The sequence below is a fragment of the Apium graveolens genome, chromosome 3, assembly GCF_009905375.1.
Source record: "Apium graveolens cultivar Ventura chromosome 3, ASM990537v1, whole genome shotgun sequence".
Classification (NCBI taxonomy): domain Eukaryota; kingdom Viridiplantae; phylum Streptophyta; class Magnoliopsida; order Apiales; family Apiaceae; genus Apium; species Apium graveolens.
The window spans coordinates 19,169,016-19,241,104 of NC_133649.1; the positions used below are offsets into that span (position 1 = coordinate 19,169,016).

Sequence of the window (72,089 nt, forward strand, 5' to 3'; positions counted from 1 at the left end):
AGTGAGATTTTCATCATCCCTTTTTCTTTTATTAGTATATTCAATTTGTAGTAAATTATGCTCTACGTCACATACATATAGACCGTTGTTTAAGATACCACTTCCATAAAGAACGTTATCTCTAAGAATTGAACATTTATTATTCTGAATAACAAACAAAAATCCAGCCAAGTCTAACATGGAATAGAAATAATATTCCTTACAATCGAGGGAACAAAATAACAATTATTCTGAACAATAGTCTTGCCCGTAGGCATATGTAAATGAAATGATCCTACAGCTTCAGCAGCAACTCTTGCTCCATTTCCCAACCGTAGAATCACCTCATCTTCTTCTAGAGTCCTACTTCTCCTTAGTCCCTGCAACGAATTGCAAATATGAGAACTACAGGCGGTATCTAATACCCAAGTAGAAATTTGACTTAGTGACATATTAACTTCGATCATGAACATACTTGAATCAGAAGCGGTAGTCTCACTACCCTTCTTCTTCTTCAATTCTGCAAGGTAAACCTTGCAGTTCCTCTTCCAGTGCCCCACCTTGTTATAGTGAAAGCAAACAGCTTTGCTCTTAGGGTCTTCAGCTTTTGGTGGAACCGGCTTTTTTTCACCTACTTTCTTCTTCTTGGAAGGGTTCTTCTTCCTTTTCGTAGGATTGGAACCTTCACCAATTAGAAGAACAAAGCTCTTCTTAGGGGGAAAATTCGATTCCGCAGTCTTCAACATGTTGTGGAGTTCAGGCAGGCTGACATCCAGCTTATTCATGTGAAAGTTCACAACAAACTGGGAGAACGAACTCGGAAGTGATTGCAAGACCAAGTCTTGGCTCAGCTCCCCATCCATGGAAAAACCAAGTTGTCCAAGACGTTCAATCAAATTAATCATCTTAAGTACATGGTCATTCACAGATGATCCCTCAGACATCCTACAACCGAACAGTTCCTTCGATATCTCATATCAAGCTATCCTTCCTGCCACATCATACAACTCTTGTAGATGCATAAGGATAGTGTGAGCATTTATATGCTCATATTGCTTCGGTAGCTCAATGTTCATGGAAGCTAGCATGATGCATTGAGCAACATTTGCATCATCTATCCACTTACGATACACAACATGTTCATCATTATGTGCATCGCTAGCAGGTTCAGTAGGCTTAGGTGAGTCAAGCACATATTCCAGCTTCTCAACCCTGAGAACAATTCTCAAGTTTCGAAGCCAGTCAGCAAAATTAGGACCAGTCAACTTGTGAGCATCTAGTATACTCAAGAGTGATAGTGCAGAAGACATAACGAATATTGTAAATCTGTAAATGATGAACACATAACAACACTTAGAAAATATTCAATTTCATTTCAAGACACTATATGAATCGGGTCTTTATTCATAAGTGGCTCCCACTAGTTTATCTAATTTATACAACCCCTAAGTGAAATTTAAGCATTCATAATGCCAGTGGGAATAGGGATCCTACATTCTATCACACAACCTCGGCTGTAGCACGAAACGTCATGTGATGTTCAATAGGCAGACAACTCTTGTCAATTACATCTTATGTTATTCCCTAATAAAACTTTAGCCTCTTGAATAATTGAGTCACGGCTGTAGCACGACAAACTCAATATTCTAAGTCAAGTCTAACCCAACATTTCGTACAATTGAATCAGTCTCCAACAGCCCACGGCTGTAGCACGTAACGACCTTTATATTCTAATTCAATGTACACATCTCTATGTAATAGACAAGTATTTCTTATTTGGAAATCAAAGCCCTCGGTTGTAGCACGAAACGACAATGATTTAAAAATAAGAACCACTTTCTACCATGTTGGAAGGCTATGACCGACACAAGCCCGTTGTGTCATTGGCCAATTACTACTTGATATTATTTAATTTTAGAGGGATTATATTATGTTACAATCATAATCATATTATAAAGAGATTCTTCCTTTTAAATTAAATATTTCAAATCAATAATCGATAATCAGATGATTCCCAGATCGGGGGGAACATTGTCAAGAGGCGTCACTTAATACCCCTTTCTTACAGATAGAAATCTGCTTTTGACAGAATCATCCTTTCTCTCAATATTGAAAATTCATATTTAATTACGTGTTTCATAAACACAAGAATCTCATGATTGTATTCATAATATTATTGTTAAGGAAAGAAACGATTCATATTCTAGATTTTCTAGAGCACACCTTATATTGATTTAAGTTCACCTAAATCTATCATCGCATGGTAAACATAGGCATATATCTCATAAATAAAATTAAATAAACAAGTAAATGTAAAGTGCAATAAAGTAAATATGTTTGGTTATGGCCCCATCCAATGTGATCTTTATCAAGCTCATGATAAAGATCAAGGTCAATCTAATATGGTGATGGAAATAAATACAACTACTTATTACATAAGTCTTCTTCTTTGTTTAGACTTCTTGTATGCCTCATCTTCTTCTTTGTATCACCTCCATTGGATAGCCTTCTTGAGTCTTCAATTACATTACATAGATTGAAAGTAAAACTAATCTAATAAACTTACAAGAATAACTCGAGTTACATTCGAGATTTATGATTACAAAGATTGACGACATGCAAATCGTATTTAAAACCAAAACCAAAACCATTACACTAAGGTCGAAAGGCCATAACCATCCACCATGCTCATACAACACATAAAAGCATGTTAAAACACATAATCTGATCTTAACATATCATATTATCCATGATCTAATCATAAAAAAAATATGACAAAAATCAGAAAAATCATAATCAAATCAGAAAAATAAGAATCACTGTTTACGGGCAGTAAACGACATCAAACGGCTTACAGACGAGTCGTTGATAGCTTTAGATATCAGTTTTGTTCAGACGCTCATTTACCTATTGAATAGGGTATTCGTTTGCGTAAATCGGACACCAGACCCAGATTTCAGCAAATCTGCAACAGCCAATTCAGAATCCGTATCTAATATTATTCTCATTATTAGAACAAACATAAATTATGTATATATCAGTATATATACAGATTACATAATCATCTTATGATTATACAACTCACATGAATATCATATATTCAAAACCATACATATATAAGCATATTATATCAACATCAAATCATGGCAAATCACGTACATGCTCATATATCGAAAACAGTTAAACACATAAACGAATTAAAAACTTTTCGCAAGTAGCTCTGATGCCATTGAAGGGTTTTTAGCACATAAATGCAATGAAAACGTAAAATTAAATCTTAAAAAAAAACGAAACCCTCCGCATAATCCATGCGAAAAATAATATTTAATTCGTAGTTCAGTATGTTTACCTTAAAAAGCTTTACGTTAATGGAAAGATGGAGGTCTTTAATAGCGATCCAAGAACGATGAACGGAAGTCCCTAGCAGCTGCTCCTCAAGTGTGAAGCACTCCACCGGTATCCACCAAGAGTACAATGTGATGGAGGAGGAAGAGGTTGAGCGAATTAGTTGCCTCCCTCTTGTTCTACTTTAGAATTAAGGTTAATTATTTGGGTTGAGACAAATAGGGTTTATAATAGTATATTTATAGGCAAAATTTTGAGCTGAAAATTTTCCATAAAATATTATTATTATTAACCCTTTAATTGATTATTCTTATTAACCAATTAACTAATAATTAAAACACCTTTTAATCATTAATCCCTTTTCTAAACACTTTAAAAAAATAATTCTCTCACTTGATTTAATTTCCAAAATTAAATTCTTAATTAATAATATTAAGAATTAATTAAATCTCATTTAATCAATTATTAAATCTGCTAATTAATTATTTATTTCACAAATAAATAATTATCAGCCATTATTAATTAATTCCTACATCATTAAATCATTCTCTTTTATGGTGTGACCCTGTAGGTTCAATATTAAGTCGGTAGTAGAAATAAATAATAATAAAACTATTTTATCATTATTTATATAAATTCTCTAATTCATTAAATATGATTAATTAATAAATTAATCATATTTATTCTACATCGTGTGGGATACTTCTCAGCATATCGCGACTATCCGGATAATACGAATTCACTGCTTAGTTAACCAAGAACCTATTCAGTGAGTAGTTATCGTACAATCAATTCCTTCTACCCTGCAATGTCACGATTAAATACAAGGCATGGAACTTGTGTCAAACCTATCTTATTTAATCATTTGCTTTCCCATTCACTATCTTAGTTCTATTTAATGTAAATTAGAAACTCCTTTCTAATTTCATTCACTCTGACCAGAGATTCCTGAACTAGCATAAGTGGATCAGCATTGAACATTCTCTTCCTTCACTGGAAGGGGTAGATCCTTTATTGATCATACACTATCTTCGTGTACAAATTCCTATACCCAGTAGAGCCCTTATAATTGTCCCTAGAGACTAAGAACTAAACCAAAGCATAGTTCAGTGTACACGAGATGACTATGATGACCTCAAGTCTAAGGATACTTGTACAACTATCACTATGTGAACAACTGCTGACACGTGAGTGAACTCCATCAGTTGTTCAGCTGTGTGAGTCATGTTCAGTGAACTTATTCTATAATAAGCGCCTACATACTAGCTATAGTATCACCACACAAATGTCTATGAGAACAAACATCCTTCATAATGAAGCAAGCATAGTATGTACTGATCTTTGTGGATTACTAATTACCAGTTAGTAATCCTACTACCAGGAAATATTTAAGTTTAGAGTTATCATCTTTTAGGTCTCATTATTATGATCTCATCATAATCCATAAAAGTTTTACTCTAAACTATGGTATATCTTATTTAAACACTTAAATAGATAAAGCCCGCAATAAAACCGAAACAAGTCTTTTATTAATATCAATGAAATCAAAACAAATTACATAAAAGTTATTCCTAAATCATCATACATGATTGGACTTAGGACACATCTCTTTCAAGCAGATTAATCTAATTCCTTGAAGATCTGGATCTCTTTCCAAGCTTCCTGTTATTTTCTTCAATTGGATTTTGGAGCTGTCTGTGGAATTCCAGTTCATCAAATTCTGAGAGATTTAGCTTTTCTTGCATTTCCAAAAGAGTCTCATTGCTAGAGATGCTCAATTGGTCTTCTAATCTAAAAAATCTGCCGACTCCTTTGTCATCCATGAACTTCATCAGCCAGTAGGGCCTTAGATGCACTCTATTCCCTGTGTAAGGAATAGTTAGAGTCTTTGGGAGTGCATCTTTAGCTCTAATACTCATCAGTTCTTCGATCTTCTTTAGAACAAGTCTTCTTGCAGTTATATTGAATCCAAAGTTCTTCTTGAATGATGAATAAACCTTTATCAGCACATATTGGCTTTCTTAAAGGATCTTGTAAAGTGGCCATTGAATCTCCTTTCCTCCCTTGTACTTGAAAACTAACCTTTCAGGTAGATTCCTGTAGGCATCAATCCCTCTAACTTCTTCCAGTTCATCTAGATAGAGGTTTAGATCAGAGAATTCCTTGATGTCACATAAGTAAATGTAATCTCCCTTGTTGACTTTGGATTGAGCTTTGGTTAGAGATTTGGATTTGAGAGGTGACAGCTTCACTTTCTTGATTGCTCTTGACTTTGTTCTCTTTGGCTTGTTAAGAATTGGAAAATTGAAGTCAGGAATTGGTAGACTTTCCCAGTCTATTGGTTCATCCTTAGGCACAATAGGTTCATCATGAATGTTCCTGTAGGGATCCACCACCTTAATGTCTTCAAATACCATTGAGGGTTTTGATGCTTGAGTTGTAGTTGGAATGGATTCCTTGGGAAGCTGATCCTCCAATTCCTTACCAACAAAGTTCAATTTCCTTTTGGTTCTTTTGGCCAATTCCTTGTATCTGTGAGATTTCTTCTGTTATGGTTCAACTTGCTTCTTTGGATCTTGAGATTCAGTGATTTCAGATGGCTGAGCAGGAATTTGTTATGTTGGTTTCACAGCTTGTAGCTTGGACAAGATAGCAGCTTGCTATTTCTTTTGTTTAACCTTTTTAGCATCTAGAGCAGCTTGTTTCTTTTCTTGCTTCAATCTTTCCTTTTCTTCTCTCTTTGCTACAGCAAATTGAGGATGTCCAGCCACCACACAAATTTCTTTACCATTCCTAAAAACTTTAGCAATTCTCCTTTTCAAAGCTGAATCAGCTGGATCCTTGTAGAAGACAATGGATCTTAACAACAGTTTCTTTTCATCAGGCTTTGGTGTCTCATACACTGTATCCAATGGGTTCTTTAGTGATGATTTTGGATGTCCTCTTTCCAGATAGTTCATGCTCATTTCATTAACAGAGATTTGCCTGACTTGAGAGTGATGAATGGCTGACTTTTCTGGCTTCTTTGCTAGCCCAAACTTCTTTTGAATATCCTCATCAATTTTCTCCTAGTTGATTGGATTCAACTACTCCATTTCAGCTGCTCTTAAATTTGATGCTACTTCATTTATCAGATCAATGCTATCTTTGGCTGGTGGCTTTGTGAAAGTAATTGTAGGCACAATTACTTTGCTAACTTCAATGTTGAGCAATTTTTGCTCCCCCTCACTCCTAGAATTCTCTTTCTCCCCCTTTTTGTTATCAGCAAGTTGAGTAGAGGAGGTCTATGCAGCCACTACTTTCTGAAGCAAGTCTGTTTGTTGAGTTTGGTGTAGATGAATTGCTGTAAGAGATGTTTCCATTGGTGTCATTCTTGTATCCAAGACATCTATCTTTGTGGCAAGATCAGAATTTTTCCTGAGTTGTTTCTTAATGTCAAGCATTGTAGCTTTTGGAAGTTTAGAGTCCATCTTGTCAGAAATGGCCTTTTTCATCTCATCAATATCACCTTTGATAGTGTTGACATCTCGAGCATATTGAAAACCTTGGATTTGTTGTAGTTGCAGAGAAGCAAGATGTGCTTGAAGGAGCTTTTTGGTGCTGGCATTTGTGGTGGTTTGAAGAGCAGAATGTGTCTGATTTATGAGTTGAATCAGGGTTATCTTGAAGTAGTGTTCATCACAGTGCTTTGAAAATGCCCAAGATGGCATGCCTGATCTTGAACTAGAACCTACTTCTCCCCCATGTCCAATGGCTCTTCTTCACTATCTCCACCTTCACCTCCAAAGAATTCTTTTGAACCACCAGTCTGATAATCAACATCACCAGCTGTAGAAGACAAAGCTGTGATGGCATCCTTAGCTCTTAGCATTGACTGTGTGGTGTGCACCAAGTTGAGCATCCTTTCTGCATTATCATTGCTCTGTTCAGCTAGAAGTTGATATGCTAGAATAGGGTGAGTAAATGTCTCAGCATCAAGGGAGGTAGAATCTATAACATCTTGAGGTTGCTGAGATAGTCCCTCCCTGTCTGCATCCTGGACATTCATTAACTCACTTACAATGACATCCACCCTTATATCTCCTGTACCAGCATTTCTCTCATTATCTCTCTTTTGTTGCATCAAGGTCTCACCTTGGCTCCCCACCCTCACACCCTCACCTTCACCATCTAAGGTGGGACTCCTCACACTCTCTTTTGCCAATCCTGAAGAACCGGATTGCATGTTTTCACTCTTTTCCTCTCCTTTTTCCTGGGAGCAACCGAGACTCTCACTCATAACACTCTCATCCCTCAATCCTAGGAGTGATTGTACTACCACTAAGTCTTCTGCACTTGAGATAATTGATGAAATTTGAAGCTGTGCAGAGACACATATATGGGATATCCGTCGGGTTAGCAGTTTGACTATCCGACGGATAACTGCCGTTAAGCTTATCCGTTGGGATACAATCACTACTCGACGGATGAACAATATCCATCGAGAGAGTAGGAATAAATGAGTTTGGAGTGGAAACTATTGTGGACTCTGTGCATATTGATGAGAATTTTGGCACAGATGTCTCAACAGTTCCTGAAATAATTGGCAAGTGAGCCAACAAATCATCCAAAAGATGATGCTCACTTGTACTAGATTTTGGCTTCCCCAACAGAGTTAAAGAAGGGGAATCAGGAATTGATGTGTTGATCATATCCACATCCAGAGAGTTTGTGGGAGAATTTGGTGTTTGAAGTGCTTCTACAACTAAAGATTTTGGCTGTGACTCCACATTTATTGGAGCCACATCAACCTGACTTTGAGAAGGTGCAGTGACTGTGTCTTTAGCACCAGTTTGCACAGTGTGTGAACCCTGTGAATCCCCAAGGGTTTTTGGTTTCTTCTTTCTAGTATAGGTTTGGGGTGAGCTTGTGTCCCTTACCCTTTTGGCCTGTGCTCTTGGCTGAGAGCTTTGTTCAATAGTCACATCCTTTTGGGAGGATGCAACTAGCAATGAGCTTATGTCGTTATTAAGCACTGCAGTTTGTTGGGAAACTGCAGTGTGGCTAGGCTGGGAAACACTCACCTCTCCAACCTTATCCTTAGGGTTTCTTTTATGTTCACCCTGTCCCTCACCTACCTTACCCACCTTCACACTCCCCTCTTTAGATTTGGTGGATTTTGCAACTGGCATCTTTTGAGAGACACCAGAGGGGGCTTTCTTTGTCTTTGTTTTTGAAATTTTGGATTTTGTAGCTTGGGTAGGCAACTGTTGGGTCATTGACACAGTTGCCATAACTACACTAGAATGTAAAGAAATTTGTGAGGTTGGAAGAGTAGAGACAGATGAAATTACCTCACTTACCTGAGGTGCTTCCATTACAGGGAAATAGAAGAGTGGCACCTCTTTGTGATGGCTTGCCCTGTTCAAATCTGCAATAATTCTTCTTTCTTGAACCCAATAATCTAGTTTGTTGGTTGGGTTCTCAAGCACAATTGCCTCAGAGAGGTGGTTAGCAAGCATCATGAAAAATCTAGCATAGTAAACATTTTTACTCCTCTTATTTAACTCCCTAACTTAAACCCCAACTCAATTATGATAAGATCACTAAAGTTGAAAAATTTATCAGTAACAAGCATGTAAAGCATGTTAAGCATAGAGATATTGACAGAATAAAAATTACTGATTTTACCAGAAAAGACCTTGGTAACTACATCACACAGATAACTCCATTCCTTTCTAAGACCCAACCTCTTAATTTCACTTAATTTAGAAGTAGAGAGTGCATAGTTCATGGAGTTAAGCATATTAACAATGTCAGTGTCTGTGTGTGGTGAAGTTACAATATTATCAGAAATTTTGAAACATGTTTTAACAATATCACTATTAACATAGAATTCCTTACCTTTAATAGTGAAAGTGATAGTCTTATCAGCTGAGTTGTATGTAGCAGTTGTCCACATCTCTTCAACAACCTCACAGTAGATGGTGGGTGATTCCAGCATGGCATAGTTAAGTTTGCAGTTCTTCACAAAATCCATCATCTTGTGGTAGTCACTAGACTATTGAATTCCCTTGTTCACAAGAGCAGTGAAGTTGTTCTTCTCATAAATAAATCCAGTTTGAGACATTATCTTGACGACAGGTGCCATTGTTAGAGAGTAAAAACTTGCAGATAGAGAGTAAGTGCTTTTGAGAAAGAAAGAAATTAGAGCAGATGATTTGAGAATGATAAAAGAAAAGTAATGAAAATGAATTAAGCTTTTATACTATCTCAAAAATAACTGTCTAAAATAATAAAGTAAAATAAAGTAACCAATAAGAATTGCCCAAAATAGCCGTTTAAAAATAAACTGTAAAAATTCTATCAATTATCCGTCGTGTCATGCTTACAAACTGTAAGTATACTCGATAGATAATGTTCAGAGAATCAACGGCTAAAAATAAGACAATTCGACGGATGAGGATAAATCAGTTATCCGTCGAGTCATAAAATATTCCAGAAAAATAATTGATTTTATTAACAAAATGTATACCGACGGATGATCAAACTCGATGGATAATAATCATCCGTCAAGATGTAAATTTTGACTTAGCCAAAATTTCATCCATGACTGAAAAATCAATTAAATTTTTGGCTACATTACAACTTGTAAACAATCTATAAAGATTTAAGAGTAATTTAGCATACCTAACTCACTAACCAACCTTGAAAAGGTGGATTCATCCAGTGGCTTGGTAAATATATCTGCAAGCTGCTTTTCACTTGGAACAAAATGTAGTTCCACAGTACCATTCATTACATGTTCCCTTATGAAGTGGTACTTGATGTCTATATGCTTTGTCCTTGAATATTGTACTGGATTTTCAGTGATGGCAATTGCAGTTGTGTTATCACAGAAAATGGGAATCCTTTCAACTTGCAAATCATAGTCTAGCAATTGGTTTTTCATCCACAGAATCTGTGCACAGCAACTGCCAGCAGCAATATATTCAGCTTCAGCTGTAGAAGTACAAACTGAATTTTGTTTTTTACTGAACCAGGACACAAGCTTGTTTCCTAGAAATTGACAGGTTCCTGTTGTACTTTTTCTATCAATTCTACAACCTGCATAATTTGCATCTGAATAACCAGTTAGATCAAAACCAGAATCTTTAGGGTACCAAATGCCAAGTTTTGGTGTTCCCTTGAGATATCTGAAAATTCTCTTAATAGCTACTAAGTGAGATTCTCTAGGATCATCCTGAAATCTAGCACATAAATATATAGCAAACATTATATATGGCCTACTAGCTATTAAGTACAGAAGTGAGCCAACCATGCCCCTATAACTTGAAATATCCACAGATTTCTCAGGAGTGTTTAATTCAAGCGTAATTGCAGTGGCCATGGGAGTTTTTGCAGATGTGCAATCCATTAGATCAAACTTCTTTAAAAGATCATACATGTATTTAGTTTGACTAATGAATATTCCATCACTAACTTGCTTAACTTGCAAACCAAGAAAGTAAGTTAGTTCTCCCATCATACTCATTTCATACTTACTTTACATCAATTTGGCAAACTTTTTGCAAACTTTTTCATCTGTAGAGCCAAAAATAATGTCATCTACATAAATTTGAACAAGTATACTAGAGCCATTAACATTTCTAAAGAAAAGAGTTTTGTCTACAGTACCTCTAGTGAAGTGATTCTCTCAATGAAACTTTGACAAAGTGTCATACCAGGCTCTAGGTGCTTGCTTCAGTCCATAAAGTGCTTTCAAAAGATAGTAAACATATTCTGGAAAAATTGGATCTTCAAAACCAGGAGGCTGACTGACATAGACTTCCTCCTCCAAATCTCCATTCAGAAAGGCACTTTTGACATCCATTTGATAGACTTTGAAATTGGCATGGGCTGCATAGGCTAAGAAAATTCTGATGGCTTCAAGTCTTGCAACAGGAGCAAATGTTTCATCAAAATCTATTCCTTCTTGTTGACAATAGCCCTTAGCAACCAATCTAGCTTTGTTCCTGATTACTATGCCATTTTCATCCATCTTGTTTCTGAATACTCATTTGGTGTCTATTGGATTCTTTCCTTTAGGTTTGGGCACCAGCTTCCATACCTTATTCCTCCCAAATTGGTTTAGCTCCTCCTGCATAGCTAAAATCCAATCAGGATCTAACAAAGATTCTTCTACCTTCTTTGGTATAGACATTCTTCTTGAGTTGCTCTCCTTGTTTGAACTCTAGAAGATACATCACCAATGATGAGCTCAAAGGGATGATCCTTTGTCCATTTCCTTTGTTGAGGTAGATTAGATCTAGATGAAGAGGCCTCATTGTTGTCTTAATGTGTGATTGAGTTTAGATTATTAGAAACTCCTCTTAAGTCAATGGATCTTTGATTTGAGAAAAGGGAACTTTCTATAAGTGATCTATTCTGACTTCCAGCTTCTTTTGATGACCCGACGGATGGTGAATTTTGAGTACCGACGGATGAAGCTGGTTGTCTTCTGACGGATAAAGCAGATTGTCTCCCGACGGATGAAGCATTATGCAACTCGACATATGTTGAATTTTGTGCTTCATTGGTAGTGGATTTTTCTGCATTATCCTTTGATACTGTTTCTTGATCACTTCATCATCACTATCACTAACCATCTCCACATTGTCAAATTTGAGGCTCTCATGGTAATCTCTATCTTGCAGTCCTTCAATCTTTTTATCATCAAACACAACATGTATTGATTCCACAACAATGTTGGTTCTTAGATTGTAGACTCTATATGCTTTACCAATAGCATATCCAACAAAAAATCCTTCATCTGCTATAACATCAAACTTTCCATTCTGACCAGTTTGATTTCTCAAGATATAACATTTGCAGCCAAAGACATGAAGAAAATTTAGAGTTGGCTTCTTGTTCTTGAACAATTGATAGGGAGTCATACAATTTTCTTGATTAACCAGAGAAATATTCTGAGTGTAGCATGCAGTATTAACAGCTTTAGCCCAGAAACATGTTGGTAACTTAGACTCTTCAAACATTGTCCTTGCAGCTTCAATAAGTGATATGTTCTACCTTTCTACTACTCCATTTTGTTGCGGAGTTCTTGCTGCTGAAAACTCATGCAAAATCCCATTTTCTTCATAAAATGCTCTCATGACAGAATTCTTGAACTCAGTTCCATTGTCACTTCTTATTCTTCTAACTTTGAAATCAGGATGATTATTGACTTGCCTTATGTGATTGATGATGATTTCACTAGCCTCATCTTTAGACTTTAGAAAATATGTCCAAGAGAACTTTGAGAAATCATCTACAATTACTTGGCAAAATCTTTTCCTTGAGATGGACAACACATTGACTGGTCCAAACAAATCCATGTGTAGCAGTTGCAAAGGTTCTTCAATTGTTGAATCAAGCTTCTTTCTGAATGATGCTTTGATTTGCTTTCCTTTTTGGCAGGCATCACAAAATCCATCCTTAGAAAACTCCACTGGAGGAATACCTCTAACCGGTTCTTTCTTTACAAGTTCATTCATGGTCTTGAAGTTTAGATGGGATAGCTTCTTGTGCCATAGCCAACTTTCATCTTGACTTGCTTTACTGAGAAGACAAGTGACAGATTCTGCATTTGATGAGTTAAAGTCAGCTAGGTACATATTCCCTTTTCTCATACCGATGAGAACCACTTTGTTGCTTCTCTTGTTTGTCACAACACAGGCTTCAGAGTTGAAGGTTACTGAATTGCCTTTATCACAAAGCTGGCTGATACTCAACAAATTGTGCTTGAGACCATCCACTAAGGCAACCTCCTCAATGATGACATTGTCTTTTGAAATCAAGCCATATCCCACAGTATAACCCTTGCTGTCATCTCCAAAAGTAATACTTGGGCTAGCTCTTTCCTTGAACTCTGTGAGCAGGGTAGAATCTCCAGTCATGTGTCTGGAACAACCACTATCCAAGTACCATAGATTCCTTCTTTTTCCCTGCACACATTAAAATCAAATCAAGTTGATTTTGGTACCCAAGTTTCCTTGGGACCTGCCTTGTTAGCTTTCTTTTTCTGTTTCTTAGGTTTGATCTCATTTGACTTGGGGATATCAGATTCATCCTTATTCATTTGAGTTGGACCTTTGAAACCATTTATTACAGCAGAATTATCATGCATATTTTGATTAACAGGGAACAACATGCTATTAGTAAATATGTTATTCCAATAAGGCATGCTAAATGGCATTTACGGCATACTAAATACAGCATAATAAGGATTAGGTGCAAATGGCATATTAGCAAACTGTGCATTCATATTCTGTGCAGACATAACATTCATAGGCATAGAAGGCATGGCATTTATGTTGGAAAAATGAGGTAGCACAGATATGGAAGTAGGCATGGCATTTTTGCAATTAACAGACAAATGATTTACACTACCACACTTAACACATATTTTTCTAGGAGCATATTTATCAGGTGTTTAGTTGTTATGCTTGTTAATTCCTACTTTACCATTTCTATTATTTTTCTTTTTAGCCTCTGTTTTAACCTCTATCTTTTCCAGTCTGTCACTCAATTGCTTGACAGTCATATGACCAACATTAGCCTTTTCTCCTTCTTCACTTGACTGGATTCTCCTAGAACAAAATTCTTGGAAACTGATCCAAATTTCTCATTTAACTTGGCAAGTTTGGCTTTACTCACAGGTTTTCTCACAGTCGACGGATGAGGATTTACATCACTCGACGGATAACCCTTTTTGTTATCCGAGGGATGACCCTCATCATCCGTCGAGTCTACATCTGTTAGCAATCCTTCAACCAAATTGGATTCTAGCTTCTCCCTATTCTTTTTCCAGGCTGCATCACAAAAGGACCCAATACCTTGAACTTTGGTGATTTGAGCATGAACATCTCTAGATGTTTTCCATGCCTTAATCATCTCATGTTCTCGTTCAAGCTGCTTCTTCAAGATCTCTTCTTTCTTCAAGGACTCAGTTAATTCATCCTTAGCAATTTTATACTCAATTCTCAATTTTTTAAATTCAATGAACTGAGACTCTAGCACATTATTCCTCTCACTTAAAAACAAATTGTTTTCTTTGATTTTAGCATTTTCCTTAGTAAGAGACTTAAGTGTAGCACGCAAATGATATAATTCTGTAGACATGTCATTTATTGCATCATTACACTCAGCTTTAGATAAATGTGCTAGGTTAGTGGTGATTACCTGATTACTTGAAGAACTTGTCTCTGTTTCATCAGACTTGGCCATTAGGGCTAGATTGACATAGTTGACATCCTCATCCTCATCTAGACCATCTGCTGCCCAGTCATTTTCTTGTGTAATGAAATCATTTTCCTTTTGTTTGAGCAACTCAAAATATTTCTGTTTATAATCCACAGGATCAAACTTTTTCTTGCTGGAATCTGAATTTCTACACTCACTGGCAAAGTGCCCTGCCAAGCCACATTTAAAACATTTGAATTTTGATTTATCCACCATGTTTCTATTTGGCTTAGCTGCTCCAAAGTTCTTATTGAACTTGAGCTTGTCAAATCTTCTGGAAAGAAATGCAAGATGTTCATCAATATCTTCCATGTCATTTTGGCTCAAAGAATCTTCATTTTCTGCTACCATCCCCTTGCCCTTGTTTTCACAGACCTTTGAGGTAGACTCAACAGCTTCTATCTTCACTTCTTTCTCTTTCTCTAACTCAGCAACTAGTGCAATGGACCCTCCTTTCTTCCTCCCTTTCTCCATTCTTTCATCTTGCTCTATTTCAAGCTCATAAGTCTTTAGAATGCCATACAGTCTCTCTAGTGTAAACTCCTTGTATTCTTGTGAGTTTCTCAAGGAGACTGTCATTGGTTTCCATTCTTTTGGTAGGGATCTCAGAAATTTGAGATTAGAGTCTTTGGTTTGGTAGACTCTTCCATGCAACTTTAGAGCATTTAGTAGCTTTTGAAATCTACTAAAGATATCAGTGAGCGACTCACCTTCTTCAAAGTGAAAATGCTCATATTGCTGAATTAGTAGCTGCATCTTGTTTTCTCTAAATTTTTCAGTGCCATCACAGATGATCTGTATAGTATCCCAAACTTCCTTGGCAGTTTTGCAATTGATGATGTTGTCAAACATGTAACCATCAACTCCATTGAACAGGATATTCATGGCCTTTTTATCTTTCCTGACTTGTTCAATATCAGGATCAGACCATTCATGCCTTGGCTTGGGGACAGGTGGCTCGTTTCCAGTTGCAGCTCTCATTGGTACATGAGGGGAGAAAGTAAATGAAGATGCATCTTTACCTTCCAGTGATGGTAATTGTCTTTGTCCAGAAAAGGAATCTTGACTCCAACATCCTTCTTGTTCATCTTGTTGTTTTGTTGTGATCTTTAAACTCTTTGTTTATCAAGAGCTTGCTCTGATACCAATTGTTAGTCCCTAATAATGCAACAAGAATTACAGAAGGGGGGTTGAATGAAATTCTTGAACCTTTTTCAGAAATATAAAATGTTCTATCTTAATAACATATATAAGTGTTTGATTTGCAAAGTACGGAATAAGAAGTTAGTAAAATCAAAACACAAGTAATTAAAAATACAAGTCTTTAAAAACTTTATGGTGGATTTGAATGTATCCACCAGAGATATATATTATATCAAGAGAACTCTGTGTAGCAAGATTAGCTCACAGCTGCTTACAAATATGAACAACTAAGTTTACAGAGAAATGCTAAGGATGCAGCTTACAATTATTTCTCTGAGATAATGTTCTTAGTCTTGTTCTTGTTGTTCTATTTGCTACTTCTTGGTTTATATATCACCAAGATTATAAAGTAATAAGACAAGATAATAAAACAAAACCTATCAAGTCTAATACTATGCTGCTTCATTACTCTATTCCAGCATCTTTGAATATCTTCATAATAGCATGGAAATGACAATGCTTCTTTGTTCTCTAAAACCCAGTTGAATAGGCTTCCACATTCCTTTTGCATACACTCGACGCATGTGACTGTGTTGTCACTGTCAACAGATATTTGAATTGATTATCCGTCGGGTACATGATCATCCGTCGGGTTGCCCTGTTGATCATCCGTCGAGTGGCATTGTTATTTATCCGTCGGGTAGCTATCTGGTACTGACTTCATCTCATTTATGCAGAATTACAAGACATCGTCTATGTACAATTAATCAACATATTCTGCATATCTAATTAAAGTCAACATGACTTGAGTGCTACTACAGAATCTAAACAAGGTGTATGCAGAAATGTGCTACAGACTTATTATTACACAAGCTACTCACTCGATGGATAATTAATCATCATCCTTCGGGACTATATTGATTCATCCGTCGGGACTATATTCCTTATCCGTCGAGTGCTACATTTTTCACTAAGTAAAATCTACTAAGGTGTTTTGTTAATGAAATCATCAAGTTCATAACATGTCCACAACACAAACACCTCCTCATAATCGATGTCTTGCCTTTGTGCATAACCTTTGGCGACGAGGCGAGCTTTATGCTTTGTAATTTCACCATGCTGATCGGTTTTTAGTTTGAAAACCCATTTCAAATCGATAGCTTTATGTCCTTTGGGTAACGTAGTCAGTTCCCATGTTCAATTTTTTTCAATGGATTCAATTTCCTTGTCCATTGCTACATGCCAAACTTTCTCATGCACTGCTTGTTTAAAGCACAGTGGCTCGTCAATACCCATAAGGAACAATTCTTCTTCTTCCAGTTCGACCTCTGTGGTGTGATCATAAATATCAGTCAAACTCTTGTAGTTTCATGGTGGCTCACTAGCGTCGACTGTAGGATCAATAGTAGGTCTGGAGCTGGTGTGCGGAGTTTTTAACTCAGGTGTTTCATCGGGAGTGATTGAAGACTCTGTGTCACTGATGTCCAGCGTACAGTGGCCTGGAACAGATGGACCACTGGTGTTTTGAGGAGTCCAGGCCCAGGCTTGATCTTCATTAAACTTCATATCGTGACTGACATGGATATTATTGGTGTCTGGGTCGAATAACCTGTACGCCTTAGTCCCTGGTTCCCTGCCAAAATGCACTACCAACTTGCTTCGATCATCGAGTTTAGTTGTGTGTACAGATGGGACCTTCATATAGGCTGTGCATCCAAAAATCTTAAAATGTTCCACACTAGGCTTTCTGTTATACCAGGCCCCATACGGTGTGATGGAAGATAATGAACGCGTTGGTAATTTATTCAACACATACACAGTGTGCCTCACTGCCTCGCCCCAATACTTTGTAGGTACATATCTCTCCTTCAATAAACTTCGTATCATGGCCATAACCGTGTGATTACGGCGCTCTACCACACCATTTTGTTGGGGTATTGATAGCCTATAATAAGGCAGGCCCAATAATAAAGGCCAAGGGCCCAATTACAAGAGCCCAGGGAGTACATAGCTTTAACCTGGAAGGGCCCAGGACACGTGGCAACATCACCACCGTCCAGGTACCTGGGATCCAGAACGTTCCTACGGTCCAGATCTGGTAGTACTCTGACGCATCCCAGGCATCCAGATGCCCTACAGTCCAAAAGGCCAACCTATGGTCCAGATTAAAAGGTACAAACCCCTAAACCCTAGTAAGAGGCCTATAAAAGGTAGAACAGAAGGAAGGTTACATGTTACAACCTCATATACTCTCTCTCTCTCACCAATACATATACACACACGCTCACACCATAATATATATTCGCATAATCCTCGTTTTGCCCTTCTTCTCCTCAAAACCCTTTCTCATTCTCACGCCGGAGGTGCCGCGGGGACGCCACCCCCCTCCAGTTCTGTTTTGTAGGTTCCCACCCTACAGCTACACCGCACGCCGCCGCAATTTCGGTCCAAAAGGAGTTTGAGTCCGGGCCCGAAAAGGAGAAGACCCCAGGGTGATTTGGGATTATCATTGGCGTTAGAAGGAGGGATCGAACCTCCGCCCAGTGGTGTTCATATCCGCAACTCCTGCCCCACCTAGAAGCTTGGAATACCATCCCCCAGTAAGAACGCCACTACCAATCTCTTAGATCTATTTTTTACGAATTTTATTACTTTGAGTTTGTAGTACTATTGAATAACCATGACTACGAGAAAGAGCAAAGCGGCCGTTTCTGCCTCTTTCCTTCCACCTCCTCCCCAACCCAGGGATGGAGACATGGAAGATCTGGACGAAGTGCCCCCCATAACCCAGACTCCCTCTCAAAATCTCCAACCAGGAGACCAGAGAATAGTTATTGAAAAAGCTGCCCATAAGCCCACTGGGGCCCCCACCAACCCATGGGGAAGCATCACCCCGGAACAGATACAGGAGGCAATGGACCTGTGGAAGGAAAAGCATGACGCCGAACCTGAGACCCGCCCAGAGGATCAGCGAGAACGGTCCGGTGAACGGTCCGGAGAATCTCGGGGATCCGTCTTCGACCGGATTGCAAAGAATCTAAAGAAACCACCAGAGGATGCAAGAGATGAAATAAAGAGAGCTGCCCTCCGTGAGAGAATCCAGAAAGAAGAAGAGGCTAAAGCCCAGGAAGCTATAGAAAAGAGAGTCCGGGAAGAAGAAGCAAAGCTAAAAAGAAAGGCATACCGGATTCATGTTTCTTCAGACTCGGAACCAGAAAAGGAATCCAAGAAAGAACAAATGGCCCGGGTCCTCCGGGACCTTAAAAGAAAAGTGGAAGGCGATATGGAAGTAGGAGCGGCGGCCACCCCATTCACCAAGAAGTTCGAATCTACCCCCAGGGAATCAGGGCTGAAGCACTTCAATTTAACTCTTTTGATGGATTAGCTGATCCCGAGGAGCATCTGAACTATTTCGAGCAAATATCTAATATTTACGATTATAGTGACCTAACTAGATGCCGATTCTTCGCATCAACGTTGAAGAGGGGGTGCTCAGAAATGGTTCAGCCGCATTCCATCCCGGAGTGTGGACTCCTGGAAAGACTTCTGCGAGATATTTTTGAAAAGATTCAGGGCCAACCGGATGAACGAGTTGCAGATGTGTCATCTAGAAATAATCCAGCAAAGAAGCAAGGAGTCCCTCCCGGAATTCATCAAAAGATTCCAGGAAGCAGTTAACCAACTCTCCAACTTAGAAGAAAAGGAGGCAGTGAACGTTTTTTGAAGAAACTTGCACCCGATATCTTGTGAAGGCTATGTTAAAGACTTGATTCATAGAGAGCCCCAGAGCCTAGCATCAGCATACGCATTGGCATCAAAGTTCATAAAGGAAAATGATTTCCTCAAATCAATGAAGATAAATAGAAGAATACATGATGATGATGAGTCTCCGGAGCGACGCTCGTCGTCCTGGAGAGACAAAAGATACAAGCTTGACAGGCAAGCCAACTACATTCAGCAGTCCCGGGGAACCCCACCCCGGGATACATCCCCCGAATCAAGAAAGAATGAAAGGAAACCCAAGACCAAGAAGGAACCCAAGCCGGAACCGGAGTGGACCCCCCTCAACAGGCCCCGGGCCGACATTTTGCGCGAAGTCAAAGGCAAGCCATTTTATTATCCGCCAAAACCCTTGCTGGCGCCTCCCGAAAACATGGCCCAGGACAAGCATTGTGGCTATCACGAGGATCATGGCTGTAACACCCCCAAATCCGGGGTCGGGGATCCGGGTTGTCACGAGTTCCATGTCCCTTAATAACACCCAATCTTAATAATTAATCAACTACTCTGTACTTTGACCCCACAATAAACACACACACCACAAGTTATAGTCTCAGAGATGATCATCCAAAAATAATCACAAGTCGTTTTATTCCACAATTACATGCCAATACACCTTAAACAGGTTTCTGAATAAATTTACATTTCTCTGCCATTATTACAACTCATAATATACATAAGTCTGGTACATCATTAGTTGAAAAGTTAGCCTATTGGTAATTTCTACCTCAGCTACAACGGCCTCAACGCTTCCAGAAAGCTGCGGAACATTTCCTATCCGCTTGCGAATTGGGAGCTTGGTCATGTTCATCTTATCTATCTGATGTTGTGTGATGAAAGAAGAAAGTAAGGGTGAGCAGCAAGCCCACCAAAATAATATGTATAATGATTAACAATATATGAGCCTTCTCATAGTACTCATGAAAGTCTTGGTCAAAAGAAATGAACCAAGTTGATATCTTAATGCGATGAAGTCACAAAATATTCAGTATATATATATACATATATACTTTTCAAAATATTGGAAGTCCTCTTCCATGCATAATACACACAGAGTTCCAGTGTATAACTGTATAAAAATACCGTTGCAAGGTGATCTCATATATCTAACCTTGTCTCAACGTTTTTTTGAAAATCTTTGTCATGCATAAGATAATCATTTACTAGATATAAGTTTAAAAGATGAAGTTACAAGATACTCCAATATACTTATATCTTTTCCAAATACTACTTGAACTACCACCGTTCAAGTTATAATTAGTTCAAAAGTTCATCACATAGATGAGACTACAAGATAATACTTGAATAGATTCAACCTTTAAAATATCATCAAAATAAAATGAAGTTATGAGATACTTCATTTGATGCAAACATCATTTTGAAAACTTGACCCTGCCAACACTCAACAATCGCCCAACCATAGCCTTTCTATCGAAGTGCTCTGGGTAGTGTTGCAGAAATATCCAATTGGATGATGAACTCATTACGGGAGTTTGTCGCGCCAGGAAGACCACTTACGATGATCAGTCGTAGTAGTGCAACCCCACCATTTTCTACATGTAGAGGAGAACCTGTCAGATTTACTTGTCAACCGAACACTGAACTCCTAAGGAATGGACCGCCTTAGCGGAACTTCTAGGCCATTTGGGCCAATATAATAAGGCTGGGCCGGCGCTACTCGACCACTTACGCCACTCCTAGTTCAGATGAAATCCATGACTCTGAAACGTAAAGCTCGTCCCTACTTTCCCCAAGTAGAAACTTGTTGATACGGCTCCACCAAGAAGTCGTATCTAGTTGGAAAGGAAAACTCACCGATAATTCCCAGGCGATGCCTGTTAATGGATTAACTTGTTCCAAGAATTTTACTTCCCGAGTGTTGGGTAAGTAATCAAAAACTCTTTTATCAAGACAACAACCTTGTTGCAAATATAAAATACACCACAGAGCCGGATCCCTCCGATTTTGAGCGAGTATTTAAATCCTCTTTTTAAATGGAAAATCTTAAATATAAAAATGAGTTTTGGGATCCGCTCTAACTTTTGAAAATCATTTTAAAGACTTGAAAACACTTTAAAGAGTATTTGGAATAATGCTGATTTAATAAGGTAAATCAGTCTCAATATAAAGGAATATCTGAATATTATTATTTAAATAATATTCCCATTAAGAATAATCTTTATAAAAATAATTGAAGTAGAAGTTGGAAAACTCATACTTGAAATGAATAGTAAATAATCAAAGATATACTTATACGAAAGTAATATCTTTATTTGAATATCAAAAGTAAGTTTGATTATCGATAATTATTCTTTAATAAAATAAAGAATATTAATAAATAATAAGCGGAGTCATAATACCTCGAATGAATATTATAAATAACATTCATTAAATAAAATAAAGGAGTCATACATCCTCAAATGAATATCCAAGTAATATTCAATAAATAATATAAAGGAGTCATAAGTCCTTGAATGAATATTCAAGATAATATTCATTAATAAAATAAAGTTATCGAATAAACTTTATTCGATTAATAGTTTTGAAAACTATAACCATATATATATATAAATATATATATATATATAAAATCTACTCGGGATCCTCAACTCCCGGTTTTAGAAAATGTTTTCACCTTTGGGTCCCTATACTAAGGGTATATGCAAATTACCGCTATTCTCTAGCATAGGTATTATCAATTGAACCAACAGATATATATGGAAAGAATACGAAACAAGCATGCATATGTACCATATCACATGCTACAATATATCGCAAGAATTTGCTAATATAACCATCATGCATCTATTACAAGATAATGCATATACAAGTGTATACATCACAACAACAGTATAACGGGTAGAAAACTTGCCTGAGCGACTGGGGGTTACGAATGGCTCGGGACGAGTCTGGTAACCTATAAACAACAAGTAAGTTGGAATTAAACCAAATTCACGTGTAAATCTATACATTAACCAACTTAGACTCTAACGCTCGCTTTGCGCTTACTGATTCTCTTAAGTCACTCGAGTACCCTCGGCTCCACCATTTTTAATAATTTAACCATTACGAGTTTTAAGGCGATTCCTTCGCGGGTGTCTTACCAACTTCCTATTACACCTTAAATAAATGTTTCATACTTCAATTAGTCCTTTAAGGTCTTTAACCTATGTTTCAAAGTAAGGCGAGGGGTAAGGGTTCGTTCGCGAAACGTCGTTACTTAAAACGGCCGTTTCTCCTAAACCGTTCATCGGAATCAAACGAACCACATATCAAAACGAAGCTCGTAACATGAACTATCTAAAAATGGCAATGGTCAAAACCTAAAAAGGAGTTTTCGGGTCCTGATGTTAAGAGCAAAAATAGTCTAAAGTAAATCGGACATTACGACGGCTATGTTTACGCGATTTCCCAAATTTTTACCATTCCAAATCATATCAATCCAACTACCAATCAACAACAACTTAAGATACACATCAATGCTACTGATTTTAGTCATAATAAGCTCAAGGATCTCAATCCAATCATATATTATAACATCTCCAAATTCAACTAAACTACTTAACAATTAAGCTCGAATCATGCTTATCATTCAAATTACTACTCCTCCATCCAAACCATCTCCAAACTTCAACATTCAAACTTATTACTAAAGGGTGTGAAGATTTATACCTTTCTTGGAGGATGGAAAGTTACTAGGAAGCCTTATAGAGCCTCCTACAAGCTTGATCTTTCCAAAGAAATCAAGAACACAAAGTTAGGCTTTGAAGTTTCTAAAAGTCCGATTTAAAGAACTGTAAAAATGAGGGTCTTACCATGCTTATTTAGAAGAGACTTGTGAACAAGAGTTGTAGGACATCTCAATACCTTTCCAACGAGCTATAGAACACAACATTTGAATGAGTATTGAAGGAGATATGGCAGTTTGAAGTTGCTGGGTTTGTTTTAGCCGAGAGCTTTCTTCTTGAAATGGGAAAGTCAACTTCTAATTTTTGTGTTTTATGATATTTGCTTGGTTGCTTCTCCTTTTTGCCTTGGAAAATGTTTTAGCTTTTTACCATGGTAAATTTTACATGGCTCAAAATCAACCAATAAAATAAAACCCCTTGTCATGCTTATGTCATCTTGCTTGTGTCATCTATTTGCCACATGTCTTTGTCTTGTGGTTTGATGATGTCATAATACCTTGGATTCTTGTACAAGCTTATATCTTGGTTGCGTATTTGTTTTACGGTTCGCTTAACTTTCGTTCTCGATACCCGTTTGAGGGATCATACCCGGGATCTTATTACTTAGGTTTCTTTAACCTTTCTCAATACATTATATTCCTTCCATGATCCTCTCTTATAATCCTTGAATTTAAATCCTTTTTATTCTGGTACCTTATACTCAATTCTTTCTGTATCTGGTAGATTTTCGGGAAAAATCAAAGTGTTCGAATTTGGATTCTGACGATCTTTACATACACTTATTTATCATATAGAGTACTAATAATATCTCAGAAGATCAATAAAAGAACCCCTACATAGTGTGGCATGAAAAGTTTTCTCATTCAGCATAATCTGCAAAATCACTATTCATAAGGGTTTCAAAAATTTCCAAAAATTGGGGTTATTACAATGGCCATACCACTGAAAACTGTTTCTCCTTCAAGATGTTCATAGAAGACCAAGTCAAGAAAGGAAACATGAACCAGTATCTTCAAAGGGGGTCAAATGACAAAGACAGAGCCCCGGGAAGAGGCAAAAATGTGGTGAATGTTGTTTTCGGAGGCACAGCCTCTCCACCTCGGAGCCCGGACCAGGAGAATGACGTGATGATGGTCCAGACTCTGGATGATGAGCCGATCTGCTTCTCTTATTCTGATTATGAGGAACTCGATCCGGATCACAACTTGGCATTGGTGGTGACCCTTGATGTCACGAACAACGAGGTAAAAAGAATTCTAGTTGATAATGGTTCCTCTGCTAATATTGTATTCGAGCACACACTTAGCAGGATGGAGCTCGGCCACCTCCGAATGGACCCCTGTCTTGAAGATCCCTTGTACGGATTCGGGAACACGATGATTCCGATCCAGGGCATCATTTATCTCCCCATCATCTTTGGGACCGCACCCCGCCAGGTCTCTCATATGATGAAATTCTATGTGATAAGCGCAACCTCCTGATACAACATGATCCTTGGAAGGCCCACTATCACCAAGCTCAGGGAAATCCCCTCAACTATTCACTTAAAACTCAAATTCCCCACCCCAGGAGGCGTTGGAGAATTGAAAGGAGACGGGGAGATGGCAGGGAGATGCTATGGTCAAGCACTAGTCATGGCAGAAATGGAACCGGAAAACCAGAAGAAAATAATGTCCCTACCCAAGGGATAAAGCAGAAAGAAGCATCGAGAGCACCTTAGTAAAAGGGCCCGCTTGGATGTGATTATGATTGAAGACTCCGGATACAGCATAACCAACGCTGATGCCCGGATTCAGAAATTTGTAGAGAACAAGGAGAAGACGAAGGTAGAACCTGCCGAACAGACAATCGAGGTAAATTTGGAACCCGGGAACCCCACCCGGAAAATCAAAATTGGCAAAGGCCTGGAAACCACCTTCCAGAAGGAGCTCATCGATCTACTAAAGGAATACGCTAACGTGTTCGCTTGGTCCCCGGAAGACATGTCGGGGATTGATGAATCTGTCGCCATGCACAGCCTGGACGTAGATCCAAAGCAAAAACCAATCAAGCAAAAATGAAGGAACTTTGCCCTGGAGAGACAACAGGCAATCGACCTAGAAGTTGAAAAGTTGTTAAAAGCAGACATAATCTGTGAAATTAAGTATCCGGATTGGCTAGCAAACGTTGTGCTGGTCAAGAAACCCAATGGAAAATGACGAATGTGCGTGGATTATACAAGCCTCAATTCGGCGTGTCCTAAAGACTCCTACCCCCTGCCCAACATTGACCAGCTGATAGACGCGACCTCGGGCCATGTAATGCTAAGTTTTATGGATGCCTTCTCGGGATACAACCAGGTTAAGATGAATCCGGCAGACATCGCGAAGACGGCGTTCATCACACACCGGGCTGTCTACGCTTTTGTTATGATGCCGTTTGGGTTAATCAACGTCGGGGCGACATACCAGAAAATGATGAATACCATCTTCAAAGATCAGCTGGGCAGGAACATGGAATCTTATGTTGATGATATGATCTCTAAGTCGGTCACAATCCCAGAACACATCCAGGACCTCAGGGAGTGTTTCGATAACTTGAGAAAGTACAACATGAAGCTGAACCCAGAGAAATGCGCGTTCGGGGTTCCCTCCGGGAAGTTTCTTGGTTTTCTGGTCAGTGAAAGAGGAATAGAAGCCAACCCGGAGAAGATCAAAGCTATAATGGAAATGACAATCCCCCAGACTCAAAAGGACATTCAAAAGCTTGCAGGATGCCTAGCAGCCCTTCGAAGATTTATCCCAAAATTGGTAGAGAAATGCCTGCATTTCTTCGAGCTGTTAAGAGGAGCCCAGAACAAAAAACTGATCGACTGGACCCCAGATTGCCAAACAGCGTTTGAGGAAGTCAAGCAACATCTGATGAACCCGCCTATTCTGTCAAAAGCAAAGCCCGGGGAGCCCCTTTATCTCTACATCGCAGCCGGGGAAAGAGCGATATCTTCCACACTCATTCGGGAGGAAAATGGTTCACAGAGCCTGGTATACTATGTAAGCCAAGTCCTGAAAGACCCAGAAACCCGGTACCCAAACTTGGAAAAATTCGCACTGGCTCTTGTGCACTCGAGCAGGAAGCTAAGGCAATACTTCCAAGGCCGGGAAATCCGGGTAATCACTAATCAACCACTTCGCAAAATCATCCATAAGCCAGATGCCTGCGAGAGGTTAGTCAATTGGGCAATTGAATTGAGCCAATTCAATATCAAATTTATTCTGAGGACAACTATAAAGGCCCAGGCGCTGGCCGAATTCGTCATGGAATGCACCTTTTCGGAAGTCCCGGAGCAACATAAACCCCAATCCGGAAAGAAGAAGAGGCCAGCAACCGGGATTCTTGGACATTACATGTCGACGGTTCGGTTACAGCCGAAAGGTCCGGAGCCGGGCTGATCCTTTCCAGCCCGGGCGGATTCGCAATCCAGCAGGCCATAACCTTCGCCTTCAAAGCAACAACCAACCAGGCTGAATATGAAGCTCTGCTCTCCGGACTCAGGTTAGCCAAATCCCTTGGAGTAAGGAGTTTAACCATTTATAGTGATTATCAAATTGTGGTAAGGCAAACCAATGGTGAATATGTCGAAAAAGATCCCAAATTAGCCCGGTATCAGGAGATGGTTAGGGCAATCCTGGAAACCATCCCGGACTCAACCATCTTGCAGATAAACAGAGAGGAAAATGTGAAGGCAGACGAACTGTCCAAGCTCGTCCAGAATACCTCAGATTTAAGCAGCTCGGTTTACTTCGAGGAGCTCGGAGCCCCCAGCACCGATCGGCCCGAGGTATTATGTATTAGTAGCCCGGATAACTGGATGACTCCTTACATAGCTTATCTTAAGGACGACACCCTTCCGGAAGACCAGAACAAAGCACGGTACCTCAAGTATAAAGCTGCCCGCTTCTTTTTGGAAGATAATCAGCTATACTAGCGAACTTTCTCTGCCCCGACTTTAAAGTGTGTTGATCCAGATGAGGCAGATTATTGTCTCCAGGAGGTGCACGAGGGAATCTGCGGGGATCATTTAGCCGCTAAAGCTCTAGCCTACAAGGTCATCAGACAAGGCTACTATTGGCCCACAATCCATGCCGATTCAGTTGCCTATGTGAAGAAATGCAGCAAGTGCCAAAAGTTCAGCAACGTGCCGAAACAAGGTTCAAGCCTCCCCGGGTCCGTTCTCTCTCCGATCCCATTCGCTGTCTGGGGAATTGACATCATGGGCCCTCTCCCTCGAGCAAAAGGGGACCTTCGTTATGTTCTCATAGCAATCGATTATATGACCAAGTGGGCAGAAGCCAAGGCTATGAGAACCATCAATCAGCAAGACTGCATCAAATTTGTGGATACGATTGTGATGAGGTTCAGGATCCCAATGGTTTTAATCTCGGACAATGGGCCACAGTTCGTGGGTTCAGATTTTGAAGCCTATCTCAAAGAGCTCGGGATAAGGCACAGAAAAGCATATGTGTCCCATCCACAAGGAAATGGACAGGTTGAGGTCACAAACAGAACCATACTTCGAGGTTTGGAAAAGAGACTGGAAGACTCTAAAAAGAACTGGCCGGATGAACTCCCGAAGGTTTTATGGTCATACAGAACTACCTCCCGGACGGGAACCGGTGAGACTCCATTCAAGCTTGCCTATGGTACCGAAGCCCGGTTACCGGTAGAAACCGGATCCCCCTCTCATAGAGTGGCCAACTTTGACGAGGTCTCTAACATAGAAGGCCTCAGAACCAACCTCGAACTCCTGGATGAAGTAAGAGATCGGGCCGTAGAAAAAATGGAAGGCTACAAGGAAAAAACAAGGCTTTACTTTGCGAAGAAGGCCAGGATAAGAGAATATGTGGTGGGAGATCTAGTGCTCCGGGACACCGAAGCCTCAGACCCAACTAATCAAGGGAAACTGCAACCGAACTGGGAAGGCCCCTATATAGTCAAGGAAGTGATCCATCCGGGAACCTACAAGCTGAACTACCTCAACGGGACCGAGGTCCCCAACACCTGGCACGGAACCCGGCTAAGGAAATTCTACCAATAAGGAAAAGGTACATATTCTGGGAACACCTCTACATTTATACTATGATATTTTGATGTAAGCGCTATTCCCATTCGCCCCAGAATGTAATTTTTGCTTCCAATATGAATGAAAAACTCTACTTTAAGCGTTCCATAATTTGAATCAATTTCATTATGCTGCTTATTTATCTACCATCAGATTTAAAAACACAGCCCATGTGTACTTTACAAATTTCTATCAAAGGGAAATTTACCCCTGCCCGGGGTCCTATAAAAACTCAACCCATGAGTACTTACAAAATTTCTACAAGATAAATATTTTCACCCCACCCTGGGGTCTGTAAAAACACAGCCCATGTGTACTTTGTAAATTTCTATTACATGGAAATTTACCCCTACCCGGGGTCCTATAAAATTTCTACAAGTTAAATATTTTTACCCCGACCCGGGGTCCGCAAAAACACAGCCCATGTGTACTCCAAAAAATTTCTTAACATATACGAGTCAATAAGAAAGGAATGAAAGAAAAGCACAATCATATTAAACTACCCTGGGGAAACACACCCCGGGGGGAAAATCGAAATCATTCAGATTACAAACAAGTTAAAAAAGCCAAAAGGCTCAGTTCGGAATGGCTTAAACTAAAAACATGGAAATAGAAATTACATGCCAAAAAATGGCAAAGTTTTCAAACTTCGGCTGCAGGATCGGCGGGAGGAGAAGGAGGCTGTTCCGGGTCACCTTCTGGTACGGGAGGCTGCTCGGCAAGTGGCGATCCGAGAAAGGGAGGAACATTGCTAGAGGTTCCGGCACCAGACTCCCTTGCCTGGATGGCTTCTTTCTCCTGCTCTAGCCGCGTCTCCTCCTCAATGTACATCTCCAAGAAGACATCGATTGTACACTGAGGCTCTTCAACAAGATACTTAGAAGCGACATTCCAGCAGATCTGGATCTTCTCCAGGACTTTGTCATTCAGCTCTTCGAAGTACGCGGGGGTGCCCCGGAACCCTGCCAGAACCTCCTCGGGAGTGGGCCGGGCTACAAGATCATCCTTCAGCTTCTTATTTTCAGCCCTCATCTCCCGGACAGAAGCCTTGGCCCGATCCTGCCTCTCCCGGATCTCGTCCAAAAGCTTCTTATGAGCAGCAGCCTCCCTTGCACTTGCCTCCTTCAACTCCTGTACCTCCCGGGACAGCTTTTCGGATTTAGTCTTGTAAACCTCGGCAGCATCAGCCTTCGCTTGTAGGCTCCGGGTTATGCAAACCAGTCCAGCAACCCGGGAGTTAGCCGGAAAACATTATAAATCGCGATTAGAAAACAAAAATACAACAAAATAAGAACTGGGCAAGTAAGAAAAAAGCTTATAACAGTAATATCCTCCTGAAGCCCGACCAGGAAGTCGTCGAGAGGCTCCTTCATGTACTTCTTCCTCTCCGCCGTGCTAGCATAGTTCTCAAACAGCTCCCTCCGGCGAGTCTCCGGGGTGAAACTAGCAAGCAGGGCCTTCAAAGTTTCCGGAGTATCCGGGGCCAGGTCAACAGCAGACTTCTTCGAAACAGGGCCCTCAGATACATCATCACCTTTCTCCCCGGAACCCGTGGGAGCACTCTTCCTCTTCCGGGGTGCTGGGACCCTTGTCACATCCCCTGGCTGCACGTCCTCGACCCGGGGCTCGTTGATCACGATCGTTGTCCTCCCTGGACGAGACGGTGCCACCTTCCGGGTCGCATCATCACCCTCGCCAACCTTCTTCTTCCCAGAGTCTAAGATCGTCATCCCTCCAATCCTTCGCAGCTTCGCCGACAGATCCTTAAGTTGGGCAGACATATTCGAGGGATAGGGAATTAACTTCGGAATACCTGAAAAGGAGACAACAAAATATCAGTCCCGGATACAAATAATCAATAAAAGCTAAAGCAACAAAATAACACTAAGGCAAAAGACTTACATCCGGCAGCATGCATGTTTTCATTGCTAGTAAAATAGTCCTGGGTCCATTGCATCCCAAGTGCCCCACAGAAGGCATAAACCATCGCGAGAGCTTCTTGCCCGAGCTGCTGGACCGGAAACCTATCTGTTTTAATTTCAAGTTTATGGAGCGGCATGAACTCCAAATCCCCACCCCGGACAAAAATGAACTCCCGGTGCCATCCCTTAAGTGACGTCAACATGCTGACCGGGAGAACCATCTTATCGGAAGGATACCCACAGTCCTCGATCCTAAACATGAACTCATAAATCGGCCGAGCTGTGGATCTCTTAATTCTGAAAATGTGGTGGAAAAGTTTGAAGGTGGGGAGGTAATTTTTGGCATGACAACAAGCTAAAAACCAACTTATCCATTTCACTGAATTCGGGGCTAGTTGGGTGAAAGGAATCCCATAAACATCCCGGCATAGGGATTTGGTGAACTGATGTAATCCGAGGCGCATGCCCCGGAGATGCTCTAAGGGAATCCCGACCCATCCCCCCTTCGGTCTGTGATACACCCTCTCATGCTCCTCAGGCCATCTCCATTGGAAGGTATCATCAAGGTTAAAGGCGAGTCTAAGGGCGCCATCTACCTCAGCGTCCGTATATTTCTCCTGAACCTCCTTATGAACCGCCCCACACTCATACCTGGTCCCCGGGGCGGTAAAAAACTTCCTATTCATATCGTCTTCATCGTAAGGCTCCCTACCTCCCAAACCATTCGGGCCCCCGTACGCCTCAGATAAATCTCTGTAATAAAACCCCAAGGGCTTAGGGTTCACTCGGCACTAGACGAAATATTCATCCACGTCCTCCCAAGATCCATCCGGATTCGATAAGGTTCCCCAGGGACCTAAAACTAGGGTCTGGGCTAAGACTTGTTGGGGTTGGTCAACCCGGGGAGGCATCTCTGCAGAGCTACTGGAAGAAGAAGATGAAGGGTAGAAGGAGTTAAGTTCGCCTAAACCTCTAGGCCTTTCGGGATACCGACTCCTAAGGGTAGCAGTACGTTTAAAATGGGTACCCGGCATAAACTACGTGTATCTATATAAGCGAACCCCGGAGTCAATGCCAAACCCGAACCCAACAACAACAAAAACAAAACAAAAAAAACAGAAGAGTTTAGAAACAAATTGTGTATGTATCTTATCCCAGATCAAGATCTACAGCATATACATACACATACAACCAAAAACATATATCAAGAACACACCCCGGGCCCTTCAACTTTTTACACTACTAAAACCCCCTTATTCGCATATAAAACTACCAAAATCCATGTTATTTACACAAATCAAACACAAACCCATGAAAAGATATTCAAAACCTAATCAACTACACAAGTTCAAGGTTAAAATAGCAAAGCAGCCACGGAAATAAGAAAGAATGGTGAAACAAAAAGTACACAATGGCGAGGCAAAATCAGTATAAAACTATGACATGCACAGTGGTAGAACATGAAAAATCAAGAAAGGAGACAAGAACTTACAAATTTGCAGGAGAAAGAAATGCGTCTTCAACAGCAATGGCTCCAAAAATCTCTGTAAATGCTTTGTTGTCTCTCTCTGCGGAAATGTTTGCGTAAAAGAAAATAAAATGGGAGAGAGTGGTATTTATAGAAGGAAAAGAGGCAGGTGAAAGGTTTTGGAGAAAAAATTAACCCCCACCCACGTGGCAGAACCCAATTGGTCCCAAAAAATAACTGCACAACAGTTATTACATGAACTGTCATGTAATCATTACGTGGGTGCGTCTTTTTAGGAGAAAAAAGGGGGGAAGTTAAAGATGAAAACACTCAAAAGATACGCATAAACGTATGTATCTTTGACCCCGGCTGGAATCCTAACAGTCGTCTAACACCCCGGATTTGCAGCATCAACTTTTCAGAGTCCAGTCAAATCAAATGTCAGGAGTGTACTTGTGCACCAAACCGTGCCCAAAATTTAGATTCAAATGACTGACAAAGTCAACCCCGGAGTCTCTTTACCATTTGACCCCGGGGTTAGGGGCAACAAATCAAAAAACCCCCAAAGTTTTTCTAAGTACTTCAAGGAATCCCATCTTGAACTAAAATCAAATGACTGACCAAGTCAACCCCGGAGTCTCATCCCCATTTGACCCCGGGGTTAGGGGCAAAAAATCAAAAAACCCCCAAAAATTTTCTAAGTACTTCAAGGAATCCCACCTTGAACTAAAATCAAATGACTGACCAAGTCAACCCCGGAGTCTCATCCCCATTTGACCCCGGGGTTAGGAGGCAACAAATTAAAATATCCCCAAAAATTTTCTAAGTATAACTACTATACTCCCCCATCCGGGTAAACCCGCATAAGGGAGTAGGGGGAAAATGATAGCCTATAATAAGGCAGACCCAATAATAAAGGCCAAGGGCCCAATTACAAGAGCCCAAGGAGTACTCAGCTTTAACCTGGAAGGGCCCATGACACGTGGCAACATCACCACCGTTCAGGTACCCGGGATCCAGAACGTTCCTACGGTCCGGATCTAGTAGTACTCTGACGCATCCCAGGAGTCCAGATGCCCTACAGTCCAAAAGGCCAACCTACGGTCCAGATTAAAAGGTACAAACCCCTAAACCCTAGTAGGAGGCCTATAAAAGGTAGAACAGAAGGAATGTTACAGGTTACAACCTCGCATACTCTCTCTCTCTCACCAATACATATACACACACGCTCACACCATAATATATATTCGCATAATCCCTATTTTTCCCTTCTTCTCCTCAAAACTCTTTCTCATTCTCACGCCGGAGGTGCCGCGGGGACGCCACCCCCCTCCGGTTCTGTTTTGTAGGTTCCCACCCTACAGCTACACCGCACGCCGCCGCCATTTCTGTCCAAAAGGAGTTTGAGTCCGGGCCCGGAAAGGAGAAGACCCCGGGGTGATTTGGGATTATCAGGTATGTAGGGCGCTGTATAGTGTCTCAATATGCCATGTTCATCACAGAAAGATTTAAAATCTTTGAAGCAAAATTCCCCTCCACGATCTGATCTCAACACTTGTATACTCTGTTCGGCTCCGTTCTCAACCATCAATTTAAAGTTTTTAAAATAGTGAAGAGCATTAGATTTATTTTTCAACATATATACCCACGTCATGCGGGTATAGTCATCTACCAAGAGCATAAAATATCTATTACCCGCAAGTGTAGATGGAGTTATTGGTCCACAAAGATCAACATGTATCAAGTCCAAGACATATTTTGCAGAAAAATTAGTTTGAGAGGGGAAAGGCTTACGAGTTTGTTTGGACATGATGCATCCACTGCAATCTTCATTCAACTGGGCAAGTGCAGGTAGGCCATGTGTCATATTATGCTTGGACATCAAATACATCGCTTTAAAATTCACATGCCCGAGTCTATGGTGCCATAACCACGTTTTTTCCTCATGATGCGTCAGTAAACATTGTTGTTTTGCTTCAGTTATGTGAATTTTGTAAAGCTTGTTCCCAGATCTTTTAAGTTGCATGAGTAGATGCCCACAACTATCAAACACCCTGGCTTCTCCATTTTTGCACATAATTTTGATAGATTCTTTGCCCTCGATTTTGACTACAGACCCATCTTTGAATTTCACTTCTCCTTTCACTGTTCTGTCCAAATTCTCAAACTTCTCTCGATATCCTGTCATGTGGTTACTCGCTTCATTGTCGAGGTACCATGTGTTCGCCTCTACTTCTTGCTTGGTTTTTGAATTCTCGTTCTCTGTCAGTATAATAATTTCATCTGCATTTGTTTCACACATAACTATAAGTAAAGCAGGCTCATCATCATTTAACTGGGTCAAGTTCACATCTCCCTTCTGTGGTCTGAATTTCTTTGGTTTTCGACATTCGATCGTAAAATGACCGTATCCCCCACAATTGAAACACTTGACTTGGCTCCTATCTCTAACAATTCGACTATCTTTCACACGATAGTCGCTACCACCAGGAGACACATTCTTCCCACTCTGTTTTAACCATTTCTCTCGTGTTAGGAAAAGTTTTCCATCTTTGTTCTCCCTGCTTTTCCATTCCTCCTCTGTCATCAAAAGTTGTTGTCCTTCACTTATTTCTGACCCTCCCTGCACACGTTCTTCGTGAGCTTTCAGCGAGCCCATGACCTCTTCTACGAACATAGTGTCGAGGTTCCCAAACTGCTCAATTGCTGAAGCAATTTGAAGAAACCTCGTTGGTACGACCCTCAACAACTTCTTAACGACGTATGTTTCACCAATTACCTCTCCCAACGATCTGATATTTGTGACCAAACCGTTGAGTCTCATACAGAAATCATCAATGTGTTCCGTGTCTTTCATTTTTAACGCCTCAACTTCAGCTTTTAGTGTCTGTGCCTTAGCTTGTTTCACCTTGTCAGCGCCCTGGCTCAGCATTTTAAGTGCAGTCCATGCCTCCTTGGATGATTTTTTTTTGTTAGCGCTAACAAGGTGTCATCAAGGATTCTTTGATAAATAATTGCCAATGCTCGCTTGTCCATCTTCTCTTTAACAGCAGCCTTGGGATCTTTAGGTTCGATAGCCTCCCAAACGCCATAGGCCTGCATTACATTATCGCCTTCATTTTAATTACCCAGACTGTGTAGTTCGCCTTTCTAAGCATTCGATAGCTTAAATCATAACTTCCCTCCTTATTTTTGTTGGACTCCATTGAAAAGTTTACCCAGGATGCGTAAAGCTCTGATACCAGATGATAGATATAAAACTTAATGTAGATACGGAATTGTATAGATTGCTGATATGGAAAGTTCTCTGATCTTATTACTTTTTGAAAATTATTACTGCAAAATACATATAAGAAGAAAAATCACACATGCCTACAAAACAGGTTCACATCTCCTGTTTTATCTCCACTAACTTCCTAAACATAAGCAACTTTCTAGACTAAATTAAACTCTCCAACTTTAACAAATAACATTGGTTTATTACTAATCAGATAAATAAAAGACCTAAACATGTTTAGATTAAAACAGGCCAACACAGTCTTCATTTCGTATCTTTGTATAACAACTATAACATATCGGCGACTGCAGTTTTTAACAACAAATTAATGAAAAGCTGATTAATTTCTCCAGCTACTATATATAATTATAGATCATATGTACCGCTCCCTTACTCCCAATTTAATAATTATTTTAGCTAGTGTAATTATACATGTTCATACTAGTCTAGGGCAAGTGGCCGAGGGAGTAGTATTTATAATAACGACATGGACGCGGTTATCATCATTTCCATGAGTAGTGTCGCTTATTAGAGGCTTTACAGTACTACCACGGTGAATAATTATATGTGAAGATAGAGTTGACTCTGTACTTTCGAAAGAGGCCTTGTCCGAAAGTTCATGGATGGACTCAGAGATTTTTCCGACGCATTTAGTTATATCAATTAGTAAGGAGCCGACTGCAATGGACGGTATGATTTTCAATATATCTGCTCGGCCAGGTGAAGAAGCTTCGAGTGCAGCTCGAAGATCACTAATGGCTGCTTCACAATTTTTAATGTGTGTACTGGAGGTAGATGGACGCTTCATGTCTCTCAATGAGGAAGCTAATTCTTTCAAAGCCTTGCCTGATTCTGAGCTCATCTTCATACATGGCTCTGCAATTGTTTTGTGAAATTCTGACTGTACCTGCAACAATTGTTTATTTTGCTATAAGTTCATTCGTTAATGCCGAGTAACTTGCATGCATGACATTTGAGTGTACGTTATCACCGGAACTTGTGTCATCATGGCCAAATTTGTGTGAATCATTGGATCTTCCGGAAACTTATATTAAATTGATCTTCTGGAATCATTTTTATACTATATATATTGTATACAAATTTTATTTTAAAATATGTATATAAATAGATTATGCATCAGTTCTAACTTTTAAAATGGTTAGTGCTTGTAACTTGTAATTACAAACTTCACAAAGAAGCGTGATCGAAATAACCCAAATAAGATTAAGTCTACTGTATGTAATCGTTACTTGGATATCGGTATTGAGGTAGCCATTAAGAGCTTCAATATGATATGCACATTGCCTAATTAGGACTCCAGTTTTTAAGTATAGCTTCCAAGGGTGACTGAACTTAAATCTTCCGTGACCTGGTTCCCACCATGCAAAATTTGCCTGCCAATAAACATGAGTGTTTATTTGATTAATTGTTAGGTAATATGCGCATACATGAACTGATACAGCACCAATTCCTTACCAGCGATTCTTCGGATGCTTTGCTATTTAAAACACTTTTGTATCCATGAAGAAAGAGAAGCTTGTCTTTGCTACAGATATCAACATCTCTAGTACTTTCCTCCTCATGAAGTTTAAAGTATTCACCTCCAAATTCTACATCAAGATATAAAACTATGTAATGAAAGTTATGTATGTACAATAGCTGCACAATTTTACATTCTATAATATGCAAGTAAAACCAAAAACTTATTATGATCAATTGCGTACCTTCTAAGAAGCTGGCAAGCTTTTCCATGTTAAGAGCAATGAGTTTGTGTAAATCTTCACCCGCCCAAACAGGACAAAGGAATAATGATACGACCATACAAGTAGCACCACCGACGATGATTGTGAATAGGCGTTGGTTTGCCAGCTCTATGATTTTTTCAACTCGATAACCGGAGATAGCTACCATGCTAAACGTTAATATGAATATCAACACCCCGTAGTCATACCTCCTCTTTATATGCGGAAAAAATCTTACAAATGTCGATACTGCAGCTGCATTTACACAAACATATCTGGTTAAAATGTATGCCGTGCCAAATCTGCTTAAACTAAATATACGATATAATGATCACTGATAAGTGATAACGAGTTAATATATACCAAGAAGGAAGAGCAGACAACCAAGAAAAACAGGCTCCCCTTCCTTTCCAAGATGGATAGCTATGTAATTAGCTGCAAGTGCTAGACCACCAGCACAAAATGTTGCGATCCCTCTATTTATACCTTTGCTTAAGGTTCCACCTGGAATACAATAATACCAACATCAATTCTTCTACACCTTATATATAGCTGTCAGACCAAATTTAGGATTATCTCGAGCATAATATTTACATGTTTGAGTATCTTACCTACTGTAAATTCAAAAACTACGACTACGGTTAAAACAGCCCAGATTCCTGTTACGCCAAATCCGTCATATAAAGGCCTGATATAGTAAATCAAGGAGACAAATGTGAGAGCTAATGCAACTTTAAAAGAGTGTATAACTCTCCTCGGATCATCTATTGCCAGCTTCATTATTCTGTTCACAACATTCCCCATTTTTGTCCTAATCTTGCCAAATAAAGCCTTGGCCCAGTCACATAGCCGACTCATAAGCCCCTTCTCACATGTCGTTGACTCAATTTCCATGCCACCTTTGACGATATTTAACTTGCGTACTTATGATAAGAAATGATGAAAAGCTTGTCGATGATCAGATATCTAGCTTATCAAGTAAAAGGAGCTGACTACTGCATATAAGACCCTTTGAAGATCTATATATGCAGAGTCGGTAATTGTAAGTAAGAGTGATGGAGTGAATAAAGAGGGTTAGTAAGTAAAGGATGTAGAGAAAAGATACATACGCTTGAAGGTCCCTCACCAACTCAAATTATATAGCACCTAGTTTCGAGAAACAATAACATTTTGAGAATATATGACAAGTGGATTTTTATAATTTGTTCGACGAAACCACAAAGATTTGGTGGAATATTTATAAAACAGCGACCTGTGAATGGAGTTTGGAAAGGGTAGCTGACTAGGACTTTGCTTTGAGTTGGATCTAAACCCTAGATATAATAAAAATACGAGAGCAGTACTGTAATAACAAAACATATTCATGTGCCGTGTGCGCACTAGACATGAATAAAGCATATATTGGGGGCTACCTCCATCCCGTTCATTTACGTCCACCTCTCGATCTGTTTACGCACACAGACAAAAGCAAAAATATGGACTGTATGCCACTCAAGTGAGTGTGCAATTACCCACACACATATATATATATATATATGGAACTGATTATTTTTCAAATTAAGTGTAGCTTTGCTTAATTAGTATTAATCCAGTAGCTAGCTACCCGCCACATTCATATGGTGAAGGGGTCGCTAGTGAAAAACAAAGTGAAATAGATTATAAAATAGTAGTGGCCTCTACTTAATTAATTAGCCCCTATAAATTTAAGGTTTGTAATCCAACAGTTTATTCAAGTTATGCTTAATTTTATTCTACCGCCAATTGTATTGTTCAAGTACAAGGATCCTAACATTGTAATCACTTTAATGAGAGATATAACTAACTGGTCGATATAAATGATAAATAGATTTCAACAAAAGAAATATCATTTCCGTCTATCAAATTCAAATTTTAAAAAAGAAAATCAAGAAAAATTTAAGAATACTATTTTCTCAGGTAATGGCAACAGTACTCTAGTTAGAATGAAACACCGCCCACAAAATTGAGGAAACTGCTCTCTTTTGGTAGAGTTACTCTACTGAGTTTGATAAATTAGGCACCGGTAGATATAGAAGTACTTTTCTTTTTTGCTTTGGCAATGTCTCTCTTTATACGTGATCTTGAGTTTCTGATAAGGTCACGCAAAGCTCAGCTTTCATCTGATTTCAGCCCCAAGCATTTACTTTTTCTAAACTTTCTTTGCAAGCTCTCTTTTTAGTTTTTACCATGCTCGCATAAGTGTTTTTTTTTTTTTTCATTTTTAGATCTGCTGATGCTTTCACTCAAATTTTTACTTTTATATTTACATCTAGTCATCTACCTTAACATAATTAAGAAACGTAAATCCATAGTTATACTAACTCAAGTTATATTGGGCCTGTTTGGCATTACTTATAAGTCACTTACGGTTTTATAAGCCCGTAACAACTTATCAACAAGTGTTTGTCGACCCAACTTATACGCTGAATTTACAACTTATAAGCTGATAAGTTGAAAGTTGACAGTGACGTACTTTTTTCCAACTTATTTTCATTTTTTCACTTTTTTCTAAAGTTTTGATTTTAAAATATAAATTTTTAAATGTTTTCTAATTTAAGATTTATGAACTAAAATAATTGTAGTTAATAATTATTTGTTTTAATTTATTTAAGTAAAAAAACTTCTGACTTATAAGTAAATTTATCCAAACACTTATAGAACTTATAAGTATTTATCAATTTATCACTTATTTCGCACTTAATCATTTTAAATCATAAGTTACTTATTTTAAGATTTCCCAAACGGACACGTTATGTCTATATATGTTTGGGTTGCCCACCTGTTTTAATGATTACAAATAAAAACGAGGGGTTCAACCGTTCAAACACAATTGCAAAGAAAGTGATAAGTCTTTTTATTGGAATCGGCGGCGGATTCAGATTCCGAGTTCACTACGAATAGGCTATGAGATGGTGTTTTAAATACAATTTTTTTTTCATCATTTTAAGTACATTTTTGAATTTTTTTGTATTAAAACTTAATATTTTAATAATTTAACCTCCTATTTGTGATCATATAATTATAAATAAAATTAAATATGACTCAGAGTTTGAAAGATTTATTAGAATTATAGGGACATTTAACCTTTTTAGAGCATCTCCTGTACTAATAGTTATAATGGTTGGCTTAAAAAAATTAAAATAGGAAATAGTTAAAATTTTAAATATGGTTATTGGCGTGAATTTCAATAGGATTGGCTATAATAATGAATAGGTATAATTTTTGCTAACTTAAATTTTGGTTCAATAAATATAATCAATAAAGCATGATTGTCTAAATATTTTTGCTAAAGGGTCTGGTACATTAGAGTGCTGTTTTTTTAATATATTATCTATATTATGTGACACAGTAGATATTATAGTGAAGGCTTCACCGGAGATACTCTTCGTGGGGTCATTTTATAAAATATAAATACTAATACCTCAAAATTTTATAAATAACGTCTACTTTTTGTTTGTGAGGGATCACGTGTATCCCTTAACTGCTACATGAATCCGCCCTATCTTCAGTAGAGGCATCCTCTACCAAAACTTGTCAATTCACTAATAAAAATATTTTTTTATTTTATCTTCCTTCCATATCAAATGTAGTAACTTTTATTGGGGGCGAACCTTAACTCTGATACTACGGGGAGAAGAGAGAAAAGTAAGATTTTATTATAATATGACTTGTTCTTAATTACAATAGAAGAGTTGCTTATATAACCAACAATCATACATAATAAAAGAAAATATCCTAAAAAAAAAATTATTATAATAATGAAACTATCTAATAATATAATATCATTATATATATTAACAATTAGCACATTTTCAAGTTGCTTAAATGGTCTCCATGTTTGATAAATAAATAAATCAATAGAATAAAAGAGGAAGGTATAATAAATACAAATATAATACAAAAATGTATTTAAATTATTTAGAGGGAATGGTATCAAAAGTTAGCAACTTATCTTTACACTTTTTGAGTACTCTTGTCTCTAGAGTAGAAAGGTTGTTTATCACATATATATTGGCATCATTACGCCTTATAAGCACCATATTGGAGATGTTCTGCATCCGAATGCTTACAAATTCCCCCCTCTTAGCTTTGTGGGGTTTGGTTATTTTATAACTTATCTCAACATTGTTTATAATTTAAAATTAATAGTAATTATTACAATGGCTCTTTTAGCTCAAGAATATAAAGTAAACCCTACATTCAAAAGGAGATGGAAATGGAAGTACGTATTTGTTGAAGGGCATAAATGTGCTTCTCCGGGCTAAACACATTCGTTTTATGCAATTTGTATTACACTGATTTCGTCAAATTTAGAGTAAAAGCCTAGTCAGCCTTCACAAACTAGTGAGTAGGATCTGACTTGACCATGTTCATATTCAAACCCAAAGTTCAAACTTTTGGAGATTGAACCCGAATTTCGTATTAATTAAGATGAGATCGAGCTAGTTTAAAAGCTCTATTTCAATCACATAAATTTCATCAATAATTAACTTGGTTCACGTTATTTGCAGGTTATTGCGTGAACCCGTGAGATTTACCCGATACGTATCTAAATTGTAGTGGTTGCGGGTTACCTACAATAAAATTAAAAAAAATCACCAATAATATTATAACATCTCAAATTATCTGAGTCATATTTATTTTTTTCAAACTATACGGTCCCATTTCGTTCGGAAGTAAAATGAGATACATGTTAGTATGTTAGTGCATTTAGACCAACGAATTACACCTCTAAATAAAAGAGGGTTTGACGTATTATTCAAAATATTCTCAAGAAATTGCAAGACACCAAGAACAAGCACTTTCGAAAGGCCTATATTCCAATAGTCCATCACTTGCATTCAACTTTAATCTTCCACTGTCAATCTAAACCATATATTTGCTAATGGATATTAGTACATTGGACTGATATGCAATCTCCCTAGCAAGGTCCAATGTAAAAGGTCAAATACGCCCTCAGCCCCTCACGTATTAAAAGCTGATAAATTCTGAGATTGCAGATCTCAGTAGAATTTTCTATACATAATACATATAGTAGAAATATATATATATATATATATATTCCAACATTATTAGTTTCGGATGACATATATGCATGGAATTAACAAGGATTAGGCAAATGATTATGCAGATGGATGTTGAAAAAGTACAAAGATTGCCGAAGCAGCCATGAAAGTGTTAGCAGCACTAGCTGCAAATATTATATGAACTTTATAGAGTACGTATATGTATATCAAAGTATATATATCTGGAGAAGATCACAACTAAATCTCATAACACTTAATAATGCTGTACTCAAAGCCAAACAAGTTGCACTATAGCACTAGCATATATTAGTTGTACTCTATCTATTACATGAGAATAGCTAAGCTAGCTAGGGTAGTGCTGAGGAAGGAATAATGATGGTACGCTGCTGGAGGACTGCATTTTAAAACGCCAAGGTGAAGTCCAGACGTGATTCAACTATATTATTCTATCTTCACTAATGCTTTAAATTGTACATCTTGTACGGTAATGCAATAAGTGGTCATATTATTCATATGATGATCCATATAGACAAGAGCAGACCCAAACCAAGTGGCTAACTTTAGCTGAAAATTGTTTTTCAAAGATATGAATCCGCATTATAAGAAAAACTGACCATTTTCAAAAAGGTGGTGGCAATTAAGGGATTGTGAAAACTCTGGTGAAGTCCAATAATAATCTTTGAAAATTTGTCAAGTAATTTATGTTTAAGAACAATTAATCTCATTTTTTAATGATTTATGTTGCATATTAGTTTTAATATATCTGTTAATTTATAGATGTCTAACCTGTTACTTGCATAGATTGTGAATAAAATGGTATACTTGTACATAATTATTCAGAATGAAGAAAAGAATTTAAAGCAGAAGCTGCCCAAGATTGAATTGGACAATAAGTAGTAAATTACTAAATTTTTGTGCAGAACACAACTATTGTAGTCCAATACATTTGAGATGTGTAGTCCAATACATTTGAGATTGACAGTATAGTCCCCTACAAGTAATTGGGCTTTTTATTTTCTAGTTTAAAATTTATTCAAGAGCCACACACCAAGCCCATAGTAACCTGCAAAGTCTAAACGGTCTCTCTAGGATTCCAAAATCAATTGCAAAAAATAGTATGTCAAGAGAATAGAAAATGGTGTTACGTCTTTGGAGCTAGTTCATACAAAAGTGCAATATTTGATTTAATTTGTATTTAATGAATTAAAAAAAAAGAGGAGATAATAGATATGGAGTGTTTTGAGTGGTGAACAAAGTAAGAAAATGCATATGTCATATCCTATTCTGCCACTTTTATATGTTAGATACCGTTAAAGGTCCATGTTCTTCTAGCCCATAATATGTGTTTGGGTTGATGTGAAAAAAAATTGGGCCGACCGAAAAGAGATCAGCTCATGTAGGAAGACAATGGACCAGCCCAAAAAAGGCAAAGACAGGGTCCTCTAACCACAACGTCCACTTCCCCCTCTTATCGGAACAATCTGAAGACTCCGGACAAGCAACATTAACATCGTTCAGGTTATATCCACAAGGATATTCACTTCTATACATACACAATATCATATACTCAAACTATCTCGTATTAGAATTTACTATCTGAAACTAGTTAACTTATTCTCACACCGGAGGTGAATCGGGGGAATAATCCCTCGCATTCTTCTCTTTGTAGGCCGAAGCAGAAGTCGAAGACGAAGTCTGGTAGGCCGAAAACTGGTTTCAACATTTGGCGTTGTCTGTGAGATTATGAGATTAAGTTCCGAGATCTGAGAAGATGGAAAACATGGTAATGAACAAGACCCTCCTAGGTTTACCGATCCAAAAACTAATCGTACGAAACAACCTCTATTCACCCCTCGGAACCTGGAAACTGATATCGATAAGGAGGCTGACATAGTCCCAACTCTTGAAGAGCAGGCGATGCTGAAGAAACCAAGGGCCGAAAAGATCGCCAAAGAGAAGGGAAAGTCAAAAGAAAGCGATGAGGCTGAACAGGAAAAGGCCAAAAAATGAGAGGCTAATCCGCTGAAGCTCAAAGTTATAAAGCTACAAATGGAGGAGTTGAAATTTGAAGAGTAGGCGCTAAGGGCGTCCCTGGAAGAAACTGAAGGGGCCAAAAATTCCCGAAAGGAGAAACGAGTCCATGTTGAGGAAGATGGGTCCACGGACTCTGACTCACACCATAGGCGAAGGAGGACGAAAGTCGTATTGACTTCGGACTCCGACCAGGAAGAAAAAGAGATACGTCGTGAACTAGACTTTCCAGATTGGAGAAAGCTATGTTTGGGGATAGGAAGTTTAGTCATGAGCCGGTTGTAACCGAAGAAATTGAAACTTATCGGCCCCATTCGGGTGAAAAAAATAATTCCCGAAGATGATCGAGTTCAATGGGAGGGAGACCCCAAAAGCCATTATGACAAGTATGAATTGCTGATGACTGGCTTGGGCCACAACCAGACGACGCTATATAAGATGTTCAAGTCATACCTGAAATGAGGGGCATCAATGTGGTATAAGTCGTTTCGGCCACGTTCGATCCACTCATGACATCAATTGAAATGGAAGTTCATAAGGCACTACTCACATTTGTGCCGAAGGGAAAAAGACACTGAGACCCTCATACACTGCAGGCAAAGGACCAATGAGCCTCTGGGCGATTACTTGGCCCGGTTTAAGGAGGAAGCTGGGATGGTCATCAATCTAAATAAGACAAAATCTATGGGATATTTGACTACTGGACTGGACCTGGTTAAAGGTAAAAAGCTTATTTCATCCCTTTACGATTATCCGTCAAAATATTTGAATGATATCTATGTGAGATGGGGAGAACATCCGAAGGAAGATGGAGATTGTAAAGGGGTACAAAGAGCCCCGAAGAGAAGATTGAGGCCGACAGTCAAGCTGCTATAAATATTCTCGAGGGTCCATTAGAGACCGAAAAGATGATCATAGGACTAGATAAGAAGCGGTCTAATAGAGGTTTGGAGAGACGGAGAGATAGAGAGTCGATCACGTTTACACCACTTAATGGGCTGATCTCCAAAATTCTCCATAAAATTAAGGGCAAACCTGGCTTCGTTCGACCAGCCAAGATGAAGATGGCCGATCACAAGAAGAATGCCAATAAGTAATACTGATGAGTGTTTCCATTTGAAGAGGCTACTTCAAAAAATGATTAAGGTCGAAGAACTGAATGAGTTTGTAAGAGATTTGAGGGACAAACTAGGGCCGAACGAGACAAGAAATAGAGAGCCTGAAGAGAGATATTGGGGGAGGTGCATTTCCGGAGGCGGCACCCTCGGACTGACAATAAAAAATCCAGAAAAAGGTACGCTCGACAAGTTTATAACTTATACCAATTCAGCCCTTCCAGACATACTATGCCACTCTCCTTCACCGAAGAGGATTGTGAGGTTGTGATATACCCTTATGAAGATCCGTTGATAATCCATCCTATCATCGGGGGAACAAGATATGGAAGGTGTTAGTAGATGAAGGTAGTTCGGAAAACATCATATTTCACCGAACATATATAAAGAAGAAACTCGCCGGACAAGAAATAGAGCCATGCCATGAGGCACCTCTTGAGGCCTTCGGTGGTGAACATATCCCCTATGAATGTATGATCACTTTACCTGTCCTTATTGGTAAAATGCCCTATACTGCTAAAAAATCGGTGACGTTTTATATCGTAAGGGTTGAAAGCCCCTATAATGCACTCTTGGGATGACCATTCTTGTCTGTCTTCCAGGCTTTTGAGTCGATTCTCGGCCCACCCCAAACTGAAGTTCCCAACTGAGAAAAGGGTGGAAGAAATGAGAGGAGACCAAAAGAAAGTTAGAATCATCATGCTGGAGAATCTTGACAAGGATCAGGATTATGAAGAAAATGACACCAATGGGGAGAGAAAGCGTTTAGATTCCGAACCAGGTGGAAGTAAGCAATTGCTTAAAATTGAGCTAGAAAAATTTGGGGTCGACCAGTTTTTCCCAATTGCGGAGCTTGCAACCGAAGTGGAGGAAGTTGAGTTGTATATCGGATGCTCAGGGAAGATGGTCCGTACAGAGACATATATGGAACATGACCTGAACGAGAAAGTCATAGCAGTAGTAAGGCAATACCATGACTTCTTCGCATGGGGGCTTGAAAATATGTCTAGGCTAAATCCGAAGACGGCTAAGTATTATCTTAATGTGAAGCCCGAGCCCGTGAAGCAGAGGAAGAGGACCTTTGCCTTAGAGAGACAAAAGGTCATTGAGGCCAAAGTGGAAAAATTGTTGAAGGCTAAGTTTATTGAAGAAATAGAGTATTCGGACTGGCTCGCTAACGTGGTTGTTATTAAAAAGTCAAACAACAAATGGAGAATGTGTGTAGATTACACCGACCTAAATAAAGCATGCCCGAAAGACCACTATCCTCTGTCGAGCATTGATCAGTTGATAGACGCTACGGCCGAATACCAAGTTCTCAGTTTCTTGTACGCCTTCTCGGGCTATCATCAGAACTCCAGGAATGCTGTGGACATTCCGAAGAATGCCTTCATCATTCCGAATGGGACATATGCTTATATCAAAATGCCTTTCGGCCTGAAAATGCAGGGGCAACCTTTCATACAATTGTCAATAAGTTCTTTAAAGAAAAAATTAGACCAAATATGTAATGCTATGTGGACGAAATAATTGTCGAATCCCTCTTCCGAGATCATGTTGAAGATCTCCGGGAGTGTTTTGAGACTCTGAGGAAAAATAACATGAAGATTAACCCGAGCAAGTGCATGTTTGTGTATCAAGTAGGAAATTCTTGGGGTACATGGTTAGTGAACAAGGCATAGAAGCCATCCGGAGAAAATACATGCAGTATTAGATATGGAGGCCCCGAAGTGTATCATGGATATTCAAAAGTTAATAGGCCGATTAAGTGAAGTTCAGCGCTTTATATCAAGGTCAGCCGAAAGGGCACTTCCTTTTTTTATTGTGTTGAAGGGCTCAAAAACTTTGAATGGGGACCTGAATGCCAGACAGCCTTTGAGCAAGTGAATGAGTACTTGACTAAAGCCCCGCTGCTAATGAGACCAGATCTGAAAGAGACACTCCAGCTCTATCTTGCCATTTCAAAATGAACACTTGGGGCAGTCCTAGTGAAAGAACATGATGGTTATCAACATCATGTTTTTTATATATCACATATGCTTAAAGATGCTGAAACCAAGTACCTCAACACCGAGAAGTTTGTATATAGGCTGGTAATGGCCACCTAAAAATTGCGACACTATTTTCAAAGGAGGACGGTGTAAGTGGTGACAGACCAGCCACTTAAGAATATTCTGAAAAGGCCCAAGGCTTAGGGTAGGGTAGTCGCTTGGTCTATTAAGTTGGGCGAATATGACTTAGAGTTCATACCAAGGACGTCCATTAAAGCACAATTAATGGCCGATGGAAGCTTTTTATTGATAGGTCAGTAACAGGTTCGAAGTATGGTGCGGGACTCATCTTATCATCCCATTAGGGTTTCGAAATATGCCAAGCTATTCGGTTCACTTTCCTTCTCACCAACAATGAAGCTGAGTACGAAGCCTTTCTAGCGGGGATGAACCTATGATGGTAGTGAAACACTTTTAAGGGGAATATGAACAAAGGGATCCTCGGATTCGCGCTTATGCTATCAAGGTACGAGAATTATCTTTGTCTTTTCAGTCCTTTGAGTTAAGTTAAATTGGTAGAAAAAATAATAGCTGCACGGACACGTTGTCTCGCCTAGCATCGGCTGAGACCCGGAATCTCACCGGTTCCATCTATCTTTTCGAAGTAAAAACTCCTTCTATTGACAAGAATTAATGTATGGAAATCCACCAAGTAGTGACATAAATAATACCAATTCGAGCCTTTTTGGAGAAAGAAACATTTCCTCTAAGCAAGAAAGAGGCACAAAAGGTCAGATACATAGCGGTCGGTAACACAATTACTAGTAGGAAGCTCTAGTGGAGGTCAGCCTCATCACCCTTATCTGATGCCTGGACACTGAAGAGCAAAAGTTGGCTCTAGAGTCGGTCCACGAAGGCATCTGCGGTGAACACCGTGTTGGGCGAGCTCTGGCCTTCAAAATTCTTCGACAGGGATAGGATGAAATCCAAAGATTTACTAATGATAGGATGAAATCCAGAGACTTACTAGATGAGCATCAATTTTATGTATTTCCGGAAGAAGGTAAAACAAATTTAATCAACTGACTTAACATGGTTTTTTTCCGTATGCTTATATATGTTCCTGTTGTATTTTCAATTGCATGTAATATTGACAAGGGCAATGACACTAGTGCAGGGGCAACCGTTAACATTATTGATGAATAAAGCAATGTTTCGGCCTTTATTTGAAGATACACGATGATGTTATTTGAAGCTGCAAACTTTTATTGTTTTAACTATATTTCTTTAGGAACTTGTTGCTAAATTTTTTGCTGATTTGGTGTAATACTTTGGCATGGACCATGCTTATGGATTTAAAATTTATCATTGTAATATTTAAGGATGTTGATGTCTGGATGTTGTTTGAAGTTACAGTTAAAATATTTATATTTTATATGTTTGAGGTTTGACTTTCACAGAAGAAAAAACCCGATTAAACCAAACCTACCCTACCCAACTCGGCCTATTAATAATAGGGTTGGGTTATAAATTTTCTTGAGGGTTAACGGGTTCAATTTTTTATAAACTGAATTAATTGGGTTGGGTTGATATTTTCCGGTCAACCCGACCAACCCAAACCCTATTCACCCCTAGCAGTGGATATTGTTGGAATCCTACCGACTAAAACTAAACAGGTGAAGTACTGCATCGTGTCCATCAACTATATAACTAAATGGGTTAAAGCCAGTCCATTGGCCACCATAACCGAAGAGGCAGCAAAGAAGTTTATGCTAGAACAAGTGATACCGGGGGTTGGAATTTCCAAGGTGTGTGTCTCGGATAATGGTACTCATTTTATTGGAAATAAATTCATAACTTTCTTGCACCATTTTAGGATATAGCAAAAATTCAGCTCTGTGGGCCATCCTCAAGGAAATGGGGCGATTGAGGCTGCAAATAAGATCATCTTCGATGGCATCAAAAAGAGGCTAGGTGAAGCAAAGGGTCTATGAGCCGAAGAGCTGTCATAGGTCATGTGGACTTACCAGACAACACCAAGGTCTTCTACGGGCGAAACACCTTTCAGGTTGACCTCCAACACCCATGAGTGTAAGCTCCCATCAACTGTTGTACGTATGAAAGCGTTCTAATTAAACCTTGCTAACAATCAAGTTAGCTCCGTATTGTAGTTGAAGAGTTATCAATGTAGCAGGGGCATGCGTGTAGGAAGGCGAAATCTGAAAGGAGAAGTGTTGTAAAATGGTAGCCAGAGCTAGTTTGGCTTCCAATGTTGCAAAATTTTGTCCAATGCAAGTTCGCGGTCCCATTCCAAATAGGCAGTAGGCTGACTGATTATTATTTATTGTCTTAAACACACCGTCCACGAATCTTTGTGGGTTAAACTCTTTGGCGTCCGCGCCCCAGACTTTTGTATCAGAATGAACGAGCAGGATAGGCAGAGAAACTTCAACTCCGGAAGATAATGTTATATCGCCTAAACTAGTATCCTTGTGTACCTTCTTAGTCAGTGTATGTGCTGGAGGGTATAACCTTAACAGCTCATTTATTATCATCGAAACCTGCAGAGAATTATTTTAACGGATTACATAAAATGAGCAAAACTGAACCAAAACTGAAAAACCAAACCGTGCTAATTCGATTCGGTACGGTCCTGATTTTTCAGAAATTCGGTCTATTCAGTCCCGACCGAATAGACCGAAATAAAATTCAGTTCGGTCCGATTCTTGTAAAAATTATTTCGGTCCAAACCGCATAGAGCGAATAGACCAAATCATAAATACTATAATTTTATATTTTATATATTTTATATATATCTTAAATATTTTAATCATAAATTTTGATTTGTAAGTGTATTTATACACTCTTATAACTCTACATATCAACTTACTTTAATTATATTTTAGTTCTTATAGTTTTTGGTTTAAAATTTTGATACAATTTTTATTTTTTTTAAAACCTGTCCAAACCGAATTATTTTGGTTCGGTCCGGTCCATAATACAATTTCGGTCTGGTTCGGTTCAAGAAAATATGACCGAACCGACCGAATGCTCAGCCCTAGGTTGGACTATAAGACTGATGCTCTTCTCCCAGTTGTAGTATGTTAGATATATTTGAGATGTCATGTCTAATAAGATTTGTATTTAGTTTTCAGAACTTAACAACAGGACATATCAGGACTTAATGAAATCAGAACTTACTAAAGTCAGAACTTAATATCAGAACTTAAGGTGTCAGAAGGTACATATCAGTACTTAAGTGCGGGAAGACTTTCAGATAAGGAATGCGACTGATTTATAGGAGAAGATCTGGACTAAAATAAAAGAAGATATGCATGAAGAGTTAGAGGACTAGAAGACTTGTAGAAGATATCTGATTGATATATTTTAGGAGACAGAATTAAATTCCATATCAATTAGAATATATCTTGTAACTGTGTACTATATAAACACAGCTTAGGGTTTACACTATATGTGTTATCATTATCGAGAATATTATTCTTTGTAACCTAGCAGCTCTTAGTGGTATTTGTTCATCACTGAGAGAGAACAACATTCATATTTTAACAGAGTTTATTGAATATACTTGATCTTTGTTACATACTTGTGTTCAAATCGATTTGATTGTATAAACACTATATTCAACCCCCTTCTACAGGGTTGTGTGACCTAACAAGTGTTATCAGAGCTTTTCTGTTAAAACACATACAATAAAGATCCAAACAATCATGTCTGAAGAAACACAAACTCCAACAAAGCCCACTAAAACTCAAGATACTCAAAACACACAAACCCACAGTCGATATGAGACTATTAGGGTTCCCATACTGAGACCTTTTGAGTATCCCATATGGAAAGTGAAGATGGCTGTGTTTTTGGAAGCTACAGATCCAGAATACCTTGATAGGATTAATGAAGGACCATATAAGGCTACCAAGCTCTCTGTTGCAGTTGCTGATCAACCAGCAAAGTCCATACCAAAGGATAAAGGTGATTACACAGCTGAAGACATCTCATATATTGCCAAGAATGCAAGGGTAAGGCATTTTCTGCATAGTGCCATTGATAATATCATGTCAAACAGGGTAATTGGATGCAAGACTGCAAAGGAGATATGGGATGCTTTGGAGACAAGATGCAAGGGAACTGATGCAATCAAAAAGAACAAGAGGACTATACTCACTCAAGAGTATGAGCACTTTGACTCAAAAGCTGATGAGTCATTAACTGACTTATATGACAGGTTTATCAAACTCTTGAATGATCTGTCACTGGTGGACAAGGAATATGATCTTGAAGATTCAAATCTAAAATTCCTTTTAGCTCTTCCTGAAAATTGGGATTTGAAGTCTACTACCATAAGAGACAACTATGACCTTACTGAAACTACTCTTGATAAAATTTATGGTATGCTCAAGTCTTATAAACTTGAGATGGATCAAAGGAGCAAGAGGCATGGAAGAAAGTCAAGGACAGTTGCTCTTAAAGCTGAGGAAGAGTCTCCTAAAGTGGTTGCCTCAAAGAGGGGAAAAGGAAAGGCTCTCATCATAAAGTCTGATTCAGAGTCATCATATTCTGATGATGATGATTCAGAAACTGAAAGTTTACTTGAAATGGATGTTGATGCAGAGATGATTCAACTGGGTGCTCTTATGGTGAAGGGTATCACAAAGATAGCCTACAGGAAATTCAGAAAGGGCAAGAAGTTTTCCAGGAAAGGTGGAAGTTTCGATAAGAAAGGGTTCAGAAAGTCTGAAGGCAAAGGAGGAAAGTCTGATAGAGGAGACAACTCAAATGTCAAATGTGGTATAGTTGTGGTGAAAGAGGCCACATATCTCCCGACTGCAAGAAAGGAAAAAGTGACAAAGGCAAGGCACTTGTCACAAAGAAGAAAAGTTGGACAGACACATCAGATTCTGAAGATGAGGTGAACTATGCCTTGATGGCAAATGCTGATAGCATTACTGAAACTGCTGAATTGAAGGTACCTCAAACAACTTATGCTTTTCATACTGATGATATTACTGAGTTGAGATTATATCTTAAAACAATGTTCATTAGTTATAGAGATCAGATTTTAACATGTGAAATATTAACATCTGAAAATCTTGCTTTTAAAAACATGAATGACTATTTAGAAAAGGAGTTAGTTTTTCTTCGTCAAACTAAGAAAGAAAGAGATGAGGCTTTGTATGTTAGAGATGAAGTACAAAAATTGAATGAATCTCTAAAAACTGATTTAGAAAAGGAAGAGAGATCATCAGAACTTGGACTAACTCTGGCAGAACAACTCAGGATATACTAAGTAGCGGAAACTGGAAAGAGGGCTTAGGGTATGGAGATGATAAAAGTGAGAAAGGAACTGTGAAAATTGAGCCAACTGTTGTTAAATTGACTGCTAAGCCAAAGGTAAATCATGTTAAGTTTGTAGCAAAAACTGTAAAGTCTGATTCTGAAAAGATGAAAGAGTCTAGGATAGAAGTCAAAGAAAAGTCAACTTCTGACAAATTAAAACAGGATAAACCAGCTGAAATTAACATAGGCTTAATGACAAAAAAGTAGCTTAAGCATAAGCTGAAAGAGATTAGAAATGTGAACAAGATAAAAGAAGCTATGAAAAATAGGAATGGAAAGGAAGGTGTGAATAACATCAATAATTATATGCTTGTTCTTAATGCTCCTAGAAAGAAATGTTATAACTGTGGAAACTCTAACCATCTTGCTTCTTTTTGCAGGAAAAATATAGATATAAACTCTTTACCTCCTAAATCAGGAGTTAAGAGTTAGTCTGTTAGGTTTAAACCACAAAATCCATATTTTCATTGTGGTAGTTTATGGCATTCCATTTATACTTGTAAGGAATATCATAGTTTGTACTATGATTATTATCAAATAAAACCTTCTTTAAAGAAAGTTAGTATTATTCCTTCTAGTGTAAAGTCTTATGCAAAGTCTGATATAAATTCTGATAAACAGCATGTTAGCATAAACTCTGAAATTAAATCCGCTGCAAATGCTAACAAACTTAAAAAGGCCAAAGGATCCAAGCAAGTCTGGATCCTTAAAACTAACCAATAGTGGTCTTTGTGATTGCAGGGCAACGGGAAAAACATCCTAGTTCTGGACAGTGGATGTTCAGGACATATGACTGGAAATAAAGCCCTGCTATTAGACTTTGTGGAGAAAGCTGGCCCAAGAGTTTCTTATGGAGATGGCAACATGGGAAAAACTCTGAGATATGGCAATATCAATCTTGGGAATATCATCATTAAAACAGTAGCTCTTATCTCAGGACTTAAACACAATCTGCTAAGTTTGAGTCAAATCTGTGACAGAGGTTATCATGTGGATTTCTTTGAAGAACACTGTAAAGTTGTAAGTAATTCTACAGGCAAAGTAGTTCTGAAAGGTTACAGGCATGGTAACAATTATGAAGCCAGACTTTCAAAAAACTATGATGGCTCTGCAATCTGTCTGTTGAGTAGAGTATCAATTGAAGAAAGCTGGAATTAGCACAAGAGACTCTCTCATTTCAATTTCAACAACATAAATGAGCTAGTAAAGAAAGATCTTGTTAGAGGACTGCCAAAATCAGTATTTGCTCCTGATGGCCTTTGTGATTCATGTCAAAAGGCAAAACAAAGAAAATCTTCATTCAAGAGCAAAACTGAATCCTCAATTCTTGAGCCTTATCACTTACTGAATGTTGATCTATTTGGTCCAGTAAATGTCATGTCAATTGTAAAGAAGAAATATGCTATGGTTATAGTGGATGAGTTCACAAGATACACTTGGGTGTATTTCTTGCACAAGAAGAATGAAACTACATATACTCTAACTGATCATGTCAGACAGCTGGATAAGTTGGTCAAAGATTCTGTTAAAATAATAAGAAGTGATAATGGCACCGAGTTCAAGAATTCAATCATGGAAGAGTTCTGCAAAGAGCATGGAATTAAGCAGGAATTTTCTGCACCTGGAACTCCACAGAAAAATGAAGTTATAGAAAGAAAGAACAGGACTCTCATTGAAGCTGCATGAACTATGCTTGATGAAGCAAAGCTGCCAACCTACTTTTGGGTTGAAGCTGTGTAGACTGCTTGTTTTACATAGAATGCTACACTCATAAACAAGCATGGAAAAATACCATATGAGATGGTGAAGAAAAAGAAGCCAAATCTGAAATACTTTCATGTATTTGGATGTAAATGTTTTGTTCTTAAGACTCATCCTGAACAGCTGTCAAAATTTAATCTAAAAGCTGATGAAGAAATTTTTGTTGGATATCCACTTTCCACAAAAGCCTTCAAAGTCTACAATTTAAGAACAAAGGTTGTCATGGAATCTATCAATATATCTTTTGATGATAAAAGGATTACTGAACTTAAAGATTTCAATGATCATGATCGGCTGAGATTTGAAAATGAAGATTTAAATTTTGATTTTGTATATTCTGATGGCTTAAACCCTGATCCTATAAGTTCTGACGGGTTAAATTCTGATATCATTGAAACTGTGGTAACTACTCCAAGGGAAAATGCACCTGTTCAGGGGGAGCAAGCTGAAGATCCTGTCACAACTCAAGACTCTCAAGAAGCATCAGAACCTGTCACTGGCTCTTTAAGTTCTGATGAGCCAAATACTGATAATTCTGGAAACTCTGATTCTTCAAATCCTGAAGGATCCAACTCAAATTCTGAAGTCTCGGAGAGCATATCTACAGGGGGAGCATCAAAAAATACTGATGGAGACAGCATGGATCATGGGGGAGGATCTAGTTCTAGAAATGAACTTCTATCTGCAAGGAAGTGGACCACATCACATACACCTGACTTAATAATTGGAGATCTTGAAGCAGGTGTCAGAACTAGAACTGCAACATCAAATGAATGTCTCTATCATTCCTTTCTGTCTCAGACTGAACCAAAGAAATTGAAAGAAGCTCTTCAAGATGTTGATTGGGTGCAAGCAATGTAAGAAGAGTTAAAATAAATTTGAAAGAAATAAATTCTGGACCCTAGTGCCAAGACCAAAGAACAGATCAATTGTTGGCACAAAATGGGTGTTCAGAAATAAAACTGATAGTGATGGCATAATTACAAGAAACAAAGCAAGGTTGGTTGCTAAAGGCTACTCTCAATAGGAGGGTATTGATTATAATGAAACATTTACACCAGTTGCTAGATTAGAAGCCATAAGAATCTTTTTGGCTTATGCTGCTCACAAGAAGTATAAAGTCTTTCAAATGGATTTGAAAAGTGCTTTTCTCAATGGAAAATTGGAAGAAGAGGTATATGTTGAACAACCTCCAGGATTTGTAGACCCAAAATTTTCAAATCATGTCTACAGACTTGACAAAGCACTTTATGGCCTTAAGCAAGCTCCGAGAGCATGGTATGAGACTTTAACTCAATTCCTTCTGGAAAGTGGATTTCACAGAGGTACAATTGATAAAACACTGTTCTACCTCAACCATGGAAAGGACTTACTTTGTACAGATATATGTTGATGATATCATATTTGGTTCTACAAATACCAAACTTTGTGAAAGGTTTGCAAAGCTAATGCAGTCAAGATATCAAATGAGTATGATGGGAGAACTAAGCTATTTTATGGGACTTCAAGTCAAGCAGAATGAAGAAGGTACTTTTATCTGTCAATCTAAGTACACCAGAAATTTACTCAAGAAATTTGGAATGCAAGATTGTTCAACTGCATCCACTCCCATGGCTACTGCAACCAAGTTAGATAAAGATACTGGAGCATCAGTAGATATTACTAACTACAGAGGTATGATTGGCTCTTTATTCTATTTAACTGCAAGTAGACCTTATATCATGTATGCTACCTGTCTTTGTGCAAGATTTCAGGCTGATCCAAGAGAACCTCATCTAATAGCTGTGAAAAGAATTTTCAAGTACCTCAAGGGTACAGCTGAACTAGGATTGTGGTATCCTAGAGAATCAAATTTTAAGCTAATAGGTTACTCAGATGCAGATTTTACAGGATGCAAAATAGACAGGAAAAGCACAAAATAGACAGGAAAAGCACTAGTGGAAGCTGCCAATTTCTTGGAGGCAGATTGGTTTCTTGGTTTAGCAAGAAACATAAATCAATTTCCACATCAACTGCAGAAGCAGAATATATTGCTGCAGGAAGTTGTTGTGCACAGATGCTTTGGATGAAGAATCAGTTACTGGACTATGGGTTAGAATTTTCTAAAATATCTATTTACTGTGATAATCAAAGTGCTATTTCTATGACAGGTAATCCAGTTCAACACTCAATGACAAAGCACATCAGCATTATGTACCATTTCATAAGGGAACATGTGATGGAAGGTACAGTGGAATTGTATTTTGTTTCAACAGATCAACAACTAGCAGATATCTTCACAAAACCACTATGTGAAGCTACTTTTACAAGACTGGTAAATGAACTTGGAATGGTTTCAGGTTCTTTCTCAAAATCTGCTTAGTTTTTGTTCTCATGCATCAGACTTTATGATCAGTGTTTACAGATTGTCTTATCTCTATGTAATATGTGTTTAATTTGTAATATATTAAATATTGATTGTTATCTGATGTGATTCTATATACTCTTATAGTGTTTTGAATGTTTTGTGACTATTCAATCCAATGAGGATTACTGTGCTAGATGCTGACCTAGTAGTCTTTAACATACTAGAAATCTCATGTTTGAATTAGTTGTTTATGTGAAAATTCATTAACACAAGCAAATTCTGGTCTTGAGTTTAGTCAAATTTACTTTGTGTATCTTATTACTAAGTCACAAACTAGATTCTTGCTTCTTATCTATCAAATTCTGATATCAGTTAATCTTAAGATGAACAACATGTTGGATAAGCCTCACTTATCTGAAGAAAAAAAAAGAAAAGAAAATCAAAATCAAGTACTCCTTTGAGATCTAGAGTAAATATGTGAAAGGGAAGACCCAAGTGCATTGGTGGTATTATGTTATATGCATTAGAAAAGCATATAAATTTTTCTTGGTGACTTTTTACATTCTCTAATTACTGGAGAAATACTCTGATTCTAGCATAAATTCTGATAGCAGTTGTGACTCACTTACACTGAGAAGCCACTGTAAAAAGAATGTCAAAAGATGCATAAAATGAGCACAAACAGTTGAGGTGGACTCTTGCATAAATTTATTCTATAGTAGACTTCATTATTAAAGACATATTTTTAGCACTTTTCTTAGTTATGCCTTATTTCTAAGATGTACTCAAGTTTATCAGACTTTAATCTTTATCTGTTATTTTGCTAATGTACACACTCTCACTCCATATGAATGATGAAAATTACTGTGGTGATTAAGTTGTTTTTGACAAACAGTTAAGTGTCATTTGCATAAATTCTAAGGACAAGTTCTGATAAAAGTTCTGATGATTAAACTCTGAAGAAACAAGTCAGTATTTGTATGAAGAATCATAGAAACAAATATTCACTTTTTGAGTACAGAAGCCATGTTCTGATGACCGTTAAATTCTGATAATAGTCAAGTTCTAATGTAAATCCTGATGGAAACTCTGATGCTTACATGGCATTATTTATTTACTTGACTTATTTATGGTAAATAATGTAACGGCCATATTTTATCAGAATATATTTAAGTGAGATAAAAATAGTTATAATCATTTGATTAGTGGGAAACGTGTTGCCTTGAAAAACTGTATGTGCACAATAATTACTGCTTATTTCTCGTGCCCACCAACTACTGCTTTAACTATTTACTGGCTGACAGGTGTAAAGTATCTATTTTACTTCCAAAGAGAGCTTTTGAGTGGAGAGAGTATATATATGGGAGTTAAAAGATTTTACAATCTTTTACCTACTTTCTACTTCTTTTCTTATCTCTATTATTCTCTCTCTCTCTTACTAATATTCTCTGAAGCTCTATTTTTCACAGGCATTTTATCAAACACCTTCTCTACACACAATTTTCTCACTTATTTCTCTACAGAACTGGCACCAAAAGATCTGATTTATGATGGAGCCAAGTTTGTTCCTAATAACTACATGGTTATTCTTTCTAAGGATGAAGCTCCATCAGAACTTCACGTCATCCAAGATTTTTTATCTCGAAGTGAAATTGGGTATGCATTAACCCAACCAGAAGCACTCTCAGGAACTCAAGTACTGGATTTTTGGAGGAGTGGTGTATATGATAATGGTGGTTCAAAAGGATCCCCTAGTATTATTTTCACAATAGGGGAGGATGAACATGTGGTGACTGTGTCTACAGTTCGCCAAGCTCTACACCTGCCAGAAGACTGCACTTTTAATTCAACAGTTGTGGAACCAGCTCTTCAACAGATGATGGCCAATCTTGGCTATGAGAAAAGTTTGACAAAGCTTGGACAATTGAAGAGTCCCCACATCAGGAGGGAGTGGAGTTTCTTTTTTGACTGCATCACAAAGGCCTTTGCCAACAAGCGCTCCAATTTTGATGTTATATCCATACTGAGTCAGCAAATCGGGTATGCACTCTTAAATCAAACATATTTTGATTATACAAGTGTTATTTTAGGATTCATAGGTGATAGGATGACAGAAAATAGAAATACAGTTTATTTTGCTAGATTCTGTCAGCTTATATACAGTTTATGTTGCTCTGATGCACCCCAACTAGCTAGTGAGTTGATTGAACCCTTTAAACTTGCTAAAAGGGCCTTCACTGACTTATTATCTACTGATAATAAGAAGACTGTACTAAGACCCCTCCAAATTCCCATATTTATCAAACAAGTCTTAGTAAACTCTGATCCTCACAAATACAGTGTTATATATCCTGATGTACAACCAACTCAACCTCCATCAGCACCTACCACTACTACACAAACAGCTCAAACTTCTCAACCTCAACCACAACCAACCATCAGAACTGTTGTGTATATGTTGTGAACTTGATGATTTCATTAACAAAACACCTTGGAAGATTTTACTTAGTAAAAATTGGAGCACTCGACGGATAAGGATTATAGTCCCGACGGATGACTCAATATAATCCCGACGGATGATGATTTATTATCCGTTGAGTGAGTAGCTTATGTAACAATAAGTCTGTAGCACATTTCTGCATACACCATTGTTTAGATTCTGTAAGTAGTACTCAAGTCATGTTGACTTTATCTAGATATGCTGAATAGGTTGATTAATTGTACATAGATGATGTCTTGTAATCCTGCATAAATGAAATGAAGTCAAGTGCCAGATTGCTACCCGACGGATAAACAACAATGCCAATCGATGGATGATCAACTAGATAACTCGACGGATGATCATGAACCCGACGGATAAAGAATTTAAACATTTGTTGACAGTGACAACACAGTCACATGCGTCGAGTGTATGCAAATGGAATGTGGAAGCCTATTCAACCGGGTTTTAGAAAATAAAGAAGCATTACCATTTCCATGCTATTTATGAATATTTTCAAAGATGCTGGAATAGAGTAATGAAGTAGCATAATATTAGACTTAATAGTTTTTTTTATTATCCTGTCTTATTACTTTGTAATCTTGGTAATATATATAAACCAAGAAGCATCAAATAGAATAACTAACTAAGCAATCAAGAGAGAAACATTTGTAAGCTGTATTCTTAGCATTTCTCTGCATTCTTAGTTGTTCTATATTTGTAAGCAGTTGTGAGCATTTTGCTATACAGAGTTCTCTCGATATATATTATATATCTCTGGTGGATACATTCAAATCCACCAGAAAGTTTTTAAAGACTTGTGTTTTGATTCTTTTGAAGTTATTGTTCCGCACTCTGCAAATCAATTCACGCTGATATATATATTTAAGTTAGAACAATTTTATTTAAGAAAAAGTTTCAAGGATTCCATTCAACCCCCCTTCTGTAATTTTTGTTGAATTGTTAAGGGACTAACAATTGGTATCAGAGCACGCTCTTGATAAACAAAGAGTTTAAAGATCAACAAAACAACAAGATGAACAAGAAGGATGTTGGAGTCAAGATTCCTTTTCTAGATAAAGATAATTACCATCACTGGAAGGTAAAGATGCATCTTCATTTACTTTCTCAAGATGAGGCCTATGTAGATTGCATAAAAAGAGGCCCTCATGTACCTATGAGAGCTGCAACTGGAAATGAGCCATCAGTCCCCAAGCCAAGGCATGAATGGTCTGATCCTGATATTGAACAAGTCAGGAAAGATAAGAAGGCCATGAATATTCTGTACAATGGAGTTGATGGTGATATGTTTGACAATATCATCAATTGCAAAACTGTCAAGGATGTTTGGGATACTATACAGATTATCTGTGATGGCACTGAGCAAGTTAGAGAAAACAAGATGTAACTACTGATTCAACAATATGAGCATTTTCACAGTGAAGAAAGTGAGTCTTTCACTGACATCTTTAGTAGGTTTCAAAAACTACTAAATGCTCTGAAGCTGCATGGAAGGGTCTATCAGACAAAAGACTCCAATATGAAATTCCTTAGATCTCTTCCAAAGGAATGGAAACCAATGACAGTCTCATTAAGAAACTCTCAAGATTATAAGGAGTTTAATTTGGAGAGACTGTATGGCATTCTGAAGACTTATGAGCTTTAAATAGAGCAAGATGAGAGGATGGAGACAGGAAAGAAGAAAGGAGGATCCATTGCAGTAGTTGCTGAGTTAGAAAAAGAAAAAGAGATGAAGATGGAAGCTGTTGAATCAACTTCAAGGGTCTGTGAAAACAAGGGCAAGGGGCTGGTAGCTGAAAATGAAGATTCTTTGAGCCAAGATGACATGGAGGACATTGATGAACATCTAGCATTTCTTTCCAGAAGATTTGCCAAGCTCAAGTTCAAGAAGAACTTTGGAGCAGCCAAGCCAAATAAAAATATGGTGGATAAATCAAAATTCAAATGTTTCAAATGTGGCTTGGCAGGGCACTTTACCAGTGAGTGTAGAAAGTCAGATTCCAACAAAAAGAAGCTTGAGCCTGTGGATTATAAACAGAAATACTTTGAGTTGCTCAAACAAAAGGAAAGGGCTTTCATTACACAGGAAAATGACTGGGCATCAGATGGTCTGGATGAAGATGAAGATGTCATCTATGTCAATCTAGCCCTAATGGCCAAGTCTGATGAAACAGAGACAAGTTCTACAAGTAATCAGGTAATTACTACAAACCTTGCACATTTATCAAAAGCTGAGTGTAATGATGCTATAAATGACATGTCTACAGAGTTATATCATTTGCGTGTTACACTTAAATCTCTTACTAAAGAAAATGCTAAAATCAAAGAAAATAATTTGTTTTTAAGTGAGATAAATAATGTGCTAGAGTCTCAGTTTATTGATTTTGAAAAATTAAGAATTGAGTGTAAGATTACCAAGGAGGAATTAACTGAGTCCTTGAAGAAAGAAGAAATTTTAAAGAAGCAGCTTGAACGTGAAGAAGAGGTGATTAAGGCATGGAAAACATCTAGAGATGTTCATGCTCAAATCACCAAAGTTCAAGGGATCGAGTCCTTTTGTGATGCAGCCTGGAAGAAGAACAAGGAGAAGCTAGATTCAAATTTGGTGGAAGGAGTGCTAACAGATGTAGACTCGACGGATGATGAGGGTCATCCGTCGGATAACAGAAAGGGTTATCTGTCGTGTGATGTAGATCCTCATCCGTCGACTGTGAGCAAGCCTATCAGTAAAGCCAAACTCGTTAAGTTAAATGAAAAGTATGGATCAGTTTCCAAGAATTTTGTTACAGGAGAATCGAGTCAAGTTAAGAAAGGGAAAAAGACTAATGTTGGTCATATGACTGTCAAGCAATTGAGTGACAGACTTGAAAACATTGAGGTTAAAACAGAGGTTAAGAAGAAGAATAATAGAAATGGTAAAGTAGGGATTAACAAACAAAATAACTACACACCTGATAAATATGCTCCAAGAAAAATCTGTGTCAAGTGTGGTAGTGTAAATCATTTGTCTGTTAATTTCAAATCTTCCATGCCTACTTCCATATCTGTGCCACCTCAATTTCCCAACATGAATGCCATGCATCCTATGCCTATGAATGCTATGTCTACACAGAATATGAATGCACATTTTGCTAATATGCCATTTGCACCTAATCCCTATTATGCTGTATTTAGTATGCCACAAATGCCATTTAGCATGCCTTATTGGAATAACATATTCACTAGTAGCATGACATTCCCTGTTAATCAAAGTATGCATGATAATTCTGTTATGATGAATGGTTTCAAAGGCTCAACTCAAATAACTAAGGATGAATCTGATATCCCCAAGTCAAATGAGATAAAGCCTAAAAACAGAAAAAGAATGCTAACAAGGCAGGACCCAAGGAAACTTGGGTACCAAAATCAACTTAATTTGATTTTGATGTGTACAGGGAAACAGAAAGAATTTATGGTACTTGGATAGTGGTTATTCAAGACACATGACTAGTGATTCTACCCCGCTCACAGAGTTCAAGGAGAGAGTTGGCCCAAGTATTACTTTTGGAGATGACAGCAAGGGTTATACTGTGGGATATGGCTTGATTTCAAAAGACAATGTCATCATTGAGGAGGTTGCCTTAGTGGATGGTCTCAAGCATAATTTGTTGAGTATCAGCTAGCTTTATGATAAAGGCAATTCAGTAACCTTCAACTCAGAAGCCTGTGTTGTGACTAACAAGAGGAGCAACAAAGTAGTTCTCACTGGTGTGAGAAAAGGAAATGAGTACCTAGCTGACTTCAACTCATCTAATGCAGAATTTATTACTTGTCTTCTCAGCAAAGCAAGTCAGGATGAAAGTTGGTTATGGCAAAAAAACTATCCCATTTAAACTTCAAGACCATGAATGAGCTAGTAAAGATGGAACTGGTTAGAGGCATTCCTCTAGTGGAGTTTTCTAAGGATGGATTGTGTGATGCCTGCCAAAAGGGAAAGCAGATCAAAGCATCATTCAGAAAGAAACTTGATTCAACAATTGAAGAACCTTTGCAACTGCTACACATGGATTTGTTTGGACCAGTCAATGTGTTGTCTATTTCAAGAAAAAGATATTGCCTAGTAATTGTAGATGATTTCTCAAAGTTCTCTTGGACATATTTCCTAAAGTATAAAGATGAGGCTAGTGAAATCATCATCAATCACATAAGACAAGTCAATAACCATCCTGATTTCAAAGTTAGAAGAATCAGGAGTGACAATGGAACTGAGTTCAAGAATTCTGTCATAAAAGCATTCTGTAAGAGAATGGAATTTTGCATGAATTTTCAGCAGCAAGAACTCCACAACAAAATGGAGTAGTGGAAAGGAAGAACAGATCACTTATTGAAGCTGCCAGAACAATGCTTGAAGAATCCAAATTACCAACATATTTCTGGGCTGAAGCTGTAAACACTGCATGCTACACTCAGAATATTTCCCTAGTTAATCAGGCAAGATGCATGACTCCCTATCAATTGTTCAAGAACAAGAATCCAACTCTAAATTTTCTTCATGTCTTTGGCTGCAAATGCTATATATTGAGAAATCAAACTGATCAAAATGGGAAGTTTGGTGCTAAAGCAGATGAAGGAATTTTTGTTGGATATGTTGTTGGTAAAGCATATAGAGTCTACAATCTAAGAACCAACATTGTTGTGGAAACAATACATGTTGTGTTTGATGATAAAAAGATTAAAGGACTGAAAGATGGAGATTACCATGAGAGCCTCAAATTTGACAATGTGGAGATGGTTAGTGATGACAGTGATGATGAAAGTGATCAAGAAACAGTATCAAAGGATAATGCAGAAAAATCTACTACTAATCAAGCACAAAATTCAACATCAGTCGAGTTGCAAAATGCTTCATCCGTCGAGAGATAATCTGCGTTATCCGTCGGTAGACAACCAGCTTCATCCGTCGAAACTCAAAATTCACCATCCGTCGGGTTATCAAAAGAAGCTGGAAATCAGAATAGATCACCTATAGAATGTTCCCCTTTCTCAAATCAAAGATCCACAAACTTAGGCGGAGTTTCTAATAATCAAAACTCAATCACACATCAAGACAATAATGAGGCCTCTTCATCTAGAGCTAATCTACCTCAACAAAGGAAATGGACAAAGGATCACCCCTTTGAGCTCATCATTGGTGATATTTCTTCTAGAGTTCAAACCAGGAGGGCAACTCAAGAAGAATGTCTATACAACAGCTTTCTTTCCAAGGAAGAACCAAAGAAGGTAGAAGAAGCTTTGTTAGATCCTGATTGGATTTTAGCTATGCCGGAGGAGCTAAACCAATTTGAGAGGAATAATGTATGGAAGCTGGTGCCCAAGCCTAAAGGAAAGAATCCAATAGACACCAAATGGGTTTTCAGAAACAAGATGAATGAAAATGGCATAGTAGTCAGGAAAAAAGCTAGATTGGTTGTTAAGGGATATTGCCAACAAGAAGGAATAGATTTTGATGAAACTTTTGCTCATGTTGCAAGACTTGAAGCCATCAGAATTTTCTTATCCTATGAAGCCCATGCCAATTTCAAGGTCTATCAAATGGATGTCAAAAGTGCCTTTATGAATGGAGATTTGGAGGAGGAAGTATATGTCAGTCAACCTCCTGGTTTTGAAGATCCAAATTTTCCAGAACATGTCTATTATCTTTTGAAAGCACTTTATGGACTAAAGCAAGTACATAGAGCCTGGTATGACACTTTATCAAAGTTCCTTTTGGAAAATCACTTCACAAGAGGTATTGTAGATAAAACTTTATTCTTTAGAAATGTTAATGACTCTAGCATACTTGTTCAAATTTATGTAGATGACATTATTTTTGGCTCTACAGATGAGAATTTTTGCAAAAAGTTTGCCAAATTGATGCAAAGTAAGTATGAAATGAGTATGATGGGAGAACTAACTTACTTTCTTGGTTTGCAAGTTAACAAGTTAGTGATGGAATATTCATTAGTCAAACTAAATACATTTTTGATCTTTTAAAGAAGTTTGATCTGATGGATTGCACATCTACAAAAACTCCCATGGCTACTGCAACTAAGGTTGAATTAAACACTACTGAAAAGTCTGTGGACATTTCAAGTTATAGGGGCATGGTTGGCTCACTTTTGTACTTAACAGCTAGTAGGCCAGATATAATGTTTGCTACATGTTTGTGTGCTAGATTTCAAGCTGACCCAAGAGAATCTTACTTAGTAGCTATTAAGAGAATTTTCAGATATCTCAAGGAAACACCAAAACTTGGCATTTGGTATCCTAGAGATTCTGGTTTTGATCTAACTGGTTACTCAGCTGCAAACTATGCAGGTTGTAGAATTGATAGAAAAAGTATAATAGGAACCTGTCAATTTCTAGGAGACAAGCTTGTGTCCTGGTTCAGTAAAAAGCAAAATTCAGTCTCTACTTCTACAGCTGAAGCTGAATATATTGTTGTTGGCAGTTGTTGTGTACATATTTTATGGATGAAAAATCAATTGCTAGACTATGGTTTGCAAGTTGAAAGGATTCCTATTTTCTGTGATAACACAAGTGCAATTGCCATCACTGGAAATCCAGTACAACATTCAAGGACAAAGCACAGAGACATCAAGTACCACTTCATAAGGGAACATGTAATGAATGGTACTGTGGAACTACATTTTGTTCCAAGTGAGAAGCAGCTTGCAGATATTTTTACCAAGCCACTAGATGAATCCACCTTTTCAAGGTTGGTAAGTGACTTAGGTATGCTCAATTATTCTTAAATCTTTATGAGATAATTTGCAAGTTGTAATGAAGCCAGAAATTTAATTAATTTTTCAGTCTTAATTGAAATTTTGGCTAAGTCAAAATTTACATCTCGACGGATGATCGTTATCCATCGAATTTGATCATCCATCGGAATACTATCTGCTAATAAAACTCAATTATTTTTCTGAAATATTTTATAACTCGACGGATAACAGTTTATCCTCATCCGTCGAATTATCTTAATCTTAGCCGTTGATTTCCTGAACATTATCTATCGAGTATACTTACAGTTTGTAAGCATAACACAACGGATAATGGGTGGAATTTTTTATAGTTTATTTTTAAACGGCTATTTTTGGCAATTTTCATTGGTTACTTTATTTTACTTTATTATTTTTTACAGTTATTTTTGAGATAGTATAAAAGGTAAATTCATTTCCATTACTTTTCGTTTATCAATCTCAAATCATCTGCTTCAATTTCTTTCTCCTTCAAAGCACTTACTCTCTCTCTGCAAGCTCTTATTCTCTAATAATGGCGCCTGTTGTCAACATTATGTCTCAAACTGGGTTCATTTATGAGAAGAACAACTTCACGGCTTTAGTAAACAAGGGGATTCAGCAATCTGGTGACTACCACAAAATGATGGATTTTGTGAAGAACTGCAAGCTTAGTTATGCCATGCTGGAATCACCTACTATCTTTTGTGAAGTTGTTGAAGAAATGTCGACCACGGCTACATACAACTCAACAGATAAGACCATCACACTCACTATTAAAGGTAAGGAATTATTTATTAATAGTGATGATATCAAAGCATGTTTCAAAATTCCTGATAATAATGTGACATCATCACACACAGACACTGATATAGTTAATATGCTTAAATCCATGAACTATGCTCTTTCTACCTCTAAGTTGAGTGACATTAGGAGATTGGGTCTTAGGAAGGAATGGAGTTTCATGTTAATATTTCCATGCTTAACATGCTCTACATGCTAGTTACAGATAAGTACTTTAATTTTAGTGACCTTGTTCTGTTTGAGTTGGGTTTTAAATTAGGAGAGCTAAATAAGAGAGGAAAAAATGTTTACTATGCTAGATTCTTTATGATGTTAGCTAACCACCTCTCTGAGGGAATTATGCTTGAGAAACCTAACAACAAATTAGATTGTTGGGTTCAAGAGAGAAGAATCATTGCACATTTGAACAGGGCAAATCATCACAGAGAAGTGCCACTTTTCTATTTCCCTATAATGGATGCACCTCAGGTAAGTGAGGTAAGTTCATCTATCCCTACTACTATTCCAACCTCACTAGTTTCTTTGAGTTCTAGTGTAGCTATGGCAACTGTGTCAATGACCCAACAGTTGCCTACCCAAGCTACCAAACCAACAACAATTTCAAAATCCACATCAAAGAAAGCCCCCTCTGGTATCTCTCAAAAGATGCCAGTTGCAAAATCCACTAAAACCAAAGAGGGGGGTGTGAAAGTGGGCAAGGTAGGTGAGGGAAAGGGTGAACATAAAAGAAACCCTAAGGATAAGAATGGAGAGTTGAGTGGTTCCCAGCCTAGCCACACTGCAGTTTCCCAATAAACTGCAGTTCTTAAAAAGGATCAAAGTTCACTTCTAGTTGCATCCTCCCAAAAGGATGTAAATATTAAACAAAGCTCTCAACCAAGAGCACAGGCCAAGAGGGTAAGGGACACAAGCTCACCCCAAACTTATGCCAGAAAGAAGAAATCCAAAACCCTTGGGGATGCACAGGGTACACACACTGTGCAAACTGGTGCTAAAGACACAGTCACTGCACCTTCTCAAATTCAGCTTGATGTGGCTTCAATAAATATGGAGTCACAGCCAAAATATCTAGTAATAGAAGCACCTCACACTCCAAATTCTCCCACAAACTCTCTAGATGTGGATATGATCAACACATCAATTCCTGATTCCCCTTCTTTAACCTTGTTGGGGAAGCCAAAATCTAATGCAAGTGAGCATCATTTTTTAGATGATTTGTTGGCTCACTTGCCAATTCTTTCAGGAACTGTTGAATCATCTGTGCCGAAAATATCATCAATCAGCACAGAGTCCACAATAGTTTCTATTCCAAGTTCATTCACTTCTACTCTCTCGATGGATATTGCTCATCTGTCGAGTAGTGATTGTATCCGACGGATAAGCTTAACAGCAATCATCTGTCGGATAACAAAACCACTAACCGATGGATATTACTCATCCGTTGAGTGTCTCTGCACAGCTTCAAACTTCATTTATTTCTAGTGCAGAAGAATTAGTGGTTGTACAGTCACTCTTAGGATTGAGGACAGAGAGTGCTATGAGTGAGAGTCTGGGTTGCTCCCAGGAAAAAGGAGAGCAAAATAGTGAAAATATGCAATCCATTTCTTCAAAATTGGCAAAAGAAAGTGAGAGGAGTCCCACCTTAGATGGTGAAGATGGGGGTGTGAGGGTGGGGAGCCAGGGTGAGACCCTGATACAACAAAAGAGAGAACACGAGAGAAATGCAGGTATAGGAGCTATAAGGACGGATGTCATTGCTAGTGAGTTAATGAATATCCAGGATGTAGATATGGAGGGACTATCTCAGCAACCTCAAGCTGTTATAGATTACACCTCCCTTGATGCTGAGGCATTTACTCACCCTGTTCCATCTTATCAACTTCTAGCTGAACAGGGCAACGACAATGCAGAAAGGATGCTCAATCTAGTACATACCACTCAGTCAATGCTAAGAGCTAAGGATGCCATCACAGCTTTGCCTTCTATAGCTGGTGATGTGGATTATGAGACTGGTGGTTCAGCAGATTTCTTTGGTGATGAAGGTGGAGATAGTGAAGAAGAGGCATTGGACATAGGGGGAGAAGTAGGTTCAAGTTCAAGATCAGGGATGCCATCATGGGCATTTTCAAAGCACTGTGATGAGCACTACTTCAAGACAACCCTGATTAAACTAATCAATCAGACAAATACTGCTCTTCAAACCTCTACAAATGCCAACACCAAGAAGCTCCTTCAAGCACATCTTGCTTCTCTGCAACTGTAACAAATTCAAGGCTTCCAACATGCTAGAGATGTTAACACCATCAAGGGTGATATTGATGAGATGAAGAAGGCCATTTCAGACAAAATGGATTATAAGCTTCCAGAAGCCACAATGTTTGACATCAAGAGGCAACTAAGGAAAAATTCTGATATTGCAACAAAGATAGATGCTTTGGATACAAGAATATCAGCTATGGAAGCATCTCTAACAGCCATTCATCTTCATCAAGCCCAACAGACAGATTTACTCCAGAAACCGGTGGCTACTCAAACCTCCTCATCTACTCAACTTGATGATAACAAAAAGGGGGAGAAAGGACCAAGTGAGGGGGAGAAGCTTCAAATTCAAATCAGTAAAGTACTTGTGCCCACAATTACTTTCACTAAGCCACCAATAACAAATAGTATAGATCTGATCAATACAGCAGCAACTAATTTAAGAGAAGTTGAAAAGGAGCAGTTGAAACCAATCAATTGGGAGAAAATTGATGAGGATATACAAAGGAAGTTCGGGCTAGTAAAGGAGCCAGTAAAGTCAGCCATTCATCACTCTGAAGTCAAACAAATCTCTATAAATGAAATGAGCATGAACTATTTGGAAAGAGGACAGCCATTCTGCATCAAATCTCCAAAAGCTGAAATTATTCTGAAGCCAAGGGTGAACTATCCAAAATCATCATTAAAGAACCCTTTGGATACAATATATGAGACACCTAAACCTGATGAGAAGAAGCTTCTGTCAAGGTCAATTTCCTTCTATAAGGATCCAGCTGATTCAGCTTTGAAGAGAAGAATTGCTAAAGTTTTCAGGAATGGGAATGAAATCTGTGTGGTGGCTGGACATCCTCAATTTGCTCAAGCAAATAGAGAAGAAAAGGCAAGATTGAAGCAGGAAAAGAAGCAAGCTATTCTAGATGCCAAAAAGGTTAAGCAAAAGAAAGAGTAAGCTGCTATCTTGGCCAAGCTACAAGCTGTGAAACTAACACAACAGATTCCTTCTCAGCCATCTGGAATCACTGAATCTCAAGATCCACAGAAGCAAGTTCAATTAGAACAAAAGAAATCTCCAAGACACAAGGAATTGGCCAAAAGAACCAAAAGGAAACTGGATTTTGTTGATAAGGAATTGAAGGATCAGTTTTCTAAGGAATCCACTTCAACTACAGCTCAAGCATCAAAACCCACTGTGGTATTTGAAGACATCAAAGTGGTGAATCCTTATAGAAACATTCACGGTGAACCTATTGTGCCTAAGGATGAACCAATATATTGGGAAAACCTACCAATTCCTGACTTCAATTTGCCAATCCTTAGCAAGCCAAAGAGAACAAAGTGAAGAGCAGTCAAGAAAGTGAAGCTGTCACCTCTCAAATCCAAATCTCTAGTCAAAGCTCAATCTAAAGTCAATAAGGGAGATTACATGTACTTGTGTGACATCAAGGAATTCTCTGATATAAATCTCTATCTAGATGAACTAGAAGAAGTGAGAGGAATTGATGCATACAGAAACCTACCTGAAAGGCTAGTTTTCAAGTACAAGAGAGGAAAGGAGATTCAATGGCCACTTTACAGGATCCTTCAAGAAAGCCAAGTTGTACTGATTAAGGGTTATTCATCTTTCAAGAAGAATTTTGGGTTCAATATAACTGCAAGAAGATTGGTTCTAAAGAAGATTGAAGAACTGAGGAGTTTTAGAGCTAAAGATGCACTCCCAAAGACTCTAATTATCCCTTACACAGGGAGAAGAGTGCATCTAAGGCCCTACTGCCTGATGGAGTTCATGGATGACAAAGGAGTGAGAAGATTTTTCAGACTAGAAGACCAATTGAGCATCTCTAGCAATGAGACTCTATTGGAGATGCAAGAAAAGCTAAATCTCTCATAATCAAATGAACTGGAATTCCATAGGCAGCTCCAAAATTAGATAGAAGAAAATAACAGAAAGCTTGGAAAGAGATCTAGACCTTCAAGGAACTACATAAATCTGCTCAGGCTAGAGGAGCACCTTGAAAATGAATGTGAGCTAAACTTTGTACATTTTGATTATTGAAGCACTTTACAATTTTATCTATCTACTTTCAAAGTTGTACTTTTAGGGTGTTTTGTTATCATCAAGTTTCTCTTAATTTATGGCTAAAATTCCAGTAGACATAAATTGGGGGAGATTGTTGTGTATATTTTGTGAACTTGATGATTTCATTAACAAAACACCTTGGTAGATTTTACTTAGTGAAAATTGGAGCACTCGACGGATAAGGATTATAGTCCCGACGGATGACTCAATATAATCCCGACGGATGATGATATATTATTCGTTGAGTGAGTAGCTTATGTAACAATAAGTCTGTAGCACATTTCGACATACACCATTATTTAGATTCTGTAAGTAGTACTCAAGTCATGTTGACTTTATCTAGATATGCAGAATAGGTTAATTAATTGTACATAGATGATGTCTTGTAATCCTGCATAAATGAAATGAAGTCAAGTGCCAGATTGCTACCCGACGGATAAACAACAATGTCATTCGACGGATGATCAACTAGATAACTCGACGGATGATCATGAACCCGACGGATAAAGAATTTAAACATCTTTTGACAGTGACAACACAGTCACGTGCGTCGAGTTTATGCAAATGGAATGTGGAATCCTATTCAACTGGGTTTTAGAGAACAAAGAAGCATTGCCATTTCCATGTTATTTATGAAGATATTCAAAGATGCTGGAATAGAGTAATGAAGTAGCATAGTATTAGACTTGATAGTTTTTGTTTTATTATCATGTCTTATTACTTTGTAATCTTGGTAATATATATAAACCAAGAAGAAGCAAATAGAATAACTAACTAAGCAACCAAGAGAGAAACATTTGTAAGCTGTATTCTTAGCATTTCTCTGCATTTTTAGTTGTTCTATATTTGTAAGCAGCTGTGAGCATTTTGCTATACAGAGTTCTATCGATATATATTATCTATCTCTGGTGGATACATTCAAATCAACCAGAAAGTTTTTAAAGACTTGTGTTTTTAATTACTTGTGTTTTGATTCTTTTGAAGTTATTATTCCGCACTCTGTAAATCAATTCACACTGATATATATATATATATATATATATATATATATTTAAGTTAGAACAATTTTATTAAAGAAAAAGTTTCAAGAATTCCATTCAACCCCCCTTCTGTCATTCTTGTTGAATTGTTAAGGGACTAACAAGAACATACTTCCAACCAGCTCAATCCTCACAATAACCATCAGTACCTACCATCAGAACTTCATCCTCTAGGCCTAAAAGAGTAAAGTATGTTCCTAAGTCTCCACCAAGGAGAAGAAGGATGATTCTTATGGATGAATCTGATGAAGAAGAGGAGCAAGTACAGGTTCATGCATCAGAACCTGTGACAGTTGAAACTAAA

At 38.2% G+C, this 72,089-nt stretch overlaps 1 protein-coding gene across 2 annotated transcripts; it reads right to left on the minus strand.

Annotated features, from left to right (window-relative positions):
* Positions 1-34,977: 34,977 nt before the first annotated feature.
* On the minus strand, positions 34,978-37,808 carry LOC141710619 (aluminum-activated malate transporter 8-like). 2 transcript variants are annotated; one of them, XM_074513185.1, is made up of 6 exons: positions 37,314-37,808; positions 37,087-37,206; positions 36,685-36,957; positions 36,437-36,570; positions 36,211-36,354; positions 34,978-35,867 (listed from the first exon to the last, which is right to left on the minus strand). In XM_074513185.1, exons 1-6 carry the CDS (start codon positions 37,594-37,596, stop codon positions 35,397-35,399), a joined length of 1,425 nt encoding a protein of 474 aa, XP_074369286.1. In that variant the 5' UTR covers positions 37,597-37,808; the 3' UTR covers positions 34,978-35,396. The 2 variants fall into 2 exon arrangements, with proteins under 2 accessions (XP_074369286.1, XP_074369285.1); XM_074513184.1 differs by having other exon boundaries at positions 37,066-37,206.
* Positions 37,809-72,089: the final 34,281 nt, after the last annotated feature.

Coding starts and splice junctions, on each gene's coding strand:
- LOC141710619 (XM_074513184.1), bottom strand. CDS start 37,596: ATGGAAATTGAGTCAACGACATGTGAGAAGGGGCTTATGAGTCGGCTA. Junction 36,958..37,065: donor TTGTCTGCTCTTCCTTCTTG/GTATATATTAAC, acceptor GTGTAAATGCAG/CTGCAGTATCGACATTTGTA. Junction 36,355..36,436: donor AAGCATCCGAAGAATCGCTG/GTAAGGAATTGG, acceptor GTTTATTGGCAG/GCAAATTTTGCATGGTGGGA.